Source organism: Oreochromis aureus, linkage group 3 (genome assembly GCF_013358895.1).
Source record: "Oreochromis aureus strain Israel breed Guangdong linkage group 3, ZZ_aureus, whole genome shotgun sequence".
Taxonomy (NCBI): Eukaryota; Metazoa; Chordata; class Actinopteri; order Cichliformes; family Cichlidae; genus Oreochromis; species Oreochromis aureus.
This window is the reverse complement of record NC_052944.1, coordinates 6,024,828-6,078,647: the sequence shown is the minus strand read 5'-3', so window position 1 is coordinate 6,078,647 and position 53,820 is coordinate 6,024,828. Positions and strand designations below refer to the sequence as shown.

The following is a 53,820-nucleotide window of genomic DNA, read 5'->3' as shown; positions in this document are numbered from 1 at the left end:
CAGTGTGTGCAAACGTTTCACAGCTACTCTGTCATTTGCTGAAATATATGAACACAGTTTAATACTGACCGCTCAGCGTCTCCCAAACCTGAGCTGGTACAGTTCATTAAAAGCAGCCTTAATCTGCCGGCAGGTTTATCATAGAGGACCTGCAGTACAGGATAAGGTAAACACTTCTGTGATGCTGCTTTCAAACATTTATCCTTTGAACAAGAAATTCGTTTTGAATTATCACTTTAAACCGTCTGGGACTGAACTGAATGAGAACTAATAAAGTTCGGTAAAACTGACACACAAAATAATGACGCTAACAGAAACATCAAAGCTTTCTGGAGTTGAAATATTGAAAATGGAGTTCCACTGTGTACTATCAGGACATGTGGATTAACTGCCTGGGTGGTTCTGGTGGATTAATATTAATGTCAAAATAACAGTTTGTAAGCATGAGATGCTGGACTGTGAAACACAGGAGTCAACTTTTCTAAATAAAGTACATTCATCCAAATAAGACCAAAATAACAAATGTGTTTGTTTGATTGGGTTTGTGGTGAACAGCAGAATTTTTCTATATATCCTGAATTATTCATTCACCCATTTAAAGTGAACAGGAATGTTGTCAAAATGCTAAAATCATCTTTCAGGGAAATCTGACACCAAAATCTGAGAGCACTGAAAATAATCCAGTAATTTTCTTTCAGTTCTTTGATGCCTGCAGCACCAGCAGAGGGCAGCAAACCCGGTTTCTTACCTAAACCAAAATAATTCACATGAAATCAGTCTCAAATATGAGGAAACCTTATGCCTTTTTAAAAGGTTCCATGTGATAAAATACTACGCTATAGTATAACAGATCACATGTAACAGAGAAAAAAGGACAGTGAATAAGAAAAACAATATTTACAAACAATATTGAATAAACAGACAGATTAACAGCAGTTTTAGTGGTCAGTAAGCCACTAAAACTGCTGCAAAAGCAAAAGAAGGTAAAAGATATGTTCTTATTGCTCCTTATCTGTTCACCACTGATATCAAAGTCTGCTCCATACAAGTTCAGGCACAGAGAGGCAGCAGGTGATGCATTGCTCACACTGCTATGTAAGAATTAAGTATGAGTAACCATTTTATAGACGTTTCCTGTAACTTAGTGAGGCGATGAGGAACAATGAGCTACACCTTGAAGACAGACTCTGAGAGGGATGATCAAACTGTTCCGAGAAGTCAAAAACAACGCAGTTTAAGCATCTCCGGGTCCGATTCACAAGTGATGGGAGAAGGGACCGGGAGATTGAGACGGATTGGTGCTGCGGATGCAGTGATATGGATGCTCTACCGGTCCATCGTGGTGAAGAAAAAGCTGAGCGTAAAAGCGAAACTCTATATTTACCAGTCGATGTACGTCCCTACTCTCACCCATAGTCACGAGCTGTGGACAGTGACCAAAAGAACAAGATACAAGCGGCAGAAATGGGCTTCCTCTTAAGGGTGGCTGGCCTCTCCCTTAGAGAGTGAGGATGAGGAGTTCGACCATGAGGGAGGGGCTCAGAGTAGAGCTGCTGCTCCTCCACATCGAAAGGAGCCAGGTGAGGTGGTTCGGGCATCTGACAAGGATGCCTCCTAGGTGAGGTGTTCCGGGCATGTCCTACTGGGAGGCGGCCTCGGGCAGACCCAGGTCACGCTGGAGAGATTATCGCTCGGCTGGCCTGGGAACGCCTTGGTGTTCCCTTAGACAAGCTGGAGGAGGGGGCTGGGGAGAGGGAGGTCTGGGCTTCTGTGATTAGGCTGCTGCCTCCCGGCCCCGGATAAGCGGAAGAACATGGATGGATGATGGATGGATGATGGATGATGGAGGATGGATGGATGATTAAGTATAATTAGCAAATGAACAAAATCACATAAATTATGATTCTGTGTTCAATAATGAAAACATTTAATATTGTTACTCTCATTCAAAATCATGTATAGTGATGGGGGCGACATTTCTTTTCCACATTCCTGCAGACACTAATCTGCCAAGGTCAAAGCTGGATCATGTCTACACACGAAATGCATTAGAACAGTCATTTTCACTACTGAATTTAACATCTTGATCAGACTTATACTTGAATATATCTTTGATTAAGAATAAAGACGACCTATTAGCAAAGAATACCGCTCTCAACAGTTTTATTATTTCCAAGGCGAGAGGCGGCACATCAGGTGAGGAGTCTGTTTACAGGTTTTCCATTTTTACTGGGCTATGCACTGAATTTATCCCAAAGTTCTACTGTAATGTCATAAAGCGTCTTAAAAACATTCAGCTGTGACAACCTCAACTGTGATTGGTCAGTGCCACTGTGTGCTTCCACACTGAAAACACAGGGGCTTATTAGCCATTGGGACACAATCACACACACTGTCCTAATCCTCGGATTCAATTCAATTTTTACAGCACCAAGTCACAACAGCAGTCCATTCAAGGTGCTTCATATTGTGAGGCCATTACAATAATCCAGAGACAACACCAACAATCTAACAACCCCTTTTGAGCAAGCACTTGGAGACAGTTGAAAAGCAAAACTTAATATTAACATGAAGAATCCTCTGGCAGAACCAGGCTGAGGGAGGGGCAGGCATCTGCCGTGAAAAAAACCTGCTGTGGATGAGAGCCAGAGATTACTAATAACCAACGAGGCTAGAAGCCCAGAAGTCTAGGCCTAGGGCAACATAACTAAGGGAGGATTAAGAGTCACCTGATTTAGCCATAACTCTTTGCTTTAAGAGTAATCTTAAAAGAAGAGAAGGGTGTCTGTCTTTAACCGGGAGCTGGCTCCACAGAAGAGGGGGCTGAAAGCTGAACGCTCTGCCTCCCATTCTACATTTAAACATGCTAGGGACCACAAGTGCTCCACTGGGTGATAGGGAACTATGAAGTCTTTCAGATAACATTCAAGATCTTGTATGTGAGGAGAAGGATTTTAAATTAAATTCTGGATTTAACAGGCAGCAAATACAAGCCAATACAGGAGAAATATGCTCTCTTTCCAGTCCCTGTCACCCTTGATCAACTGAAGGCTTTTCAGGAATTTTTTTAGGACACCTTAAATTACAGTAATCCAGCCCAGGAGTAATACACGCACAAATTAGCTTTTCAGCATCATTCTGAAACATTGTGTTTCTAATTTAAGAGATATTACACAAATGCTAGAAAGCAGTCCTACATATTTAATATTCAAGGACATATCTTGGTTAAAAACAACTCCAAGAGTCCTCACAATGTTACTGGAGGCCAACCAGCCATCCAGGGTAAGCATCTGGTTAGTCTTTGCCAAGCACGACCTCCCAGTGTACTTCAGACCCAGCAACACACTCAGAAACTGGTTCATCCCAAAGACAAAACTCCTAAACACAAACTTAACAATGTGGTGTATGCTGTGCAGTGTAGAGGAATGCCCAGACCTCTACCAAAGAGCCACTTCATGAACGCATGGCACAACATAGAAGAGCCACCTCCACGGGACAAGATTCAGCTGTTCATCTGCATCTAAAGGTCAAAGGTCACTCTTTCGAGGATGCCAATGTTCACATTTTGGACAGAAGACAGATGGTTTGAAAGAGGAGTGAAAGAAGCCATTTATGTCCACTGTGAACGGACATCTTTGAACAGAGGGCAGAACTGTCTGCCATCTATAATCCATGTTTTGAGATCCCTTCCAAGACGCCTTAACGCCCACTGACATACCTGGGCCATTTGTTCTCAGTAAGTCACATGATAGGGTGGGGCTAGGCTTCACAATGGTTTCACCTTAAACCTTGGCTGGCTGTGACCCACACCTGTTTTCACACCTTGGCTCATGTGATTAGGAGATTAGGGGGTCCAGGACCCCAGGTGGACTCTTAGAACTGAAGAAGCTTCTCAGATGAGAGGTGAAGTGTCTTCAAGGAACTTAAAGAAGTCCAGACGCTTTTCTTTCCAAGCTTCTTAGATCACCATGACCTGGATGACTGAAAACAGACATCTGGTTAGATATTATATTTGTAAGATTTAGGGCCGAGTACAATAACCTCAGTTTGATCTGAATTTAGAAGCATGAAATTAGAGCTCATCCAGGTCTTTGTGTCTTTAAGACATTCCTGCAGTTGGAATAACTGGTATGTGCTATGGATTGATGGAGCTTTCATATTAATGAAAATGTATGCTATGCCTTCAAATGATATTGCCTAAGGGAAATATGTATATCGTAAACCGAATTGGAACGCTGTGGAACTCCATAATTCACCTTAGTGTGTGAAGAAGTCCCCATTTACATTAACAAATTGGACTATTAGATATGATTCAAACCACTGCAGCAACCAACCTTTAATTCGTAGGTATGGTCTAATCTCTGTAATAAAATACTAAGTCAACACTGCTGAGGTCTAATGAGCCCATAATAAAACGGCCTATTATTAACCTTCCTGCAAAACACAGGATCCATGTTTGGTTTTTCACACAGACCTGTCTGTAAGAAGCTATTCTTACTATTCAACGGATTTAATCCAGGTTTAACAAAACGTTAGCAGTAACCGATTGTGGTGCAGTGCTTAGCACTGTCCCGTCGCAGCAAGAAGGTCCTGAGTACAAATCCACTACCTGACTGGGGCCTTTCTATGGAGTTTGCATGTTCTCCCCCATCTTGTTTTCTCTTGGGCACTCTGGCTTCCTGCTACAGTCCAAAGACATGAATGGAGATAGATTAATATTCTTCTTCTATTAGTAATAATAGATTAGGTTGTCTCTCTGTTACTGTAATGGCCACACTCTAAAAGTCAGTAACTCTTACGTATTCTTTATTTCTTTATTTAAAATAACACGCTTCAGTTTGCAGTAAGTTTAATAATTGGTTTGGATACATTTGTTCTATTTGTAAGCACGCACATTTACTTTACTTATGTATTTATACCAATTCATTTCTTATTCTTGATTTTGACTAATCTTTGTTTCCTTTACCTGTTTCCTACCTGTGATGATCCCTGGGAGTTGCCAGAGGAAAGGTGGTGGCCAGGGTTTAAAGCAGTTAAATACAAGAGAGATAATTGGACCGCACCACCACTTCCTGCTGAACAGGGAGAATGTGTATTTTCTTTAATTAAAAAAAAGCTTTTGTAGCTAATTAAATATTTGAGTTTAGGGTTTAGTGGTTTTGATTTACTTCTTTGGTGTTTAGTTTATTAACAAACTGGACTGTACCGGATTTTGTTTGTGGTTTATATTTGTGTTTTGTTTAGTTACCCCCTGTTGTGTCACAGTGGTCTGATCAGCCATTATATATACCCCTGTGTGTCGTTTCCTGTTTAGGTCAGGTATGTTTGAGTATGTGTTTAGTTTGTCAGGTTTCCAGTTCTTTGCCTGAGTTTAGTTTTGATTCTTTGACCTTTTTTATGAGCTCAACATTTATTATTTTTGTAAATATAATTTTTTGGGTTAAATAAATGAAAACCCTCTTTTTCCTGTGACTCCTCCTGCTTTTTCCATCACAGTTACCCTTGTAATAGATGGGTAACTTTTCCAAATAAGCTATCTTTTATCGTGGGATATTTAAAATTATTGATTTTCATACAGTGAAATACAGAGTCAGTCATCAATTTGAGTGTTTTTTGTTTAAGACCAGTTATCTTTTCAATCATGAAGGAAATTTGATAAACAAAGCAACAGATCAACTCTTACTGCTCTATATTTGTATTGACTGTCCCAGACACACAAAACAAAACACAGGAAAAAAAGAAACTTACACTTCATTGGGATTATCTTTGTGGTCCTCTCAGCAGGTGCGATTCTTTCTTTTGCTGCTCAAAGGAAGTAGAACTACCCGTTGAACTAAATCCTACTGCCATGTTAGAGAACATTTTAGTCACAAGCAGAAGCTGGAATCTGTTTTATATATCCCTAATTTGTGAATATCAGACCAAGAGTACGGAAGAGGATTAGGGCCACTGGAACAACACAAGTTGAATGAAAACAACAGAATTTAAATGAAAAACAGTCTCCAAACACATCCATTAAAATCGATAAAAATCCAAACAAATCTATTCTGTTGTTTTCTTCCAACTTCTGTTGTTTTTATTGAAAAACAACTCTTCAGATTAAAATTCTGCAAAAGGAAAACAAGACGTGCCCACTTTTTCTTCAGTGGCTCTAATCCTCTTACGCAGAAATGGCAACAAACATATCATAATGATTCTACAGAGATATCTGAAAAGGAAAAATAAGAAACTGAATGGACTGCTTATAACGCCCACTCACAGCGCTGAGCTGTAGTTGTCTTCTCCACCCACCTTTGGCTACGTGCGCACTTATTTTGAAGGCATCGACAGGAAGTAAACCCCAAATTCCAAAGTGGACCGCTGCAGGAAAGTTTCTCAAGTGATTCCTTTGTTCGTAGGTTTGGACCGGGAGAAAGTGGATATATAGCATGAAACAAACCAGAAGTGAATAACAGCAGCTGAGTGAGGAGGAGGAAGCTTCTGTGGACACAACGAAGAGTTCTTCGGTGAAAAGTCAGAGGGGCGAAGTTCCTAATGGAAAGAGAGGGAAGGGGAAAGATGACTAGGAGGAGCCGAGGAGGGAGCTGAGCTATGTGGCAAATCTCTGAAGCACTTCTCCGTCCGTGAAAGCAGCAGAGCCGCCTTTATTTCGAAGACGCGGTGAGTTAGAATCGCATGATCCGCTGAACTGGTCAGATGTTTTCTCCAAACTTTGAATCCACGCGGGGAAAAAGCTTCAGAGCTCAAGGAAGGGCCGAAGCTTCAAGCTAGGCTCTAAGGTTCCTCCAGCAGGACCTCCAGTTAGTTAAACCTGAGGACTGCTTGGACGTTTCAGAGTCAGGCCCTGCTTTGGGGTGTTTGTAATTCAGCAGCACATTACCCCAGAATACTTTGATTTATTTGATCAATTTTATTTATTTATTTAAACAAACTTCTTCCCGAATGTGACATGTTGTCCAAACTAAATCCCGTCTTGTTGTCCGGAACAGTCCGTGGCTGCAGACTGAGGAGTGTTTCGGTGCTCGTCAGGAAGCGTCCTATTTCTCTTGTTTACCTTTTCCTTTTTTAAAAACTCCTGATTTTTGAATATTTAAGTACTCATACCTCTTATACATTTAGCTCGATTCATATTTGGCCATGACACGTTTATTAGAAACTTGTACACCACCACAGTAGAATTAAAATCAAACAATCAATGTGTGATTGAAGGGTTTACAAAAGTGTTTCACTAATAATGTAGGAATTATAACCATTTTGTAATCCCGCCAGAGGACCCAAAGTAAATGGACAAACTAACATTATTTTAATATTAGGATTTTTTTTAAAATCCTTTACAGTCAAATACTGCTTAAAGAACAGAACTCGTAGATATTACCAAATACTGCATTGTCCTGTTTTTTATTAGATAATACAGTGAAGAGGTGAAGGGAGAGACTGGAAGAAGACACCCAGCAAAGGGCCTCAGGCCGCTGCACTGAGCCTTGCAGTGTATGTTTGCCTGCTCCGTCTGTGAGCTAAACCAATGTGCTCCCAACATTCTGGTTCATTTTCGCCTCCTTTGTCCAGCTACAACAATTTTTTCCACAACTGGGCACGCTCTGGCGTTCCCTAGGCTTTCCATCCTTGAGTGTAACCAGTGGGTTCCACCTTATTATAAACCTTCTGTACTTCCTTTCATAAAGTTGTCTGTTGATTGCAGACTGTGTTAATGATAGGCCTTCCTCAGTGCCTCATTGTAAAGCCTATGATCTAACAATCAGATGATGATCTATGAACAAGCACTTGGTGACCGTAAGAAGGAAAAACTCCCTTTTAACAGGAAGAAGCCTCTGTCAGGACGAGGCTCAGGGAGGGGCGGGGCCATCTGGCTGTGGTTGGCCATGTGATTAACTGGTTGGGTCAGAAAGAGACACCACAAAAGGCAAACTATGATAGAGAGACCGAGTTTAATAATTGTGATTACATGCAGTCTTTACTGGGATAAAACAATCTTTATCCCAGTAAAGATTGTCAACATGAATATTTCATTCATCAAGCTGTGGTGTGATTGAAGTATTCCCTTAGATATAAATACTCTTTCAGAGTAGACTGTCTGATGTAAAGCTGTGCTTCCTCTGCTGTCCAGATGGAAGGAGAGAAGGAAAGACTGAGACAACATCGGGATGAGAAGGAGAGTAACGAAGCAGATGATTACGGGAAGTGTGATGACGACAAAGACAAGGTCAAGGAAGATGATGAAGACTTGGTGGGGGCGGCGCTGGTCTGGCAGGAACGCTATGGCGAGGACAATCTAGGCCTTCCCATCATGCACTGGGAGGCCCTGAGCCTGCGTATTGCTGAGCTTGAGAAGCAGGAAGAAGAGAAGAAGGAGAAGAGGTTAAAGGTCAGAGATGTTCTGTTTTGCTGAAAGATGGATCAGTGAAACTACTGTTTGTGTACACATTCACTTTGAAGGTTGCAGAGGTGTGAGCAATGATGGCATGCACAGAGATGAATCCATGTTAGTGTGAATGTAAGATAGAAAGCACTTATCTCAAGAGTTTCACTAGGCTGATCAGTACTGTTCATATTTACTGATGTAACACGGTTTGTAAAAATGGTTTTAACATATGGTTGCTGTGTTTGTCAGACTGGGATTTCTCTGGAGCAAAGCAGAGCCCCAGTCAGCTGGAAAGAGGAGCGAGGGAAGAGATCGGAGAGCTGGGAGGATGGAGACGATGCCTGCAATAGTCACGTGCTGGCACTGACCTCTCGGTACAGGCGCACCTCTTATTTCTTACTGGATGTCTGTTAACACACCGTGCGTTATCCGTCATCATGTCACTTGGATTGTTTATGTGTTTGACCCAACTCACCAAGCAGCAGGACTTTCTCTCGGTGTGTGGTTGTTACAGTCTGCTCGCATCTGTTGCAAGTTCCAGTTTACACACAGTCAGAGTCTTTTGGGTGGAGATTCTGACGCAGTATGAGCTGCAACCATGCTTTCCTCATACGGCATGACTGATCTTAAAGACAAAATGAAGGAATTTATTTTAAAAAAAAGTTAAGCTCTGTTTTCTTTTGGGCGTGTTAGAGAGGGAGACGTTACCTCTAAACAGGAAAGTGAGTACGGAACAGGTTAAAGTGGGATTCAGGAAGCGGGGAACCCCAAAACGAGTTTTAATGGCTCATGTGGGGAAACGAAGCACAGCTCACAATAATTTCTAACGTGAGCTCCACCAGATTTTCTTAATGTACAGGTTTGTGATTTATGCATCAGAATTGAGCCAGATGTGAGCAGATGTTTCATGAGCTGTCCTGGCTGATTTCCATCCTCCACACTGACAGTACACTGTTCATGCTGTCTTTGTACCAGATGGCCACTGTGCACCAATCACATTACAGCAAACTAACCTGCAGAGGATTTTCATGCAGTCTGTAAACAACACGTTTAGTCTGCCTCAGTTTGATTTGCAGCATGAAAAAAAATAATGTCACAAACACAATATCTGATTTAGAATCATGTGGAATAGAATAGCCCTCTATTGTCACCGTACATGTACAACCAAATTATGGAAATTATTATTTGAAAACATGAGAACAAACCTTAAATTTCCAGTTTATCAAATCCCACCGAGCAGCTTTTGTCCTTCTTTCTTATCTTCTCCATCTCTGAGTGAAGTCAGCTCTTTCTTTTCTGTCTCAACTCACTCAACACACAAACTGCACACACACAGTTTGTGTGCTTGATGATTTTTGTTGAGTTGATAGAAATGTTGCATGTGGAATTACCCGACACTAAAAAAATATTACTCCCTTTATGTTCGCTCCTCTTTTGTGGTGCGAGCTAGATGCTAAAGTACTGCAACCGCTTTTTGGTGGACAATAAAGAAAACACATTTACTTTAACCTGACTGTAGCACACGATTGTGACTCTTTGAGCGCTTTTTATGCGACATCCTCTGGTCATTAACAAATGAATAGGATTCATGTGTTACTGTTTAGGATCAAATTGGTTTGTTTGAAGGCTCGCTGGAATACTAAAACAAAAGTAACAAACCTGTTCTGAGAGGAGGAAGTTGTCAGAAAAAACAAATACTCAAGTAAATACAGATACATGAATATTCTACCTAAGCACAGTAACAAGTATCTGTACTGTTACTTCCCAGCTGTGCAGTTTAATAACTGAAACTAACAAGGTGACATATTTCTATGACATATTTGACACTAGCACAGGTTACATAAAAGGGTGGACTGAAACGTTTCTTTGCATGTCCTGATTTGATAATATTCTGACTTTGCTTTGATGGAAACCTGCCGGCTGACGTTTCACCGCCTCAGCTGTTCTGTGGTCTAATGATTTTACACTTTCTCTGCTGTGATGTGAGACTGGATATGTGTCCATGATGGTCCACTGACTGTTGTCTAACCCTCAGCCTGCAGACACGGATGAATCTCCAGCTCTGCTTCATCAACAACAGTGAAAGTGAAGAAGAGGAGGAGGAAGAGGAACAGAAGAAAGGAGATGTTAGAAAGAAAGAAAGCAGCTCATGGGTAACCTCATCAAGTACAACACAGCAGAAATCAGCAGTTCCAAATTACAGAGTTAACATGTAGTTGCAAAATGTGATGCAGAGCATAAGAAGTAGCAGCACTGTCACATCGCCTCATTTCATAAGTATGCTCAGATTTCCCATCTGTTTTCTGCTGAAGAGAGGAAGTGTTCAGATTCACAAGGATCCTCAGCCTTCAACCAAACCAGAGAAACAAAAGTCAAGAGGCTTCAGGAACACTCTGAAGAACCTGCGAGACCGACTAAGGACAGACCACAAGTCTTTGGTGAGACAAATATTCAAAGTTTAAACTATGTCATCATATAACTGATTTCCAGTTATAGGAATCTGTGCTCTGCTCCCTGCACTGCATGCTGGGAATGTAAACGTTTATATAATGGCAACAACAACAGCTGCTTTAAGGAGTGAGTGCGTGGGGTTTGTGGTTGGGACGGTTTTATCTCTCACCTTTTTGCATGATGGTTCCTGAGTTTGTGTGTTTGTGTGTTTCCATGCTGTGCAAATATTTTTGCTACAGTTTTGTCTGGCGTCATCTCCCTTCGGATGTTTGACCGCCGTGCATTATTGCCAATTAAATCTGCTATGGATAATTTTCAGTCAAAGTATTGAGGTTGTTTTTCCAACAGCCATTTGAGCGTGGCGCAGCACCCGGTATACTCCCAGGTGCTACTTCTACTCTTGGCAGTCATCTCATTTTTGATTCGGAGGCCTGATTGGTGGAAGCGCAGAGCTTCACTCCTGGTGTGCCGCCGGTCAGATTCGCCTGAGTCGGGGCTGGATTGATCCCATGCCCACTTGTGTTTACCGCCTGGGCAGTCATCTGAAAGCGTGGAAAGCCACGGCTCATCATGATTTGCTGTGCAGCTTACCCCAGAGTCAGGACTCTGTTCCAGGCTCCTCTACACCTGTCCTGGGTCTCAACACTAAAATGATGGTAATTAATGCCCGCTCAATTCATAACAAGTCTTATATCTTGACTATCTTGATATCTATGACTTGTTCTGTGCAGAAAAGCTTGATATTATGTTCTTCTCTGAGACATGCCAGCGTAAGTCTCACATCTTTCAGAGCTACGTCCCACAGACTGTTCATTTCTCGGTGCACCTCAGATCTCTGGACGAGGAGGTGGGACCTTATGATGCCGGATGATCTCTTCGAGCTGTTGCATCTCCTTTGAGATGGTTATGATGAAAAGATCAGCCCATGTATGTCCACCTGCGTCTGCTCCGTCTTCTCTGTCAGTCTTTCAAGAATTTTTAACTTCTGCTATTAAACTGGGCAAAGTCATCATTGTTGGTAACTTCCACATTCAGAGGACCCATCAAACAGTACCACTAAGGAGTTCCTGAGCATTATGGACTCTTTTAACTTTGTTCAACATGTATCAGGCTCTACTCATGTTGCTGGGCCTTCTTTGGACTGGGCCGTCACTTATGGAGTTTCCCTTGACCATTTGGACACAAATGAAGTTATTTTCAGTGACCATAAGTCGGTCTCTTTGAATGTATGTTGCAACTCAGTCTTTTCTCCAAGTCTGTATTAGGCACAGGAGCTTTATTGATGACTCTGTCATTTCTAAGTTTTCTTCTCTTTAATTTTACAACTTCTGACAATGTTGAGCTCCACGCACCATAATCCACAACTCTGGACTAAAACTGCTTGGTTCTACTAGCTTAAGTGCAAACAGTGCTAGCAACGTCTGGGCTGACAGGGCTGTGACTGGGAGGGCAGTAGAAAGTTGCTGCCATCCTCCGCCTGGAAACTGGTCACAAGTCGATGGGTGTCATGTGGAAGCTGGTGGAGGACGTGGGGGCTGCCCTTCCTGGCTTCTGCTAGTGAGCATCAGCTGTAGGTCCTGCAGAGTCTCAGCCAGTAGTTTGCACTGATTTTCCACAGGAGGAGGAGGAAGAAGAAGAAATTCTGTCTTTTAGAGCACCAGAGATAAGAAATCCTTACATCCTGTAAGCATGAAAGTTCTCAACAAAGCTTTATCACTTGGTGTTCCAGAGGTGAGGTGGTCTGGTGCTCTTGCACTGGGTTCTTGTACAAACATCCCAACATCCCACAGAGAAACGCAGTGTGGAGGCTCCAGCGGAGGGTGGGCCCATGGCCACATACAGATATGTGGCACATATGGACTAAAGAGTCGAGGGTCACTCTGTATTTTGCCAAGCTAAGGAGACCTTCCAACATTTGTGGGTTGGATATGGTAGGTTAGTTCCTCTCTATGTTACTGCAACAGTTTTTGGTAAGGACAGGTTTTGGATGACAGTTTTCATGTTATGGCCCCAAGTACGGCGCAGCACATCAATGGGATTTGCCTGGTCAATTTTCCCATATGTTGGGTAAAAATGGGAATCTGGTTAACCAGGAGGAATAAAATGAATATTTTTGTTACTCTTTGTTTAGCTGTTAATGAATTGTTTCATTAAAGATGTGTAAAAGGTCAAACTCTCCTCTCAGACTGCAGCTCGGAGTGATCCTGTAGTCCAGCGGAGACATTTGGAGCACAGTGATTTGCAGGCTTTCACTATCAAGGAGCTGAACGCTCTCTGCGCATCTCTCAGCCAGGCTATACAAGGTACCATATAGCCTTAGTCATGTTGTTTAAGAATAAAAGGGTTTTCTCTGATGCGTTGTAAGAGTGAATTTTAGTGGTTCATTTTTCATCCGTCCATGTTAGATCTGAGCTCAGAGCTGGTGGGTCGCCTCCAGGTCCGAGACCAGCTGAGGACGGAGCAGGACGCCATGCTGCTGGAGGTACAGGATCTAACATCACTGTGACATCACGTTCACATTGTGAGCAGCTGGGAGGAGTGGTTATGGGACTTAAACATTATTAGGATAACTCCACAAAGTTCTCCACAACATCTGAGACATTCCCTGCTGCTGTTGGTCTGACTGGTCAATCACTGTGAAGTGTTAGTCTCTATAAATACTGGGACTGTTTTTAATGTTCTGTGTTTTTAGGTGTGTAAGGGAAATTTTGACCCACTAAAGACGCCCATCTGCTGATGAATTACATATGAAACGAAAACCAGCAGAAAACTGCATGTCAGTAAAAACCTGTGCCTTACACCATTACATTACAGTATGGGTGTAAGGCCATGTCAAAACCTCAAGGTTAGAAGCATGAGGGGGAAAGATGACACCCAAAAACAGGTTTGGTTTTGTTTGTTTGTGGTGGCGCAGAAATGATTCCGATCCTCGTGGGAAGGTGAAAGGTTTCATGAGTGTTACTGGAATTCCCGTCTGTCCTGAAAGTGCTCTTAGATCATTCGCCTTCAAGCTGCAAACACTGAACCCAGATCAGTGTCTGTACAGGCTAAATGATGAGGAGGGTCATGTGCATTTACAAAAAGGGTTTTTTTTTTTTTTTTATTAAAAAAAATAGTTTTACCATCAGATTTTATTGCATTATGTTTACATTATGTTCATTTATTAACTTGAGCATCCTGCTTGTACTTTACATCATTTCTCCCACAGTTACAGTAGAGACATTTCCACACAATAGTGAGACGGTCCTTAACACAGTAGTAAGAAGCCTAGCAGCAGTCCTGTCTAAAATATGGATCTGGCGAGTGAGACTTAAACTCTTAACTCTGCAGTGTAAAAGGGACCAATATTGAAGAGCTCATTAACATAACAGTCTGTTATTTGCTCTGTTTCGATATAGTCTTTTGATCCTGACATAAAGTCGTATTTTTATTCATGCTTGTCTGTGTACACTTTTTAACTGATGTTGGTAAATAAATGAAAAGTGCTCTTAAGTACAACAAAATCATATGCTTAGTATTAATCTGAATTTTGACACTTTTAACTTGTTGAACTGACTAACATGTTAATTGTAATTTACTGTTTTTTGTTTTGTTTTTGGTGACAGTGAAAGTATTTCATCTCATTCCTGATGAGCTGTTGATATCAAGTTTAAAAACAGCAAACTTTTAAAAAATTGAATGTAAATATGAACAGTATACATTTATTTGTAAACCATGAGTGTCTTACAATATATCAAGTGTTGAAATGGAGATCACTGTTATTGAAATGTTCTCTTGGAGTGCAAGGCCATCTTTAAAAAAAAACATTTATTTATTTAAAGTTAAAACAAAGGACATCAAAACTTGAAAAAAAATTAAAACTAATTAGAATAATTGTCAAAATGGTCAGCAACATAAGTGGTTACTTTGTTTCATTCTGAGTTTTTGAGATTGCTTTAAGTGGAAAAGGAGGTCCACTCCCCGCTGACCCTCCAGTCCACTTTGATGCTTTTCACAGTTGTTGCAACTTTTTATCCATTCTGCTGATTTGTATTGAGTTTTGCAAGTTATGAGTTGTGGATTAAAGCCTGTCCTTTCCTCAGCAGGACAGATAGTGTAGTGTTTAAGACATATTAACACTTTGGAAGCCTTTTTTGAAGTCACAGTATCCCAACAAGATTAGAACCTGGATTATCTTCTGGTTGATGTTATCGACCAATATTAGCTATTTTTATATAGCTATGTACTATCAGTATGGGCATTTATAATGGCCAAGAAATAAAATTAGTAATTATAAAATAAAAAGTACAAATTTCACTTTCAAGTTCATTGCAGTTGGTCTCCTTAGTTTCCACACCTGTGGACAGAATCAATTTCTTCCATTCCAACCTCTCCATTATGGTCAAGACCAAAGATGAAGGATCAACAACTGGAATGTAGACCTGCAGAGACTGTAATGGTGACAACTGTAGGCTGTAGGTTGTTTATAAAGCACTTTTCACAGACAGTCACAAAGAGCTCTACACAAAAGGCTAAAGTAATCAAGAACATTAGGTGCCAAAATAGACAATACGAATGATTAAATAAAACACAAAAATTAACAGTTTTAAAATGAAACAAATAATTCTTTTTTTTTTTAAAATTGTAATTCGGAACACAGAACCTGTTTGAATAGAAAAGTTTTTAACCACTTTTTTAAAAGAATCCACAGAGCCAACCAAACGTAGTCGTGGTGGTAGACTGTCCCACAGACTGAAAGGCTCTGGGGATTTTAGTATTTAGTCATGTACAGGGAACAACCGACAAACTCTGAGTCTATGAACAGAATATTTTGTTAGAAGCTTTGATAAATAATCAGCGGCCTGGCCTTTTAGTGCTCTGTATTTTAACACAAGAACTTTAAAACGAATTCCAAAATCTATTGGGAGCCAGTATAAAGAATATAAAATAGGAGTAATGTGAACTCGATTGCTAGAACTTGTTAACAGTCTGGCCACAGCATTTTGTATAGCTTGGGGAGAAAGAGATTATTTGTCCAAGCTGGTAAACAGGGCATTACAATAACCTAAACGTGATGACACAAATGTATGAACATTTTTTCCAGCTCAGCTAAGGAGACCATATGTCGTAGTTTGGAAAATGTTTCTTAAATAAAAGAAACCGGAACAAGACAAAGATTTTACATGTGAGTCAAGACCCAGAGAAGAATCAGATATTACTCCAAGATTTCAAATGTTTGACTGAGCAGATGGACAGAAAGAAGCAAGAACCTGACTGATTTTAGACTGTAGTTCAGGAGGAGCTATGATCAATGTCTCAGTCTTTTTGGTGTTTAAAACAAGGTAAGTGCTAGAGAGACAATCAGTGGCCCGAGTTAAGCACTGGGCTAGGGTGGACAACCTATCCAGCTGATGAGGCTTAAAGGACATACAGCTGGATGTCATTGGCATAGAGATGATAAGAAATGTCACTGAAAGATTGAATAATGCCAGGTAAAGGAAGCATGTAGAAAGAAAATAATAGTGGACCCAAAACTGAACCCTGTGGAACCCCGTTCCAGGTTATAGGGGCGTATGTTGGAGGAAAACCTGTCTGTTCTAAGAGAGGACCTATAAGTAGGAAGAAAACCAGTCTAAGGCAGAGGCAATAATTACCAGTAGAGCTGGAATCTAGAGTCTGTTTCTTCAATAGAGGAGTTACTGCTGGATGTTTAAAATAGGATGGAGCACAACCTCGCTTCAGTGAATGTGATGATACCAATGTGGGACCGATGCTGGTGAGAATCTCAGACAGGACAGAGGGAGGTAATATGTCTAAGGAGCAGGACGATGACGAGGATTTCATTTAACCAATTACTGTAGTTAAATCACTGGGTGTGATTGGAGAAAAAGAAGTAAATGACCCAAGGTACTGAGGACCACCTTCATAAGGGGAAGCACTTGAGGAGACTTTGGATCTCAAGTCCACCACCTTATTTACACAGTCATTGAGAAACATATTACAGTCAGAAAGTAACACGCTGAGTTGGGGAGAAACGATACTGTTGATAGTCTCAAAAAATACTCTTGAATTATTCTTTTGGTGATTTATAAGTTTATTGAAATAAGAGAATCTAGCCTCTTTAACTGACTCATTATGTAAGTGAAGAAACTTTCATTCTGAGTTTTTGAGATTGCTTTCACGATGGACAATCAGACCGGTGGACTTCCAAAGACGTTCTGCTTTTCGACAGAAACACAGAAGACTGCAACTTTGGTTATTTAACCAAGGTGTGTGGAAACTGGATGTCAGTCACTCCTGACTAGTTTTGTAAGGAGCGACCTGATTGAGAATGGCAAAGCAGAGTTCATTAAAGGAGCTCAACATCATCAGAAAAAGTTGTAAAATTAAAAAGAGAAGAAAACTTAGAAATGATAAAGTCATCAATAAAGCGCCTGTGCCTAATAGAAACTTGGGGAAAAGACTGAGTTGCAACATACATTCAAAGAGACCGACTTATGGTCAATGAAAACAACTTAATTTTGTCTAAAGGATGAAGGGAAACACAATAAGTGAAGACCAAGTCCAAAGAAGGCCCAGCAACATGAGTAGGCCCAGAAAAAGATCATTTAAAATATAAGACTTGGCAATAGAACGAGCATTAATTATCAGCATTAAATGTTACGTCCCACCAGCACAGGTGTAGAGGAGCCTGGAACAGAGTCCGGACGATGGTGTAGGCTGTACAGCAAATCAGGGTTCCTGCTGCAGTGAACAATGGGTTTCCACGCTTTCAGATGACCGCCTAGGTGGTAGACACAAGTGGGCATGGAGATCAATCCAGTTGCGACAAGTCTGACCGACAGGAGCCCCGGAATGACGCTCCCTAAGATCTCTCTCTGAAGCGGGCAAAGCAGCACAAGGAAACTGGCTCTCTTCCTCCGATGAGGCCTGAAAGAAATACAAAATGACCATCAGCCCCCTGGGTTTGGTGCTCGATGCAAAATCTTGCCTCTTGGGGTGAGCATGATCATGAGAAAGGTGGTGGATCAGCCCAAAACTACACAGGAGGAGTTTGTTAATGATCTGAAGGCAATTGGAACCGTAGTCAGCAAGAACATCACTGGTAACACACTAAGCTGTAATGGATTGAAATCTTGCCATGCCTACAAGGTCCCCCTCTTCAAGAAGGCACATCTACTGTGTGAAGTTTGCAGCTAAACGTCTACAATCGCCAGAAGTTTTTTAGAATGTGAAAAACAATATTTGAGTCACAATTTGCTGCTTCAGTGTTTTTACATCTTTTTGTCAGTTGCTTCTGTGATATATTGAGGTATAATTACAAGCTCTTCATAAGTTTCAATGGTTTTTATTGACATCAAGTATATGCAAAGGGTTGAAATTAGCACTGTTGGCCGTCTTTTTCAAGACCTCTGCAATTTGCCCTTGCGTGCTGTTGATCAACTTCTGGACCAAATCCTGACTGATGCAACCCAATCTTTCATAATCAATGTTTAGAGTTTGTCACAGTTTCTGGGTTTTTGTCAAACCAGAGATGAATTCACTGACTGAGCAGAAAAACTGGAGGAGTTGAATATGGAGAGAAATTTGCCTCAAAAGTGTTGCAAATGCGGACGATATGATCCACAAGCATAAACACAGACTTACAAATGTGTACGATGATTTCTGTATAATTTTTGAGGACCTGCAAGCATGTGCTGACCACACGTGTAACTTTTACAAATGCATGTATCCAAACCTAAATAAATACTGATGATTGCACACTATTTATTACGTTCAGCTTCACAAATCTGGTAGTTTTCTCTTTCAAAAACCTGTCTGTGCCGGACCTTTGCTTCAAATGGACAAGACAACAGTAAAGGCCTTTACACACCAAGCAGATAAAACATTTTCGAGGTGCAAATATTTAATGTGTGTATACACACTGACAACCTTGTCCTCAGGAAATGGACTGCAAAAAAAGCTCTGTTTGGTCTTTGGTTGAGTCATGACTAAAATGACCCTGTCAAAGGATGGTTGGTTAATAAGCTAGAGTGAAAGATTACTGCTCCTCTTCCTCAGTTTGTGCTTTCAGACGTCTGACAGTTATTATGACTAACTGGCACTGTTGATTCATTTAAACTAACAAGTTCATCTCCCTGTAACCAGGTTACTCTCCTCACATCCAACTTGTGGCATATGCTCTAAAAACGTTCAACAACACAAACACAACTCTTCACATAATCCATTCTTCTACCATGGTATAGAAAGGAAGAATCCTATCTACAGCATGGTAGAACAGTTTAGATTTGTGTATGTGTGTTTTTGCATTAAACATTATGAGACAAAAGATTTCCTATATGTGTCTGGGTGGTAGCAGAGATGAATCAGGCTGTTAGAGAAAATGCTCCATCTAAACATTTATGCAGAAGGTCAGAATTAACCTTTGTGTACTTGGAACTGATTAAATATAGGATACAACTTCAAAATAAAGTTATACCCATTTTGAGCACGTTTATTTCTCTCTTTTTCTCTATTGACCAACCTAGAACTTAAGTGTTTATTTATACCTTTACCCATGCTTGTGCCTGCACTTACCATTGCATGCTGGAGAAGACGGAGGATAACCAGCCAACAACCAAGTCTCATAATGTTTTTCTTTGCTTGCCAATTACAAATCCTCAAGAAAAGCAACGTAAAACAAACAAAAACTGATTTCTATTTATCATATGACAGTAAAAACTGGTTTTACAGGCCAGTTATCATTTTCGGGATGGAGTGTAATGAAGGTCCTACTCCTGACACACCTTATACAATGCCCCGTTCCAGTTGTGTTGAAAATAGGAGAATTGAGGCAGAGATGAGGTGCAGACCAGCCGCGTGCTTTTTCACCAAGATTGACGGCCACCAAAACATAACACACAATAAAACGATGTAGTTCACTGGTGGGACATATTTCCATTATGTCATTATGTGATATGTTTTTATTTGACCAGTTTACCACTTTCACTGCCCAGTTAATAAACAAATTAACTCCCAAGTCAAAGACATTAATAAGAAATGGAGTATACATATAAGCCATAATATACAAAATTTAGTGCTGTCAATAGATTAAAAAAAATTAACTAATTAATCTCACAATTTTCTGTAATTAATCGCAATTACTTGATCAATAGCCTGGTTGCAATTACATTTTTTCAACTTTTTCAAAGCTTGTAACTGACATTTATGCAATATAATGAAGTAAATGTAGAATAAACACAAAGGCTGTTGAAAGCTTAAATTCAAAGAGAATATGAATAGTTTTCTTCAGTCTTTTAGCACAGCTTCTCTCCTGTGAAATACAACTAACCCTGTTTATTGAACATCTTGAACATTCATGTTAACAAAAACTCTGTAAACATGTATCCTCTCTCTCTGTCACTCTTGGGGAGGCTTCAAGTCCTTGAAACGAGGAACCAAAGCTGTGTAAAGCGCCTGTTCTCAACAATATTAACAGATCTGCAGTTTGTTGCAATCCACTCGGCGACAGTCAAAATGTCCGAGGTAGACTTACTGAGTCCCCGATGCTCCGTGAGTGGTTTGTCCAAGCTGGGTGACGCGTTAGCCAAAGTGCTAGCAGCATCCCCGGCTAACGTATGCTTCGCGTCAATGTGATAGTTTAAGCTGGAAGTGCTTCCGTGAAAAGGAAATTCCTTCTTGCACAGTGTGCATAAGACTTTATGTCGGTCGACTGTTCCGTCTTGTTATTTTTTAATACTCAAATTTCCCATCGAGAGGGCCAAAGTGCGTTTATCATCTTCCATATTGAGTTCATTGGTTCAGCTGCCCGTCACTACCAGATCAACTGCCTATTTGTGCATGTGCGAAGGTAACTCTACTTGGAAAGGAGTATTAAGCAGGTGACTGAGTATTGTAGATTGTTAAATTCGACTGACTTTCATGGTTATACTTCAGTAAGGTAAGACAACTTTGGTCAAACTTGAATTTATCTAAATACAAACAAATCTGCAGCCAAAAAATGTGAAAAAGTGAGTATTTGTTTCCTGTAATATCATAGTGGGATATCAGTAGCTGTCCACTTGGAGTTCCACTACAAGAACTTTTAGCTGGTTGCAGGGACTCATCACCTGGTATGCAGGCATACCTTGATTATACCCAATTGCACAGAGAGCTGGGGAACAAATGGCCTGTTATACATCACGGCCGGGGATGCATGCATTCCAGCCTGTTCTCATCCCCGAGGCGTAACATCCAGACGATTTGTCACGTCCCGTGGTGTTCCTGAGAAACGTGAAAGGTGGCCTTCCACATTCTTATGCTACGCGCTGGGTTATGGGTGAAATCCAGTAGAATGACGGTCCTGCGGTAATACACGTTCCAGCCATGTATTCCAGTCCTGACCATAACCTTATCCCTAACCTTAACCAGCACTTTAATGATGTTAGATAGTGTTTTCCTAAGCGATTTAAGTAAAATGAACAAACATGTGTAGACTGATTCCAAACGGTTCTCATGTTTCCTCAGTTTTCCGATCTCGTCAGAGACATGTTGGGTGTCCGGAAGCGTAATATGTTGTTTATCACCTAGCGTAAAATATTACGCTGTGGGGGTGAGAACGTGTTGGTGCACACAGTAAGTACTTCCATATATTGGATTTGGCAGATTTTACACCAGATACTTTTCTGGGCCCAAAGGGATTTGCCTCTTCTCCAGGGAACAAATAGGGGTTCCTGTCAGGAGAATGTGTAGAACTTTGTTATTTGAGTTACTGTTGCCTTTCTTTCAATGAGGCATTTTTGTTTTGGGGTTGCTGTAGTTCAGGAGGTAGAGCGTTCAACAGTTGTCTTTATAAAAAGACAATCATTGGTGAGTTTTCTGTAAAACTAAAGGGAGTTTGGGAATCAAACCCAGGAATCTTTAAGTGTACAGAGGTTATTCATAAAATGCTTTAAACTTAAATGGATGTGTCGTAACTTGATTTGTTTTCAGGGTAGTTGTTTAAAAAGTAGTGAGGAACACACACACACACACACACACACACACACACACAAAGGTGAAGTGGGGAGAAGAATCGGATGACACACAATGAGGGACAGAGGGAGGGACTGGATTACCATAGAAACTGCTCTGACTGCTCAGAGAAGCAGGCAAAAAGGTGAAAGCTGTATTGGTCCAATCGTCAGGGTCACAGATCAGCCAAGCAGCTCTGCTGATGACTGATTGGAGCTACTGTTCACTTATTGTTGAAATACAGGGAAAGGTTGCAGTTCTAGTGTCAGGCACAGCTACACTGCAGTCATAGCCTTTTGGATGTTTCTGCAGTTTCTCAGCTATTCTGATGGGCAACAGAATAGAAGCCATATGGAGTAAGAGTCATCGCTAGCAGGGGTAAGCTCTTTGTCTTACAGCAGATTGTAGTGATGCAAGTATTTATGAGTTCGATGCTGTTGCATTTACACAACAACTAATGAACCTCCAGACACGTGAAAATTGTTATTTTTGTTCCAGAACATTTTCCAAAGCAGTGACATCCTTTTAAACATCCATTCAAAGACATATTTTCTAACTTAGCCTTATGTAACTGCATGCCTCACCCTGGAACTACACTCATGAGATCAGAAGCAAACGGTTTGAGGGTTTTAGGCTTTTCCAGAAGCTACTTTTTATATTTGTGAATTTTTTCCTGATACTTAATGTAATGTTTGGATTCAATCAATACCCATACAGCATGAAAATGTGTTAGCATGTCATGTTCCATCACGCTTATTATGATTAGACAGGTGTCTGCAAACTGTTTTTCATAGTTCTGAAAAACTAAGGAAGCTCACAGAAAAGTAAATAAAGAAGCACCAAAAGTTTGAGGTGGACTGCAACATGCTTTGCAAAAGGAATAGCTGCAATATACAATCTTTGTGATTTGCAGTAAATATGTATTTCTGGCACTCATCTTTGTATTGTATAATTGTGAAAGACTCATGAAAATCTTTTTCATTTGTCAGTGGATACACATTTCCTTTTGTTAGGCTGGCTTTGTGCACTTTTATATTTTTGCAAATGTCATATATTTGAGAAAGCTACAGATCTGAGACACATGAAACGAAAGGTGTCACCAGAGACACCACAACACATTTATGGCCTTGAAACTAATGCTTCAAATACTGAACCTATCGTCATACTTTCAAAATATTTTTATTCCCCTTTTTGGTGTTTGATACAAAAACGTGTTTTTACTGAACATTAGTTTAGTTTTGATTTGGATTGATGGTCTGAAAAAATGTAGTGTAGATGGTCATTTTAAAACAGACATGTGAGCAAAAACAGGAACCAGTGCATGCCTGAAAAGATCCATCCATCCATTCCTCTTCCTCTTATCCTTGTCAGGGTCCAGAGATCTAACACACTAAACAAAAAAACCACTGAAATATCTAAAAAGCAGCAGCTTGCATTGAAGTAGTCATGAACCTGTGTGTGGGGGTTATACATTATGTTTTACGTCTTTTTTGTCTTATTCTACTGCAGTGTCATGGAAATGGTTTCCATATTCCTTAATTTTACTGGAACTTTATAATAAACCAATATGCAGAGGTACACCTGGTGTGACTCTTTCAGTGAAGAAACTACAATGTTGCCTGAGTGAACCCTGTTAAGTTGGAAACTGTTGACTTTGCTGATGCTGCCGCTGACTGTATGACATGAAATTACTCAGGGATTGTGATGACAGGAATGGGTAATATGTGATCAGTGGAGTGAGAGAGACCAATGTACAGAGGGATGCATAAAGACACGTAGGGAAAGTGTGGTTACTTATTGCTGAGTTAATGGAGTGAGAAGGCTCTGAATCAGCAACATACCCTTGTACACAGGAAGGCAAACAAGCACTACGAATGAGCAGCATACAACAGGGGGGCAAACAGATTGTGCACAGGCCCCAGTGAACAGTTAATGGGAGGAGTGGGGTTGGAAAGTAGTAGCTCTTTATTATATTGCCCTCAATATAATAATAAGATAAGATAAGAGAACATTTTTTAAAGGACTTGTATGCTTTTAGCTATAGATAGGTGACAGATTTAGATTGCAGGCATGGTTTCATTGTAAGCTGATGCAAAGTTGTTCTGAGCAAACAGCATTTGAGAAAACGTTTCTGTTTCTGATGGGAGCAGATCCTTTTACAAGCTGGTGTGAAAGATTGGCCAGTGAAAGGTAATGGGGACTAAGCTACCTGCGGTTGCACCGGCTACAGGGGCCTGGCTAGCTTCAGGTTTTTCGAGGGTGTGAAACCGAGTCTCCATTTCAGTGATCCTGGCCTCCAGAGCTGTAAATAGGCTACATGTATTGGCTCTTTATGCTGAAAAACTACAAAAGTACAGTGCCTCCAGAAAGTATTCACAGCGCTTCACTTGTTGCACATTTTGTCATCTTATAGGCTTATTCTAAAATAGAAATAAAATAATTTTTCACCTCAACATTCTACATCCCATAATGACAAAGTTTAAAAACAAAAACAAAAATATAAAAATCTAACATGTATGTAACCAGTTAAATCCTAACACAGTGGTGTCCAAAGCCAGGCCTCGAGGGCCGGTGTCCTGCAGGTTTTAGATGTGTCCTTGATCCATCACAGCTGATTTAAATGGCTAAATGACCTCCTCAACATGTCTTGAAGTCCTCCAGAGGCCTGGTAATGAACTAATCATGTGATTCAGGTGTGGAGACCCAGGGTGAGATTTAAAACCTGCAGGACACCGGCCCACGAGGCTTGTGTTTGGCCAAGCCTGCTTTAACATGACACTCAAAACTGAGCTCAGGTCCATCCACCTCCAATGATTATCTGTCAAATGTTTTTACGTGTTGATTGGAGTCCACCTGTACATGCACTGTATATGTGTGTGTGTTAACACAGCGTTTTCAAGGGTGGACTTTCCAGTCCAAGGTCATATTTTACAGTGCTCCGAGAAACTGAAAGACAAGAAAAAAATTCTAGCCGCTATATTGCTGTGAAAAAAATATTTTGCCCCCTTGTTGATATTAAACAAAGATAATCAAAATCAGAATACTTTATTAAGTCCAGGGGAAAGTATGTGTTGCTGACACTTCCCACAGAGTGCAGTGGTGCTTTTGACCCAGTCCAGTTTATTGTCAATTTGCTGTCCGAGGCATTTGTAGTCCTGCTCTATGTCCACACTGACTCCCTGAATTGAAACAGTGGTCACAGGTTTCCTGGTCCTCTTAAAGTCCTCAATGATTTCCTTGGTCTTTGTCACATTGATCTATGAATGATTCTTCTTGCAGCACACGACAAAGGAGTCCACCACAACCTGGTACTGCATTGCATTATCCCCAGTAATACATCCAACCACCGCAGAGTCATCCAAAAGCCTCTGAAGGTGGCAGATCCCTGCAGTGGACGAAGCCTACGGTGTATAGGGTGAACAGGAAAGGGGAGAGTGGTCTCTTGTGGTGCTCTGGTGTTGCTGATCACCTTATAAGACAGCGGTCCCCAACCTTTTTTGCACCACGGACTAGTTCAATGTCAGACAGTATTTTCATGGACCGGCCTTTAAGGTGTCACAGATAAATACAGCAAAATGAAATAATGCAACCAAGACAAAACTGTTGTATTTTGTAAATATAATAATAAACGCGAATTCACTGTGCAACTGTATAACTTTATTAGCAGTGTCCTCCTGAAATGCACCAACAACATTGAGAGTAACATTCTCCTCTCTGCCCCTAAATGCTCTCTGGTCACTATGGTAACGTGTAAATTTTTCTTTCAAAATAAGACACACAACTACAACAGAACCAGGGAAACTGGGTTATCGATAAAAACCCTGAAAACCATAAATTTCACACCTCAGCCTCAACTCTCGCAGCCTGGTACCAAACGGTCCGTGGCCCGGGGGTTGGGGACCGCTGTTATAAGATACAGAGGGTTGAAGACGCACATATTCTGTCAGGTAATCAACAAACCAGGACACGAGATGCATCCACTGCATCGCTGTCAGCTTATCACCCAGGAGGGTCGGCCTAATGGTACTGAATGGTACTGGAAAAGTAAAAAAACATGGACCTCAGTCCTGATCGCCCTCAGCGCCTCTGGCCTGAATCCAGTAATGGTTTTCATTCCATTTCAGATCTCATGCTTTTCTGTGGGAGTTTCTGCTCCGGCTTCCTCTTATAATTGCCCCTCAATAATCCCTAAAGCATTCTCACCTCCACTCTTTTGCTCGCTCTTAAAACCCCCAAGTAAATACAAAATGCCTTTTTTCTATGATGATGCCGCCCAAAGTTAATAAATGGTTATGACATTTGTGGCCACAAGACTGGTATCAAGAGTTTGCAATAACTGGCACTGAGTTTTTCGCTTTATTGTGGAGAAAGTTTAGCCCACGCTTTTTTGCAGGAAAATGCTACACTGCAAGGTTTTCAAGTGATGGAACAACCTGTTTAAGGTCATACAAAAGCCTCTCAATCTGATTTAACGCAATTGAAAGATGGACTTGCTTGTGTGTTTTGGATCATTGTCGTGCTGCCTAACCCAAGAGTGCTTGAGCTTCAGGGTATGAACTGTTGGCCAGACATTCTGCTTTAGAAGTTTCTGGTGGAGAACAGAATCCACATTTCCATCAATAGCAGCATGTTTTCCAGGTCCTGAAGCAGCAAAGCAACCCCAGACCGTCATACGAACAACAACCATGTTGGACTGTTGGTATGATGGTATATGAAACACTGTGTTTTATTCTAGGTGCCAGGAGTTTATCATCATCTGTCCACAGCATATAAATGCTTTGGGGATCATCAAGATGATTTTTGGCAAATGAGTGAAAAGCTTTCGTGTTCTTTTTTGTCAGCAGGAGTTTTTGCCTTGGAACTCTCCAATCAATGCCATTTTGCCCAATCTCTTTCTTATTGTTGAATCATAGGCACTGACCTTAACTGAGGCAACTGAGGCCTGCAGTTCTTTCGGTATTGTTCTGGGTTTTTTGTGACCTCCTAGATTAGTTGTGGATGGACTCTTGGAGTAAATTTGGTAGGTCACTCCTAGGAAGGTTCACCTCTGCAAGTTTTATATATTTGTGGATAATGGCTCTCATCGTGGTTTGCTGGAGTTCTAAAGCCTTAGAAAGCCTTTGTGACCCTTTCCAGATTGATAGATGTCAAGGACTGTTTGTCAGCTGTTTCTTTGAATCATGGCATAAGGTATTGATTTTTGAGATCTTGCAGCATATTTCATTTCGTCAGACAGGTTGCATTTACCGTATTTTTCTGACCATAAGGCACACAGGATTATAAGGTAGACTAAGCGAAACAAAACACTCAGATAAGTCAAACTTTACTCAACTCATTCTTCTTGCTTCTTCCACTTCCGTACCATTGATTCATTAATGTTGAATTCTCCTGCAGCTGCTCTTTTCCCATGTTGTTGCAGTATATTAATGACTAACCTCGTATTGTGGATGGATTATCTCAGTTGTTCTCCTGACTGAAGTTTGGTCCATTTACAGCATCCTGCCATGCGACTGCATTTGTCCCTAACCATCGGGAACCCTCACGTTAACTTTTATCGAGTGGTACTGTTCTAACTAACCCTACACACTCCAAAATATTAGCCTTTACATCACTTTTGGCCAGATGTTGAATCTTACTCCTTCAAAGCCACCTTCAGTTTCTTTTTGGTTTCGAGATGTAATGTCATTTCTTAAATTGCAAAAGATAGGCCTAGCAGCAAAGGGCAAATATGGAGAGTTTTATCGTATCTGGTGCTCCTTTGTAAACTATTGCAAGTCATTAAACGTTTTACCAGCTGATTAATATTACCCCCCACCCCTTTTTTTGATTTTTTGTTTTGTTTTTGTTTTTGTTTTTTCTTTGTTTTGTCAGTTGTCTTTGTTTTTGTTTTAGGGTTTTTTGTTTCTTGTTTTTTCATTTTAATTAAGCGTGTGTGTGGGTTTGTGTGTGTACTATTGTATTTGTTCGTGTAAGAAAAAATAAGAAATATGTGAGGGGAATAGATTGTATAGTAATTGTACACAACTAATGTATATTTCTCTCTCTCAATAAAAATATTTTTTAAAAAACAAACTTTTATCGAGTGGAAAAAAGTTAGCGTTCATCCTCCAGCTTCACTGTTTATGTTATGCTAACATAGCTGTGTCGCTAGCGATCACGTAGCATATCATTGTATACCAGCTAGCAAACTTCAGTAACCCTACAAACGTCACTGCTGTTTAGTTTTCTGTCTTCATTTATGTTGGAAGTGATAGCAGAGCTGTACGTTTGAATGTTTTCAGAATCTCTCAGTCAGAACATGCTATATCATGTTTAGGTGGAAGCTAGCGAGCTAACTTCCTGCTAACTTCTAACTCCGTTAAATTTAATAAACTCTGTTTTTATGGATGCCTGGATGTTAAAGTTAATTGGTAAAGCAGCAACGCTGATCATTTTGTTAAAGATGAAAGAATTTAGACAGTTTGTAACTCTCAGTGACGCTGCAGTGATCGTTTGACTTTGGGACCTGAAGCAGACAGAGTTTTGCTCCGCGAGGCTCCTGACTACAGTAGCCGTAACGCTCCGACAATCCATCAAGCGGTTCAGCTTCGTAGCTTACCAAAGTCGTACTAAAACATTTTTGACAGATTTTTGACCATACCAATAAAAAATCAGTTCGAGGTCAGTAAGCACAACCAGAATTCATACATAAGGCGCACCGGATTATAAGGTGCACTGTTGATTTTTGATAAAATTAAAGGATTTTAAGTGCACCTTATATTGATAAAATACGGTAATATTAAAATTTGATGATCTGAAACATGTAAGTGTGACAAGAAGCTGTCCATAAATCTCAATGAACTGAAGCACAAATGTTAAGAAGACTGGGTGAAACCAACTGAAGAACTGACAAAGGTGGTTTGTCAGTTCTTCAGTTGGTTTCACCCAGTCTGGTTTATAACGGTAGAGGATGTTTTACAAGCTACTGAATGTTTTACAAGCTACTGAATAATGCAATGTCCTTTGTTTTTTAACAGAAGTCCATAAAATACTGTGAAAAAGTGTTAATGTACCTTTGAAACCTTTGCAGATGCCCACAGAACATACACAGAACCAGGAACACTACTTGATGAAAACTTTTAATACTAAGATAAGAGAAAATCTGATAAAATAAAATTCTGATAAATGACTGCTGTCTTTGTTTATTTCTAGGTAAACACCCATACATGGACAGGACCAAGGATGATAGAGGAGAGACCTGCCAGAATTCCAAACATACATGCTGAATCCTTCTCTCTCATATCAAAATAACTTTTACTCTCACGATGTCATCAAGACATGAGGTTCCTTCAGATATCAACGTGGATACATTCAACAATATCCTCAACTCTTCTTCCCCATCCTCACCAACTCAGTCTTGCAGCATAGACGAGTCCTACAAGTACATCTTCCTTCCCATTTGTTATTCCTTCACATTCATCTTTAGCATCTCTCTTAACTCTGTCATCCTCTACCGTTCTTTCCGTCGGACCAAACGCTGGAATGCTTCTTTAATATACATGGTTAACCTGGCCTCTACAGACTTCATGTACGGCCTGTCTCTGCCATTTCTTGTAGGAAGTTACATAATGCGCGACCGCTGGGTTTTTGGGGACTTCATGTGCCGTGTGGTTCGTTTTCTCTTCTACTTTAACCTCTACTGCTCCATCTTCTTCCTCACTTGTATCTCTGTGCACAGATACCTTGGTATTTGCCACCCAATGAAAGTGATAACGCTGGAGACCAAGAAGGCTGTCAAATGCACTTGTGTCCTTGTTTGGATAATAGTATTTGCTTTGACTTGCCCCATCTTCCGTTTTGCTCAGACTGGTCATGTGACAAGATTAACAGGGTTTGGAAGCAATGTAAGTATTGACAACCCGAGTAATGGCATATCATCAGAAAATGGTAACGCGAGCTATGGTAAATCTGAAGGGGTAATTGAAGAGTACCAGAACTGCTGGGACGATGCCATCGATAAGGAGTTTCCTGATTATGTACCCTATGGCATCACACTCCATTTGCTGGGCTTTTTTGTGCCATTTTCCATAATCGCTTACTGTTACTCTCACGTAGTTCTGACCATATTTAGGACACTGCATTCTCAGCCGTCACTGTGCAGAAATCCAATGGATGAATGCATGGAGAGAAGAGATGGGAAAGGCTCAGCAGTCGTTAGAACGGGAAGAAGACGAAGCAATGGAATGCAGAAAATGGCAGGACGAGATGAAGGGATTTCCATTTCACTCGGTGCTCACTCCCCATATGCCAGTCGAAGGCGTAAATCTATCAAAACTATTATCACTATCACCCTGCTATTTGCTCTGTGTTTCTTCCCCTTTCATGTTACCAGAACCATCTTTCTTTTGCTGAAAGTGACCAAGAGAGTTCCCTGTCACACCATGACGGCAGTCTCTATGTGCTATAAGATCACCAGGCCTTTAGCATCATTCAATGCATGGCTCAATGCCCTTCTTTACTTTCTGACTAAAGATAAAGGAGGAGCTCAATGCTGCAAAGCGGTAAACACCCCTACCCAGCAGCATGCTATGCTACGGTTGCCACTAAGAGTGATGGGAAAAGGAGAGGGTGAAGTGGACAGAGAAATAGAAGACCGTACTGAGAAAAAAGAAAATAAAGCATCTCAAAGTCCATCATATATGAACAGAGCAAAAGTTAAATATATAGTTGAATGAACTTCAGTTGCACTGCTGGATGTTATTTATACACACCAATAAGCAACGCATTAGTAAGTAACAAGTGAATCAATCCAATGATCTGCTTCATGTTAATCATTCATGTAAATCTTATTTTGACATCCACTACCCACATCGTAGCATAGGGACTCATGACACTGGCTTTACATAGCTGGACAATATGCTTTGCAATACCACGAAATTTACTCAAGGAACATACCAAAGCAGTAAAGACACTGTCACCAGCTGCTAAACGCTGAAGATCCCAGTCAAATTCAACATCTGCAGCACATACCGGAAGAAGTCTTGATTCCCTGGGCCAAACCTTCAGTTCCAGAGGACCTACTGGCAACATCCTCCTACCAGACACCAGTAAACACCAGATATCCGCCATATCCTGACAACTGAGATCAGAGAACACAGAAGACCGTATATACAAGGGTATCAAACAAATGCCGCCATTTGTAGACTCAATGAAATCGAAAGCTAATATCATAGACTGTACATAAAAGATTGAAGTACCAATGGCAAGATTTGTGAAAGCAAACAGAGGATGTGAGGTTTTGTAACTTCCAGCCCAAGGGAATACTTCATCAGCTACTGTTAGCTGACTCCTGTCAGAATGCTTATTTATTGCTACTGTCAATGTAACATTTACACAATAGTTATAAACTTTAATTCTGCAGGTTAAAAATGTAAATGTGTAACCACTGAATTTATAATATTTTAATCTCTTCATGTAAAATAAAATAATTATGTACGATATTCCTAGTCTTGTGGTTTCTTCTTGCAGACACATGCTACAATCAAGCATTAAATGGTTTTTTTAAAAGTCAGAATGATTTAGCACCTTTTGGCCAGGTGTGCCACATCAGTATTACAGAAGGTTGCTGCTCTGTTCAGGGAATGAAGCTGCTTCCAGAATGTTTTGCAGCATCATGCAAAACAAGGTCTACTGACTGATGCAGACAATGATGGTCAGGTTAGGCCTGATCTTTTCATGTGAATATCAGCTGCACCTTTAGTTACAAAGCCAGAAAACCACATGCATCCCTACACATAACGATTTTGCAACAGGATGTCACAGTTTAAGGCCTCAGTCCATGATTCCAACAAGCTGAAATAAGAAGTTGTGTGTCTTAAATTTATGGAGAATGAAATAAATGATCCAGTATGTGTAATATTCTTTTGAATCCATAAAATCTCATATCAAAAATCATTTGCATTTTTCTTTGATTTATTTGGTTGCAGGATGCAAAAAAAAAAAATTAAAAATATAAAGTTAGTTGAGAAACTGAACAGAGGGAAAAAAACATGTTGCTTTACACTTTAATATATATACAGGTGAGTTCTATAAAAATGTTTCCTCATGCACAATTGTCACTAAGGGGAAATTAGCTGTAGAGCTATTTTGTTCAAGTCTGTAAACGTGTTTATATATGTAAGTATATAAAGGAAATGATCCCACTGAAATTTGAAAAAATAAATTTGACTTAAATTTGGTGGCCTGTGGATAGATTTAATGGGTGATGCCAGAGGAGCTACTCCTTTGGTATCTGTCACATTCTCAAGGCTTCCATAACCAGGGGTGCACATCAGTGGACCACAGGTGCGCATTCACTGTCAAAATAAAAGACGCGCACCAGATAAGAAGTTGCAACGCGCGTTTGCGTACATAAAATTTTCTGGAGGAAGACAGACTTTTGTTCAGAACTCTTAAAGATGTCGAACAAGCAAGCTCCTTTAAGCAATTACTTTGGTGTTCCTCCACCGCAAAAAGAAACGCGTATTCTCGGAATTTCCTGGAATACGCGACCCTGGATCCAGCAAACAGCCCCAGACCATCACACTTCCTCCTCCATGTTTGACAGTTGATGCCACACACTGTGGAACCATCCTTTCACCTACTCGACAGCGTACAAAGATCCTGTGTGATGAATCGAAGATTTCAAATGTTGGTCCATCAGTCCATAAAACCTTCTTCCAGTCTTCAGTAGTCCAATGGTAGCATTTCATGGCACAGACAAGCCTCTCAGTCTTATTCTGACGTCTGGCTGCAGGTCGTCCTGTCAAACCTGCAGCTCGAAGTCTTCTCTTCACAGTAGAAACTGAGACTTGCTCACTACAGCCACTATTAAGCTGTGCTTGAAGCTGTTGTCCTGTGAGCCGCCGATCACACAAGCTGGCATGTGTCTTTGGGTCTGCCAGACCTCTTCCTGTCACAGTTTGTTTCTGAGTGCCTCTTGATGGTGAAGTAAACCATACTCACTGACACCTTGACTTTCTTTGCAATTTCTCTATAGGAAAGACCTACATTCTTAAATGTTATGATGGAAAAGTCATCTAGAAAAGTTGGAACACCCGTAGGAACTAGTAGCACCAGGCTTGATCAGCCTCCATTGCTGCAGAGCAGCTTTAAATTGTTAACCCATGTTGTGTTCCCTGAAAACGGCCTTTTTGTATAATTCTGTATAATTCTGAAATGTACATTATTTTTCAGTTTTGGGTAACCTTGCCTTTTTTTTAACCTCTGGCAGTTCACCCACTTACCTTTGTACTATTCATTGGACTTGAACGACTTGAATTGCAATAAATAACTGGAATAATTGAGATGTTCTAAAACCAGTAGTGTATAAGTTAAAGAATTTTATGCATCCTTAGATTGTCAACTTGCTGATATGGACTGTACCAATACAATTCTCTGGGGTGATTTCAACTGTGCATTATGCCCTATATTGGATAGGTACCCATCACAGGTAGCTCAGTCAAACATGCTAAGGCTCTTTTAAATGCAACAAAGGAGTTTGATCTCTTGGCTGTATGGAGGCAACATAATCCCCTTGAACAGCAGTACACATTACATTGTCTGCCACATCTGTCAGTATCCCAGACTGATTATATAATTGTATATATTTGGCAAATAAACCCAACTGCCTCTTAGCACAGCTGTCAAGGAATGCTCTGGTAAAATCCTTTATTCCAGCCATAGTGGATGAGGATAGTCATCCAATATGGTATCTATGGAAAAGTTAATTTATTTAAGAAATAAAACAACTTTTCCACGGATACCAGAGAATCGAGTTACTACTTTCTCCCATATAAGTGGACAAGGTTATTTCAGCACTTCAGTCAGGGAAATCTTTAGAAGCCGATTGCTTCCAAGTTGAGGAAGTGATGAAAGCAAAATGTAATGACTTGCACGTCATTTGTGCAAACATTACACTAATAGCCATGAAAATAAGAACCCAGAACACTGCTCTTCCTTTTAGTCCAGTGGCCTTCTGGGTGTGGACAACAAAATACTGTCTAAAATATTGGCTTATTAGGTTAGAGCAAGTTTTGACATCCATTGTGGATGCAGATCGTACAGGTAAAGGCAGAAACTCATATTACAACACAAGAGGACGTTTTAATATTATTCACTATTCGAACTTTAATTAGTCTCCCTGGGCCCAGATAGAATTTACTGCACTTAATCTAGCGACTCTACAACTGCCAAAGGTCAAGAGTGGGTGGGGCCTACCAAATTTAGAAAACTATATGTTGGTTATTCAGGCCAGAACGCTCTCCTCCTTGGTGAGAGATGGAGTCAGTGCTGTGAAAACCCTTTTCCCCAATAGATTTCATAGGGAAACACCACCTACTGTTAAAGATAATTTCCTGATTAAAAATGCATTATGAGCATGGGGCAAACTAACGACAATATCTGAAAGTAGCTCAGTTAATATTCTTGAAACATTAGATGACCCAGAACTGTCATCGCTAAGTGTAGGATCAAACTATACAAGTTGGCAAAGAGCAGGCATAAAAAGAATATATAATCTTTTTGATAACGGAAGCTTTAAAACACCCTGAAGTCTCACCGTCACCTTTCAAGTAAGGATTTCTATAAATACCTACAAATTTAGACATTATGGTCTTAAGAAAGCTGGCTCTCTGAATTTCACAGAAGATTCAGTGAGATTCAGTGCTGGAAAGGATTTTTTCTGAACCACAGAAAGTTTTATTCTGAGGTATGTAGTTTGAACTTGGATAAACTTGTAAAATCTGAATGATGTTTGGGACAAAATGTTGCTGCTGCCCTTCAGAATCTCAACATGTAATAGATAAAGAGTTACAATATAATACACTGCATAATATTTATATTTCACCATATATTTATAGTAAGTATAAAACCAGAGTTTCCCCAAACTGTCTGTCAGATTACAATTTGAACAAGGCTCCATTGTTTGTGGGAATTTAGCATCATTCAGATTTTCTGAAGGACAGTTTGTGCAAACATCAGTGTAGCAATAAGTAAACAGATGCTGGTAGATCCACTATTTTGTTTGCTTGGAAATGTTCCTGACTCTTTGATACAACACAAAGAAGTTCAATTCAATTCAATTCAGTTTCATTTATATAGCGCCAAATCACAACAACAGTCGCCTCAAGGAGCTTTATATTGTACAGTAGATTGTACAATAATAGATACAGAGACAAACTCAACAATCATATGACCCCCTATGAGCAAGCACTTTGGCGACAGTGGGAAGGAAAAACTCCCTTTTAACAGGAAGAAACCTCCAGCAGAACCAGGCTCAGGGAGGGGCGGGGCCATCTGCTGTGATTGGTTGGGGTGAGAGAAGGAAAACAGGATAAAGACATGCTGTGGAAGAGAGACAGAGATTAATAACAGATATGATTCGATGCAGAGAGGTCTATTAACACATAGTGAGTGAGAAAGGTGACTGGAAAGGAAAAACTCAATGCATCATGGGAATCCCCGGCAGCCTACACCTATTGCAGCATAACTAAGGGAGGATTCAGGGTCACCTGGTCCAGCCCTAACTATATGCTTTAGCAAAAAGGAAAGTTTGAAGCCTAATCTTGAAAGTAGAGATAGTGTCTGTCTCCTGAATCCAAACTGGAAGCTGGTTCCACAGAAGAGGGGCCTGAAAACTGAAGGCTCTGCCTCCCATTCTACTTTTAAATACTCTAGGAACAACAAGTAGGCCTGCAGTGCAAGAGCGAAGTGCTCTAATAGGGTGATATGGTACTACAAGGTCATTAAGATAAGATGGGGCCTGATTATTTAAGACCTTGTATGTGAGGAGCAGGATTTTGAATTCAATTCTGGATTATACACAATCTAACTTGATATCTGAGACTCGTCAGTTAGTCTTTTTTTCCACAGTTAGTCGACTAACAGATCAGTGATGAGCACTAAATGTTGAAAATGTAATTCAAGCTCTGACCTTTATGAAACTAAAGGGAACCAGTGGTTTGTTGGGAAGTATGTGCTGAGCTCTCTTCTGCTCCTGCTCCTGTGCGTGGGGTGTCCTGTTTCCAGCTCCGGGCAGGACTATCGGCCGATGTTGTTCCTGGAGGAAAGCCCGGTCCTCGTAGGACGAAGCATTTGGTGATGGCAGATACAGTCGGGCCATCGCTGCAGAGGAAAGGAGACCATCTAGCCAATCATGATACCTGCCTTGCAGCTGTCAGGGGTGAGATGCAAGCCGAGTTTAATGTTACTGTGAGTGTACTGGTTTACTACATATGATATTCTGATACCAGACTGATCCTTGTCATCCTTGTAGCACTGAGACAGATCATACAGACCAGTGGGACGCTACTGAAGGACGACATTCACAAGGTAAATGTGATTTAAAATATTATTAACAAAAGAGTAGCCAGCAGAGGGAGACACTTTGTACAGGCGTCTCCAACCATCCACAGATCAGCCTCTGCTGCAGCGAGTGGCACCGAGCCGCCCGCTTTGGAACAAGATCCGTGTTTAAGCAGACGTGATGTTTGGCAGTTCTTTAAGCAACGATTTCCTCCTCCCACAGTGCATTTCTAATGATCCACATGAAATATTCCAACCTGTTCTAATATGGTCTTTTAGCCAGAGAAGGAAGGAAGATGAATTTTTTAATAGAGGACATGAAATTGTTGCTTAAAGAGCTGCCAAACATCATCTTTGTTTTAACCTTGTTCTTCTTTCAAAACATCGAATTTGTCAGTATACAGGCTGTAACCCCTCGCAGCTCGCTGCTGCTCCCTGCAGGAGAGGCTCGATCAGTGATGAAGGTGCCCCCTTGTTGTTGCCCCCCCCCGAATGACAGAGCGTGGATGGCTTCTTATTTTTGTGGACCGGACGTTAAACTGTGCTGTGAAAGAGGGTCCTCTACACTCCTGTTATTGTTTTAAACTTAATTGTTAACATTTGCATGAGTGTTTCCTGTTGCTCATTTTAATCAGTTATTTAATCATTATCATCCAATTACATAAATTTCAGTGTAATGTTACTCAACCGTAACTGTAAGTGGCTGTGGTTAGCGTCGCCGTGTAGTTACATGTCTCAGCAGGTCCACGTCAGGTTAGTAGTTGTGGCGTAGGGTTAAAATACTGATTCTGATGTAATAAGACACGTTTCCCATATTGTGATGATCTGCAGCTATATTGTAAAGTAAAAGGCTTTCGTTTGTTTTTTCCATCATATAGCATTTTTGGTGTTGCAGGAGGGTCGCGCTTCATTTGATTGTTTTTAATAGTGAGCGATTTCACTGTTGTGTCCTGTTGATTTCTTCCAGCGGCTGCATGAGGTGGTTCTACCGCTGTGTGTGCGCCTGCAGCAGCAGCAGTCTTGCAGCAGCAATGCATGTGAATCTGCAGGGAGTGCGAGTGGGCAGTACAGCAGTGCTCTTACTCGACGAGAACTGTACAGGTACGATCTTCATGTTAACGATGAGCTTTCACCACACATTAGTGTTTCAATAGTGTTGCTGTGCTCCTCCTGCTTTTTGTTCAGGTTGAGTTTAAATTTTCCGACCATTGAAGGAATATCCACACAGTGCTTTATTCAGACTGGTCCCAGTCTGACACCACCCTAGCACCAGCACCACTGTGGGCCCCTAACTGGTCTGTCTGTTCTGTAGCTGCTAAAGTTCACTTTAGCTTTATGTTGGACTGAAGGAGCTGTTTCACTTGTATGAATTTTAAGGTTATTGCTGGCCCTGGTCCTGGTCCCCTCACCCTGTTGGCCTCCACCTCTGACCTGTGCCGTGTCAATCCTCAGTAACGGACGCACCGACAGGAATGTTAAGGTAAGTCCTAACGACCTGAAACACTGCAAAAAGCTTTTAAAAATGTAGCAACGTGTAGTGGGTGGATGGATCAACATTTCTCTTGCTGTGATGTTGAAATAAAATAATTATGGAGACGATGATGCACACAAGTCTGCCTCACGTCTTCTGTTAGAAAGGCTGCAGCAATCCAGGAGTTCAGTCAGTAATCTGAAATAATATTCAACACACGTGAAAGCTGTACTGTATTTATGTGCAGTACTTAAAGATGCCAACAAGAGGTCTCTGTCAGCTAAAACAAGGCCTGTGTCTGCCGGTAGGATGCAAGCGTTAGACTCAACATACAGTTCTGAAGTGGCTGGAGCCTGGAGCCTATCCCACCCCGGACAGGTGGGCAGTCGCAGGGCTAACAGAGTACCACTGAATGCTACACATAGAGACAGGCAACCATTGACATCATTTGTGTGTGACACAAACAACACAACAACCTGGAGGCGATGGTGGAGCTGCTAAGCTGTGTATGGCTTTTTGTCATAGAGAACTCAGGGCTGTGTGTCGGACAGGGTCGTCTGCAGTACGGGGGCCCCACAGGGAACGGTTCTGGCTCCGTTCCTCTTCACCATCTACACTGCAGACTTCTCCCACAACTCCACCCAGTGCTTCCTGCAGAAGTTCTCTGATGACTCTGCAATAGTCGGCCTCATCACTGATGGGGACGACAAGGAGTACAGAGGACTGACTCAGGACTTTGTGGACTGGTGCCAGCTGAACTACCTCCAGATCAATGCCAGTAAAACCAAGGAGCTGGTGGTAGACTTCCGCAGGCACAAACATCCTCCACTGCAACCACTGAACATCCAAGGTATGGACATCGAGGCTGTGGACAACTACAGGTACCTTGGTGTTCATCTGAACAACAAACTGGACTGGACTCATAACTCAGACGCCCTCTACAGGAAAGGACAGAGCAGACTGTACCTGCTGCGGAGACTCAGGTCGTTTGGAGTGGAGGGCCCACTCCTGAAGACCTTCTATGACTCTGTGGTGGCCTCAGCCATTTTCTATGGTGTGGTCTGCTGGGGCGGCAACATCTCTGCTGGGGACAGGAAGAGACTGAACAGGCTGATCCGAAGGGCCAGCTCTGTTCTAGGATGCCCTCTGGACCCAGTGGAGGTGGTGAGTGACAGGAGAATGGTGGCTAAGCTGTCATCCCTGTTGGACAACATCTCCCACCCCATGCAGGAGACTCTGACAGCACTGAGCAGCTCCTTCAGTGGGAGACTGCGGCACCCACGGTGTGGGACAGAGAGATTTCGCAGGTCTTTCCTCCCCACTGCTGTCAGACTCCACAACAAAGACTTTAACTGATCAAACACACACATCCACACATGTGCAATAACACTAATGTGCAATAATCTTTTCTGGCATCGTTGTATTTTTACTCAGTTGTATATAGCATTTGTATTCTATTTTTATCCTATTGTATATTTTATTCTATTTTATTCTACTGTATATAGTATTTTATTTTATTTTATTCTGTACAGTTGTGTACTGTATTTATTCTTATTGTATTCTAATTTTTGCTTCATAACTTTTGCACTGTCCACCTCCTGCTGTGACAAAACAAATTTCCCACGTGTGGGACTAATAAAGGTTATCTTATCTTATCTTGTCAGACTCTGGGAGCACATGCTTGTTTCAAAAATGGCAGACCCAGCCAGCAAGGAGGCAAAGCTCCCTGAAATGTGTTAACCAGATGACTTTGTTGTTCTTTACAGCAGCAGTATCTTCCAGCTAGTTTGCAGTTTTACTTCTGTTTGTATGCATCTTTTTGCTCTCATGGTTTGGCATCAGTGTGATATGCTTTGTTAAAAAAAATAAAATAATGTACTTCCATTACATGTTTTTTCTTTTGTTTGGGTTCTTTTTGGGTTTTTGTCTAAGGTCTACTTGCATTAATCATTGCTATGGGAGTGATTTACTGTACATGTAAGACGTGCTGCTGCGCCACGTTGAAAGGATCCAGCTGGGGTGAAGGAGAGGGAGGTGTGGGCATCTCTGCCAGCCGCTTCGTTAGCCTTGGAGGTCCGCAAGGCTAACGCATCCCCGTCTGACCCATCTGCTCTCAATTTAAGAACTGAGCCAATAAACTGCATCCAGCAGCCCGCAGGACTCCCGCACATGTTGCAGCGCAGGTTGATCTGCTACAGCAGCGGTCCCCAACCCCCGGGCCAGAGCCGTTTGGTACCGGGCCGCGACAGTTGAGGCTCGGGTGTGAAATTGATGGTTTTCAGGGTTTTTATCCTTAACTCGGTTTCCCGGGGTCTTTTCCCGTGTTGTAGTTTTGTGTCTTATTTTGAAAGAACTATTTACGCGTTACCATAGCGACCAGAGAGCATCGGGATGTTACTCTGTGTTGTTCAGGAGGACGCTGCTAATAAAGTTACAGTTACACAGTGAATTCGTATTTATTATATTTGCAAAATGCCACAGTTGTTCTCTTGGTCGTATCAGTTTATTTAGTTGCATTTATCCGCGACAGCTTAAAGGCCGCTCCGTGGAAATATTCCGTGGCGCAAGAAAGGTTGTTAGCGCACTTCAACAATGAGCAAGCTTTTCAAATGAGGAAGACACGAGGCGGAGACGCAGCTGCTGCAGGGTCGATAACCAAAGCGGGGACGGGCTCGGCTCTCACTACTGTTGTCAGAGCTGCCAGCTCACACTGAGTCACACTTCCCACACTGTCTCACATGCTTTTTCTCACGCAACTGATTTCAAGCTGAACCTAAGCTAGTGCACAAGAGTGAGTACCCACGGTCACGGGGGAACGCCCCCTTTTAATAAACACTCATGCCTTTAAATAAACAATGTCAGATGTACGTACCTCAGTGGAAACCTGGTAATATAATATACTACATATGTATATGGCTCCAAACATAAAGAGGATTACTATAAATGAATGTTCACTGTTTCTGGTTCATTGTGGCTCAATGCAATCTAGTGAACATTTGAAGACACCACACAGAAGAGTTTGTGTAAAATAAATCAAATGCAGTAGAATCAAAGGAGAGAGATTATTAGTCGATGTAACAATTAAGGGAAAAAATAAAGAACTAAAAACCAAAGAGGACGTGACAGATGTCCAATGGAAATAAAGCGAAACCTTGATGTAAATGTTAGCCTGTAGAAGGCAAACCAGCAGTGACCCTTGATGACTACTTAGATATTGTTATTGCAATAATAATTTGCTTGTTTGTTTTTTAAATGGAATTTGATGAAATGTTCAAATACAGTGTAACGGTAGTGAGCCTCCCCTTGTTTCTTTCCATTTTCCAAGGAGTCAAACTTTTCTTTTTTAAAAATCTTTTTTCTTTGGCTGCTTTTTCACTTTTCAGTTTAGATCTTCTACCCGACAATTTCCTGAGGAATGTGGTTTGTTTACTTGGCCACATAACATTGACTAAGAATTCATTCAAGCCTAAAAAAGCTCCTTACTCCAGGGATGAACCAGTTATTGCACTGCTGCATAACAGACAGCTTTGTAAAGTCAAACTAAGTTTCAGTTGCATTGTTAGCCTCTTTGCTGGTAACAGTGACAAAACAAATAATTTGTTTCCACCTGAATTCAGGCATTCAGTTCATAAAGTTCATAAATTTGTCCAAATTTTTAGAAATGAGAGCTGCTCCATTCAAAGTGGGGTGGATGCCGTCTCTCCAAACAGGTTTTGCTCCAAAGGTTTCCCAGTTATCTATAGAGCCCACGTCAGTTTTTGGACACCACACAGAGCATGCAGCTGAACATGTCACTCAAGATTCATTCAGTATTCATTTTAGTGATGTCCAGTTGGCGTAACAGGGTGTCATTGCTGCCGATGTGAATGATAAATTCATGGAATTGATGTTTACCCTTAGCCAGCAGTTTTCAGTTTCACTCAGTGTGATCGCTGCTGTCTCTAGCTTCATGTCTCGAAACAGACCTGCCACCACTGTGGAGACACACCACGTCCATTCAAAAACTCTGCTGACTTCCCCAACAGGGTCTTACCCTGAAGATGAAACCGTAGCCTCCTTTGATGCGGTCTCACTTGTGTACCTACAGCTGCAGCAGTGGAGACTGTCAGGAAACGACTACAGAAAAAACTGAACCAGCTTTACCTCCAGTTATACTTGCACACTGTTAGACCTCTGCCTCAACACCACATATTTTAAATACAATGAGCCAAGGAGGAAGTGAAAGTAGGACTCTTGGCTCCTTCATAGGGAGAGCACCAAGCCACCGGCACAGATATGTGGATAACACCTGGGTCAAAATCAACATCCAAGACGTAAAAGTCGTCACTGTTCACATCAACTTTTTTCTTCGGCTGTTTAAAAAAAGTAACTAAGTTGAAAAACTCCAGTTTTTACTGATTTCTTTGTCTTTTTTCATTTTCAGTATGTTTCTTATTCTTATTATTCCAACACACCTACCTTCAACCTTTAGTAAGCACATAGTCTCTGATGTTTTATTTTAATTTCACTAAAAAGTTCTAATAAATCATTTTTAAAAATTGCTGTGACCGACTGAGAGTGTGAAAGATTTCAGGGCTGGGCTGATGCTTCAAGATGCTAACTACGTCCCTGATGTCTGCTCAGGCTGCTGCTGTTGCCTCAGTTAACTGTTGTCTTCTTTGGAAATTACAAACTGACACAACTGAAACTTCACAATGTCGCACTTAGCTAAGTGTGAGAAAAACCCCAGAACAAGACAGACTGATGTAAAAATCTAGTGCACACGTTTTCTTTTCCTCGTAGCTGTTTGGAGATGATTAAAATATTTTGCATCAGCTCCTTTTTTAACGTCTGTCAACAGCTTCAAACATTTAGCAGCATGGATATCAACTATTTAGTTTGTCTGCAGGATATACTACACCCTCAATACCCAAGAATTACCTTCAGCAACTGGAAACAGCTGTGAAAGCTTTGTCGACGGCTTACACTGTTACTAAAACTGGAAGATTTAATGGAAAGTTACTATATTGTGTTCATTTCAACATCTGTGTACGAGTGGTGAGAAAAATAGAAGACCCTGAAATCTGAGGTTGTCCAGTTACTTTGATTCGCTTTATTGCACATTTTGCTGTCAGTGTTTGTGTCCAGTTGTTCCCTGAAGGATCAGTGCACATCAGGAACTTTTTGAATTACTGAACAAGAACGCTGATGATGGGCTACTGCACAGGAAACCACTACGATCTCACAAAAAGAAAAAGAAGTACAACACATCTTCTGTTTGCAACAATAACCACAGAGGTTCCTCAACACTTCTTAGTCAATGTTCTGTTCATATGCAACACAAAAGTAAGTTTTAACTGCACATCACTGTGTCAAAGTCAGCATTACTGTCAAACACCACATGTACAGATCACACACGGGAATTTAACATTGCAGGAATCCCTCAGCAGCCTGCACCTACTGCAGCATAACTAAGGGAGGATTCAGGGTCACCTGGTCCAGCCCTAACTATATGCTTTAGCAAAAAGCAAAGTTTGAAGCCTAATCTTAAAAGTAGAGATAGTGTCTGTCTCCTGAATCCAAACTGGGAGCTGGTTCCACAGAAGAGGGGCCTGAAAACTGAAGGCTCTGCCTCCCATTCTACTTTTAAATATCTCACTGACACACATCTGTTTCTGATTTTGAGTGACTTCTCATTCTTAATAGAGTTTAATGTGTCAGCCAACTCTTTGTAGCTATAACAGCTTCAACTCTTCTGGGAAGGCTTTCGATAACGTTTACCACTAGGTTTATGGGAATTTTTGACCGTTCTTCCAGAAGTGTATTAGTGAAGTTAGACACTGATATTGAACGAGAAGGCCTGGCATGCAGTCCACTCCCTGTTCCTACAGGTGTTCTGATGGGTTGAGGTCAGGCCTTTGTGGAGGCCAATCAAGTTTTCCACACCAAATTCCCACATCCATGATTTTGTGGACCTTTTGTTATATGTGCAAGTCATGTGTAACCAAGGATGGACCCAAAGAGAAAACCACTCAGACACACACACATTACAGTAAAATGTTTTATGCACAGTGGAAACTATAAAATAATTTGGCACCAGCAGCTGGGGCAGGAAGTTTGGAAGTCTCTGTGCACAACAGTCAAGTGTGGAATATTTGGCAGTGAGGAAATTTCATGACTGGACTTGTTGCACAGATGGCATCCTGTCATGCTAGAATTAAGTGTGTGTGTGTGTGTGTGTGTGTGTGTGTGTGTGTGTGTGTGTGTGTGTGCGTGCGTGCGCAAGCTGGTTTTTAGCTTCTCACTGTAGCTCCCCTCTACCATGATCTCCTTGCAGAGCTTGTTTCTGGTCCCCTTATACAGGGCCCAGTCCCCACTGCTGTAGGTCTCCTCTTTGGAGAAACCACGATGCCGACCTGTGTCTGCGCACACAGGTCAGCAAAAGGATGTATGATTTCACAGAGTCAGTGAGTTCATTTAGGTCGGTGGTTGCAGCTTCAAAAACACTCCAGTCTGTGCAGTGGAAGCAGGAGTCCTCGGTCCACGTCTTCACAGCGTTGATCTCAGGCTTTGAGGATCTGACACACAGGCTTGTAGTGGAATGTAAACACTCACTAATATAAAGGGAAAAAAACTCTCTAGATTAATAAAAAGGTTTGCAGTTTATTGAAAAAAACACCCCATACTTTCCTAACACTGTGCATCAGTACACCAACCTTTTTGACATAGAAGCAGATTCCACCTCCTCTTTTCCCCCTGAGAGCTCTGTGCTGCAATCCGCTTGAAAAATACTGTCCAGTATCCTAAGAGTGCAGCCCCGGATGTGTTACCTGAGCCAGGTTTCAGTGAAGCAGAGGGCAGCAGAACTGTGAAATTCAGAGTTTTTAGAGTACAGGAGGAGCAATTCATTCATTTTAAATGCCAGTGATCAGCTGTTTCCCTGGTGTATAGACCGTAGCAGGGCAAGCAGTCACCACTGCCTCGTTTGTGCCTCCGGCAGATCCCATAGAGTTCTGCTGCGCCTCCTTGGTTAGGTTTCCAAGGTCACTGAAAAATTCCTTTCTGCTGGAAGTGATGTGAGGAAAGCACGAAAAACACATTAAATACACATTAAACTTTGATGACACACCAGATACGGAGGCAAACCTGCAAATCCTTTACTGCACTTAATGCATTAAAGGTGTACTTGGTGGTGTAGCTCAGGAGGTAGAGCAGGTCACTGATCGGAGGGTTAGTGGTTCGATCCCTGGCTCCTCCAGTCTGCATGTCAAGTATCCTTGGACAAGATACTAACCCCAAGTTGCTCTCCGACACATCCATCGGAGCATGAATGTAGTTAGGAAGCACGCAAAGTTTAGAAGGAAGTGATGATGTGAATGTGGCATATTGTGTAGAGCGCTTTGAGTACTCCGAGAGAGTAGAAAGGCGCCATATAAGAATCAGTCCATTTACCATCTTGCTTCAGTCAGATGTTCTTCATGGCAGGAAGCTGAAAAAGAAGGTAAATGTCTCATTTGGCAGCCAGTCTAAGAGGCTGTAAAGCAACAATGCCACCCAGGGAAAGCAGCTAAGATATATTTAATTAATGACTAGTAATGTTTACTTTAATGTTAAATATTTCAAAGTTTCCCACAAAAAAAGTTAACAAGTGAAAGAAAACAGATCTTTGTATTTGTCATTTCATTACAAACCAATCGTTTTTCTCTCGTTTCAGGTAAGTGCTCCACACTCAGTGGAATAGCTTCATCGAATATTCAAGGATCCAGCTGAGCATTGTTGCAGACGAATGCAAAGTGATGTTGCTAATGTTGGACGTTTTCCAGAGCAGATATCCTGTGACAACAATTGTCTGTGATTACCTTGAAGATTTGCAGATAAACCTGGCTGCCAACAAACAGCTTTGTGAAGAAGTGTGAGTTGAGTAGGAGCAGAAATCTAAAGTCAAGCTGACCAAATACATCATAAATGTCATAAATGGTCGACAGCTTCACCACCACCACCCCTGACTTCTCTTCAGTACCTTCAAGAGATGAGCAGCTACTTCAGCAACCTAGGACCAGCAGCTCCAAGCATCTGTGAGTGGGACTGTGGAGCTGGATGCCTTTGGGTGTAGTGTACAGGAGAGGCTTGCTGTGATGAGCAAACTAGCTTTGTGCTGAGCAGCTTCTATAAGCAGCACAAGCAGTAACTTGTTGGCTCTGGTTTTCCTGTACCACAATCAGCGACTTGAGAGTACTGTTGCTTCAGTGCTGTTGACGAAACTGAAATGTGAAAGAACATAGATTTTTAGTAACCTTCTTATTTAAAGGTATGTTTGCTGTTTTAACTACACACTGAAATGTTGAGTTTCTGTTCAGATGCACTGTAAACAAATGCAGATGATTTCTTTCAGTGATTTCTTTCACTTTTCTACTGAGATATATTAAGAAGGGCCGCTATCATTTCAAATGTGTTGTGGAAAGAGGTGCGGAAGCCGTGTGAGCTGAACTGAATCCCACATTGATTTCCGTGAGGTAATTAAAACATAAGTCAATGGCACTAGCCTACTTTTATGGTTTCTAATGAAGGTTTTCTTTCTTTTTTTGAAGTGCTATTTCAAAAGAATTTTGAATAATGTTATACTGTAGAGTTTATGTCCATATCAATATAAATATATAATAAACGTCATATCTAAGCCATCTACCTCATTTTTCCTATTCATGTCTCTCAAAAAATGAGATGAGACAGAAAGTATTCATCCATTTTTAGAAAACGCCACAACAAAATCAAAGTTATTTTGATCGTTAAAAGATCAAAAAACATAACAGAAAAGAGAACGCAAAATCTCGGAGCATCTGAATGAAGTTCACTTCACAAGTCGTGACGACTGAATTCACGCACGGCGCCTGTAGGGGGAGCCCCCACGCTCAGGGCCCCCTGGCTGCTCCGGCCAGTTCGAAATTCAAAACACAACCGCCTTTTAGAATCTCCCGTCTTGCACCGCGGCTCAAAAAGCCTCTGACGGTTATTTTAATTTAACATAAAAAATAAATAAAAATCACAGAATGTATATTATTCAAAACTATAGACGTGGGTGGGTTGCGGTGGTCGACAGGCACATTTTGGTATGAATGAAATATTGCTACTTGCACGTTTAAATTTCTATTTATTTTTTGTGTGTGACGGCTGTGTGGGTAGCAGAGGAACCGCTGCCGTTGGCGCCACTTTCAAATCCTCCACTGACAGAATGAGAGCCCGTCTTCAAATACATTTACGCACCATTTCTCTTTTTCAGAAATACTGTAAAACCAGGATTATCTTAACATTATTTCTCCTTTGGATATTCTTTTTCTTCCGAAGGTAAGTTTCTTTTTTTCCCCCCAATTTTGATTAATAAAGTATTTAGTCTTTATCTTTTTATTTTAATTTGTAGATAAGTAACTTAAAAGTGTTTACGTGGAATGGACGGTAGCTGCTTTCTAAGCGTGGTTGTGCTGTATAGTAAAGGCTTTGTGCGAGGTTTGCTTAGCAGACAAAATAAAGTGCCGCTGGAAACAAAAGGCTGCTTGACTTTACTGTGTCAGACACTGCTGCACGTCCGTTTCTGCACGGAGACAGTGTAATCATAATATAATATCTTCGCTAATGCTCAAATATAGCTCAGTGTTAACAGTGGAGAACTTATATTTCTTTACAAAAGAGTTTAAGTGATAAGTGGGTAAGTTGAGGAAGGGGACACTCCCCTAGTCACAGCCTCCTCCCCAACAACCACGCCAGCCCACCTTGCTGCACACTGTGTCTAAATACGACGCTAATCTCGCCTTCAAGCACAATAAATAAACAAATAAATAAACTATAATTAAGACAAACGCCCGCAGCCCCGTTAAATAGAGGAAACAGTGAGCCCGGAGAAAGTCCAGGCTCGGAAAACGCAGTGACTCAGCAGTTTCTCAGCCTGTCATCCAGCCTGTCATCCTCTCATCACAGCGAGGATGTGCGCACTTTATTACGGGCAGTTATCGAAATATGTGCGGGTTACATTTAACTTTTAGTTTACTCAAAGATCAGTCAACTCTGATTATGTATTAGTCGGTTTTTAGAATAATGAAACTAATTTTCATAAATGCGTTAATATAAAGCTTTAGGCTCAGTCAACATGACAAATAGATGGTTTCCAGGCAAACTATAGGGAAAGTTTTTTTAAACGTATCGTTTACAAACTGATACAAAAAAGAGGTAAAAAGCGGAGCTCCCATACAGACAGCTGGACTCTGACATGAAAAAGTCTCCCTCTTACTGTTCAACGTTTTTAGGTAAGACTCAGCACGTAAATATGTGAGCTGTACACCAGTATCTGACAGTGAAGTAACATTTCTAATGTCTTCACATTTTTTTTATATGAAATCATGTTTGGTGACTTATAAAGAAAAGGTCACGATGACTGATGCTGCTCACAAAAAGGAGAATATTTTTTGCAGTATAGTTAGAATCACTTTGTTTTAACAACTCAGTACTTTTAATCTATAAAACATCAAAAATACAAATTATTAAATTAAAGTAGCAACAAGTGACACCTTTAAAAACCAAAGTTGAATCTGTTTTGTTTAAGAAGACTGTAACGACAGAATTTTGTTTCCTGTCAACTGTAACAATTTATTAAATGCGTCACATTCAAAAATGTATCAGCAACATTTAGGGAAATTCTGGAAACAATTATAATTCTTTTATTATATTCATTAGAGCTGTGTTCACTGAATGTGTTCAGTCCAAGCCCATCACAAAGCCCACTGAAGTGGCCAGAATTGAAAAGCTAAAATTTCTTTACTGCATTATTTTATATTTACACTTAAATCCATAAGCTAAATTTTAATAAAGAAATCAAGTTTAATACTGCAGCTGTGGACAGTTTTCACCTTTCCTTGTAGCATCAGATATTTTATCTGATCCATAAAGATTTTCAGCTCTGCTGTTATGCAGCAGGTCAAATATTCACACACGCAATATAAAAATTGTAAAAGAAAAAAGCCATAATTTTAGGAACAACAGAACTTTAAACTTCAAGCTGGGTATTGATATGGAAATATTTTCCAATGCATCATATCCAGACTTACACTGTAGAACTGAGTAAACAACTAAAAAAATCTTTAATCTCTCTTCTTTTTTGTCTTTACCACAAACACATGGAGGACCTCAGCCTACAGAAATGTGTAGAAATGGATTAAGATCATTTCAGGATTATTCTATTAAAATTCGATTGACATAGAAGTGAAGACACCACGTGTGGCTCTCGCCAATTTGAATTGTACTCCTGGCCTGATGGTGTGGTGTTAGCCATTATCATCACCTGTGAGTGATTAGAGTAAGATTGCTTCACATGAAGGGAAAACGAGCATTCTTTGTATTTTGGGGCATCCCTGGAGCATAACTGTGGTACCCACTGTTACACCGAGTAATACTGGACGAGTTGCTCCGTTAGAGCCTGGTCAACGATTTATTTCAAGATAGCGCTGGTCCTTTTTCTTAATGTGCCCGTGTTTTATTTTTCTATGTGTGTGTGTGTGTGTGTGTGTGTGTGTGTGTGTAAAAGTGTGCGTAGAACAGAAAGAGAGGTAGGCAGGGCCATAATTTCCTCCTTGTAAAACAGTGTAGTTTGAGAGCAGCACTTTCAGCAGTGTGAGAGCCTTCTTCCTCCTTCCCGTCGACTCCCATATCACGGCCATATGAGAACATGAGAAAATACAGGAGAGTCAGGCAAACACGGAGCATAGCTTTCAGTGCGATTACATTTGTGCATTAATACTAGTCGGTGTGTGTTTCTGTACTCGGCTTCCTTTGTGTGTCGCAGCACAGAGAAGCTGGTGGCTCACTGTACTTACCCACTCGTGTGTTTGCTGTGGTTTCTGTTTTTTATTTTGCAACATAAGCCTATAAAGTAGGCTCCTCAAACTGTGTGTGTGAATTCGTGAAGAGCTTCCTCTCAGAGCCACACTTTCTTCATTTTATATTCCTCCCTCTCCTCCCTCCCTGTCTCCTCAGGCTCTTTCTTTCAGTCTGACAGTGGAGCAGCTTGCCAGGCGTACAGCCTCAATGCTCTGCGCTGCGCAGCAGCCTCTTTGCCTCGCACAAATAAATTTTTTACGTGCAAACGGTAGCTCCGACAGACCCCTCGCTTTACACCTGTCTCACACACACACTGGGGAGCGCCCAGATATTTTCTTTAGATTTTTCGCCGCTCCCGAAAATGTCGATTTGTATTGTAGAAAGTGACTGCTAGGGAAAAAGGCTGCAGCCCTGTAGGTTTTTATGCCTACTGAGCCTCCTCACTGTCTCAGTGTGCGTAGCTAGGGCTCAGCGAGGCAGCACTGAGAAGGACTGGGACATACACATTCACATAGCTAGAAGGTGAAGGGCCAGCAAGGAAGGATGAGGGGACACGAAGTTGTTGGTTTTTTGTTTGTTTGCTTGTGTTTGTTTGTTTGTTTGTCTGTTTTTTGGGGGGAGGGGGTATTTTTGGGACTGGGACCAAAACCTGACCAACCCCCTTCCTCCCCGGACACCCCCTTTTACTACGAACAGAAGCAGGAGCAACCAGAAACCCCAAACAGGCCTTTTTTTCTGCTCTCCCTGTCACTGTAGTAGGCTAGCTCTGTCCCTCTGATAGGTGTTTGTGTAGAGCTGCTGTTGGGACTCTCCTTGGTTTTTACTTTTATTTGACAAATGTTGTCATCCTGTGTGTCTGTGTGTGCTTCTGTTGTTTCTGTTTTATATTATTTTTGAGGATTAGTTCTGACTGTTGGCTTGTTGGTCTGTGGATTGTTACAATGTATCCACACAAACAGGGAGAAGAAGGTTTACTTTCAGTGTTCTTAGTCAGTAGTTAAGCTAGTTAGCTCCTTCATCATCTGGTTAACATCTCAGCAGCAAATGGTAAGTGAATCTTTTTTTTTTTTTTTGAAGCATTTAAAATGGCCTCTGTTGCTGTGACTGGAGGAGCAGCAGGCCACAGACAGGAGCTTTCCAACACTTTGCCTTTTATTCCCTCCATCACAATTTGAATTCCAGTCTTTAATTCTTCTTTGAGTGACGGTGGATGTTTGGGACATAGTTATCTGTCGTGACCTTTTCTGACCCTTTGTGGCCACATGGCTTTATAAGGCTTCATTTGAGCAGCCTTGGAGGTTAAGCTTCAGCACTTTTGATTGAGTTTTTCTTAAATATTGACCAAACATTTTACATTTAAAACTGTTTTGTTTTTTTTTTTAAATAAAATTTCTTGGCCCTTTAATATATATTTTTTTTGCAGACAGATATGCATGAGTGTGTTTCCTGTTTACAGCCTAGTTTTATGGAAGTATAAATCTTAAGTGTATCCTGTCAAGTGTGGTGCCATCAGGTTCAGTGCTGGCCCCGCCCTGTCCATTTCAAATCCTTTTTTTCTTCTTTATACTGACGAATCAGTCAACTAACTGTCAGTTGCACATTAAAATGACATAGGATACTGATTCCAGTGTAAGGATCCACATGTAAAGTAAAATATATCGATCCACAGTCACAGAGTACAAATTGTCACAAGGTTTCAACTGTTGATTACATGTGAAGGATATCTGCAGGTGTTTTATTTACCAAACCGTAAACAAAAACTGATCTTTCATCACTGATCTTCTGCAGTTATCTCTGTCGATATATCTGTAGTTGGAAATGGATTTAAATAAATAAAATCCAAGCAGGTTAAGATGATTACTTCAGTTTCACTTGTCCTTAAACAGCAACCCTCCCTTTTTACTCCTTTCCTCTGACACATAATATACTGAACTTCAGCCAACATTCAGGAATGACATGAAGGGAAATTTGTGTGATGTGATGGAGAACCTCTGGGCTGGACCAGCACGCAGTAGCTTCAATAATACTGTGTGTGGTTTAAGTCTGGATTAGTTCCTAGGGCTGCATCAACAAGACATGACTTGCTAGACAACTGCACTAAGTGATCTGCTCTGATTGCAGTGTTAAAGCGTGACCCTCTGCAGGGCTGCAGGTAAGATGCTGTTTTACACTCTCAGTATAAAAATACACATTTGGTTCAGTGGAGATGCATTAAAATTGGGATGTGAGTATTTTATCAAATCACTTTCTATTTTACATCAAGTTCAAAAAGCTGAAAGTATCTTAAACTCACACATCTGGCTGATGTTTATATTTTCTTTATTTTTGGTGAAAGACGCCTTTTAAAAGCTGCATGTAAATGTCGTTTTTCATTTTCTATCTTTATTTACATTGGAGTAGGTAGCATGTTAGAACTCAGCTTCCCCACTGCTGTGTGCTGTTAGTGGTTTGCCTCTAAGGATATAGTAAAGCACAGTACAGTCATACTTCTTATTTTATTTCAGTTGCTTAAATAATCTTTTATTTGATTTAATTTTTTGTAGTATGTTTCAGGTGGAAATCATCCGAAAATAAAATGTGTGGATTATTTTATCATTAAATACTTTGTTGTGAAACATTTTTAATGCTATTTTTCTTCAATAATATGTGAGCTATATTTACCCCTCCCTTCTACTTCTACTTCCTCTTTTTCTCCACTTCCTCCACATTTTCTCTGTTTTTAAAACAAAAACAAAAACGTACAGATGAACGGAACAAAAAATGAAGTTGCATTTGGCCGTCTTCTTCAGAGAAAGGTCACATACATTTCAGTTTTGTCTCTGCCCTCCCGCCCCCGTGGATATGCACAGCCTGAGTCATGGCCTCGGTGTGTCCAGGGTGCGCTCTAGCAGCATATCATGTTTTGCAGATGTGCTGAATCGCTTCAAATCATTATGTGCTGCCACTGTGAGCCCTGGGATCCTCAGCATTACACTGCTGCTAGTCCATTTTCCTCCAGCTTAGACTTTGATTGCAATAATTTCTGTTACTTGTCTTAAAACTATAAGCCACATGCTCCGTCCATGTGGGTGGATGCATGAGTTGCTTTCCTGTTGTCTGTGAGCAGCTGGATGCATCTCATTATCTGAGTATCACTGACGTGTGGTTTATTTTTCTGTCAAGATCTGTAAAAAGAAAAGAATTGCACTGACATGAATAGTGAGCACAAACTCACATTAAACTCTGTGTAAGTCAGGCTGAAATGCTTTTGTGTCCACAATGTTTTAGTCTCCTGACAACAAACTAATTGCACCAGTGAGCTGAAAGCAGCATTTCCTACTTATAGAGAACATAATGAGGTTAGAAAATTAGGGCGAATGATTTAGATAATTGCCTAATTTAGGGTCGACAGCTTAGCCACGATCTGTTTAAAAAAAGAAACTTTTTTTTAGGTTTTTCACTCATAACTAATATGTTGATTTTATGTTAATGTTTGTTAGGAACTAGACTCCAGCCACCGTTATCATTCTGAAGGTTTTTACTAAAATAAGGGAACAATGTGTTTTATCCACATCATGTAAAATGAATTTGTTTATGAATAACTGTTTAAGGAACTTTGGAACAAACACACAGCTGACCAGGAGTGCCTGCATGTTTCATTGTTGCATTTGTTTATATTTTGTTGCTGTTTTTCTTCTTTTCAGTAGGTGCTCGTGTCAAAGCCTGCCAGTCTGTCACCCTGAGTGGAATCACTCATATCAAATATATTCCCTTCACTCCACAGATCACTGATCCATCCAAAGCTGCTGTCACAAATAACCTGAGAGGTGTTTGCATTTAAATCTCTGCAGCTCTGTTAAACTGTTCTTTATATTTCAGATCAGTATGTGGGAGGCAGATCACTGCATGCTGAAAATAAGCTGCATTACCTGTAGTGCTCGGATTTATTCTTTACTTGTTTTTCCATAAATGCATGTTTGTACGTGTGTGTGTTGGAGCTCACATTCAGTGCATCTGGCTGTAGCAGCACATCATTACTGGTATTTCTTTTCACTGCATTACCAGTATGGTATGTGCTGCTTCAGTCAGACACACATCACTACACTGCTGTGATTATCAGTGGCTTAAAAAAAAAAAATATATATATATATTTTATTGTTTATATTGTTATAAATAAACAGCACTGCGGTTTAATGTGTTTAAAAATTCCCAGTGGATGAACATAATGGTCTGTGGGTCGATTATGACTGTTACACATTAATAAAAGGTCAGTGTTTGAAAAATAAAATGTCTGTGAAACTTATTTTAGACTCAAAGAAAAGGTTCAAATCTGGTCTCACCTTAAACCACGTGCGTGTTCTTTAAGGTCGCGTTGGCTTTGTTCCAAGCACAATAATAAAATCTGAGT

At 40.9% G+C, this 53,820-nt stretch overlaps 3 protein-coding genes and 1 long non-coding RNA gene across 5 annotated transcripts; 3 read left to right on the top strand and 1 right to left on the bottom strand.

Annotated features, from left to right (window-relative positions):
• The first annotated feature begins 6,325 nt into the window (after window positions 1–6,325).
• On the top strand, window positions 6,326–14,337 carry si:dkey-6n21.12 (schwannomin-interacting protein 1). The gene is made up of 7 exons (XM_031740946.2): window positions 6,326–6,660; window positions 8,126–8,383; window positions 8,630–8,754; window positions 10,416–10,533; window positions 10,693–10,818; window positions 13,017–13,134; window positions 13,237–14,337. Exons 2-7 carry the CDS (start codon window positions 8,126–8,128, stop codon window positions 13,335–13,337), a joined length of 846 nt encoding a protein of 281 aa, XP_031596806.1. The 5' UTR covers window positions 6,326–6,660; the 3' UTR covers window positions 13,338–14,337.
• Window positions 13,918–20,406, bottom strand: LOC120438857. The gene is made up of 2 exons (XR_005612212.1): window positions 20,346–20,406; window positions 13,918–17,740 (listed from the first exon to the last, which is right to left on the bottom strand). It is a non-coding gene; the product is annotated as an uncharacterized LOC120438857 (long non-coding RNA).
• A 51-nt stretch (window positions 20,407–20,457) lies between these two features.
• LOC116321154 (P2Y purinoceptor 3-like) lies at window positions 20,458–31,272 on the top strand. Of its 2 annotated transcripts, XM_039609335.1 has the most exons (3): window positions 20,458–20,660; window positions 22,115–22,180; window positions 28,994–31,272. In XM_039609335.1, exon 3 carries the CDS (start codon window positions 29,107–29,109, stop codon window positions 30,514–30,516), a length of 1,410 nt encoding a protein of 469 aa, XP_039465269.1. In that variant the 5' UTR covers window positions 20,458–20,660; window positions 22,115–22,180; window positions 28,994–29,106; the 3' UTR covers window positions 30,517–31,272. The 2 variants fall into 2 exon arrangements, with proteins under 2 accessions (XP_039465269.1, XP_031596781.1); XM_031740921.2 differs by lacking the exons at window positions 20,458–20,660; window positions 22,115–22,180 and adding an exon at window positions 20,677–20,750.
• A 4,411-nt stretch (window positions 31,273–35,683) lies between these two features.
• LOC116321177 (proline-, glutamic acid- and leucine-rich protein 1-like) lies at window positions 35,684–37,702 on the top strand. The gene is made up of 4 exons (XM_031740955.2): window positions 35,684–36,002; window positions 36,096–36,151; window positions 37,092–37,225; window positions 37,502–37,702. The coding sequence occupies exons 1-4, from the start codon at window positions 35,921–35,923 to the stop codon at window positions 37,650–37,652; spliced, it is 423 nt and encodes a 140-aa protein (XP_031596815.2). The 5' UTR covers window positions 35,684–35,920; the 3' UTR covers window positions 37,653–37,702.
• The last annotated feature ends 16,118 nt before the right edge of the window (window positions 37,703–53,820 follow it).

Bases quoted from the DNA above. Each gene is read 5' to 3' on its own strand.
- si:dkey-6n21.12 (XM_031740946.2), top strand. From the start codon at position 8,126: ATGGAAGGAGAGAAGGAAAGACTGAGACAACATCGGGATGAGAAGGAG. The intron at 8,384-8,629 runs GTCAGAGATGTT...TGTGTTTGTCAG, and splicing joins AGAAGGAGAAGAGGTTAAAG to ACTGGGATTTCTCTGGAGCA. The intron at 8,755-10,415 runs GTACAGGCGCAC...TCTAACCCTCAG, and splicing joins GTGCTGGCACTGACCTCTCG to CCTGCAGACACGGATGAATC.
- LOC116321177 (XM_031740955.2), top strand. From the start codon at position 35,921: ATGGCAGATACAGTCGGGCCATCGCTGCAGAGGAAAGGAGACCATCTA. The intron at 36,152-37,091 runs GTAAATGTGATT...GATTTCTTCCAG, and splicing joins TGAAGGACGACATTCACAAG to CGGCTGCATGAGGTGGTTCT. The intron at 37,226-37,501 runs GTACGATCTTCA...ATGAATTTTAAG, and splicing joins ACTCGACGAGAACTGTACAG to GTTATTGCTGGCCCTGGTCC.
- LOC116321154 (XM_039609335.1), top strand. From the start codon at position 29,107: ATGTCATCAAGACATGAGGTTCCTTCAGATATCAACGTGGATACATTC.